At 42.8% G+C, this 72089-nt stretch overlaps 4 protein-coding genes across 6 annotated transcripts in view; 3 read left to right on the top strand and 1 right to left on the bottom strand.

Moving 5' to 3' along the window:
- Nucleotides 1-9866: 9866 nt before the first annotated feature.
- LOC120062151 (N-acetyllactosaminide beta-1,3-N-acetylglucosaminyltransferase 2-like) lies at nucleotides 9867-11360 on the top strand. The gene has a single exon (XM_039011957.1). The coding sequence runs from the start codon at nucleotides 9867-9869 to the stop codon at nucleotides 11358-11360; it is 1494 nt and encodes a 497-aa protein (XP_038867885.1).
- A 15942-nt stretch (nucleotides 11361-27302) lies between these two features.
- LOC120062446 (cathepsin F-like) lies at nucleotides 27303-42368 on the bottom strand. 3 transcript variants are annotated; one of them, XM_039012423.1, is made up of 13 exons: nucleotides 42033-42368; nucleotides 39375-39485; nucleotides 38493-38574; nucleotides 38260-38369; nucleotides 38068-38146; nucleotides 37844-37957; nucleotides 36926-37074; nucleotides 36544-36640; nucleotides 36234-36434; nucleotides 33777-33841; nucleotides 33555-33645; nucleotides 33392-33450; nucleotides 27303-27570 (listed from the first exon to the last, which is right to left on the bottom strand). In XM_039012423.1, exons 1-13 carry the CDS (start codon nucleotides 42264-42266, stop codon nucleotides 27496-27498), a joined length of 1467 nt encoding a protein of 488 aa, XP_038868351.1. In that variant the 5' UTR covers nucleotides 42267-42368; the 3' UTR covers nucleotides 27303-27495. The 3 variants fall into 3 exon arrangements, with proteins under 3 accessions (XP_038868351.1, XP_038868352.1, XP_038868350.1); XM_039012424.1 differs by having other exon boundaries at nucleotides 38068-38151; nucleotides 38307-38369; XM_039012422.1 differs by having other exon boundaries at nucleotides 38068-38149; nucleotides 42033-42367.
- A 7670-nt stretch (nucleotides 42369-50038) lies between these two features.
- Nucleotides 50039-54701, top strand: LOC120062150 (inositol-trisphosphate 3-kinase B-like). Its single transcript, XM_039011955.1, has 7 exons — nucleotides 50039-50158; nucleotides 50991-51075; nucleotides 51175-51388; nucleotides 51799-52003; nucleotides 53995-54093; nucleotides 54184-54255; nucleotides 54363-54701. The coding sequence occupies exons 1-7, from the start codon at nucleotides 50039-50041 to the stop codon at nucleotides 54699-54701; spliced, it is 1134 nt and encodes a 377-aa protein (XP_038867883.1).
- Nucleotides 54702-67523: 12822 nt separating this feature from the next.
- Nucleotides 67524-72089, top strand: part of LOC120062149 (autophagy-related protein 2 homolog A-like) — a 42050-nt gene continuing 37484 nt past the window's right edge. The window contains exons 1-7 of the mRNA XM_039011954.1: nucleotides 67524-68053; nucleotides 68471-68633; nucleotides 69002-69151; nucleotides 69411-69513; nucleotides 69821-69959; nucleotides 70227-70421; nucleotides 70568-70667. Coding sequence (XP_038867882.1) covers nucleotides 67883-68053; nucleotides 68471-68633; nucleotides 69002-69151; nucleotides 69411-69513; nucleotides 69821-69959; nucleotides 70227-70421; nucleotides 70568-70667 — 1021 coding nt within the window. The 5' untranslated portion in view covers nucleotides 67524-67882. The remainder of the gene's footprint in view (nucleotides 68054-68470; nucleotides 68634-69001; nucleotides 69152-69410; nucleotides 69514-69820; nucleotides 69960-70226; nucleotides 70422-70567; nucleotides 70668-72089) is intronic.

Raw genomic sequence — 72089 nt, 5'->3', positions numbered from 1 at the left:
TTATTTTTTTTTTTTTTTTTTTATGGGTCCTCACGGTAACACCTAATTGATCACATCAACTATTGCCCGACTATACGGACCTTTTCTTTTAATTATGAATTCCTCACGGTAACCCCTAGCTGATCAAATCAACTATGGCCCGACTATATGAATCCTTATAAAGCTTATTCCTCACTGTACATCTAGTCAATCAAATCGACTAATGCCAGATTATTTGAACAAGTCTTGACCTATTATTACTCAGATATCTTTACACAATGCCTTCAGTTACGGACAGTTTTCACATAAAATTTAACAGTAATCCAATACTCACCCTCAGAAACACTGATCTTAATTTGGGTAATGACTATAATATAATATGCAGATTTCGATTTAACAGGTTCTGCTTACCTTTTATTTGTCGAGCTCTTTGATCAGTATCCTGAGGCGAGTTGAACCACCGAAATGCTCCTGATTACAGGTCACCCCCTCTTCTGGAATCTTTCTCCAACTCGTCTCTTCTCCCATCAACTTTACTGGACCGAATTCAAAGGTTTTAACAAACCATCCTCTGCATACCAAGTTTTGTTGATAAAACGTTATTGGAGACAAGAGATCAAGTTGAGACATAGGACGAGGTGGATATGGTATAATAAGGCAATTTATTCAAGGGTAAAGATATCTGGCAAACCGTGCTGCACGGCCCCGTTCTGTCTGACTCGTATGGAATCGTCGGAAAAGAGAGCGCTAAACATATTGTACAGCTTATATATGCAGTGAATGATGTAGGTTGATCTGGTAGTCTGGCCTTCTGATTGGTCGCTCTGGGTCGTGGGTAGTCCTGTTCGGGCCTGGTATCGACGTTCCATTGGCTCTTAACATAGTTCTTTGTCTTGAGTCCCAACCTTGGAAAGAATGTGTATGTCTAATGTTGTTTCAGGGGCCTGTCCTGAGTGGGGGTGTGTGTGTGTCTGTGGTTGGTAACTAATGAGACCAGCATGTGTCTGGGGGAAAGAGGGGGTGTGTGCATGTTGTATAAAAGATAGCTTATGTTGAGAAGTTGTTATAACAAGTTTCCAGTATCTATTACAATTTCTTACAACTCCTTCGGTTCTTGATTCTCATTGTGAACCACATGATGGTTGTCCGCGGAGATCTGTCATCCCTTTGATTTCCCAGGCGGCGCACCACGTCGACGATGTCCAACTGCTTGTCTCGAATCCTGGGCACGGAACGTGCAAAATAGAGGGCTTGCAGTTGCGTCACAAATCACCTACCAACCACCGTGTTGGAAGACCAGTCAGTCTGGTAAAAGTCCTCCAATCGCCCACATGGCTGGTTGCGTATTGCTACCACTGGAAACGTCAGGAAGATTGCCCAATATTTAGTTTTTTTAAAGACCGAGAAAAGGTAACGTAAACTCACGTAAACTCGTACATCGCCTTGGTCCGTACAATTGCCCTTATTTTAGCGCCCCAAAAACGTAATACTTCCAGATCAACTGTCATGTCAATACCATACCAATTTCTCCCCTTTCCAACATTATCAATTACATGACCTAAACGCTGCCCATTTCTGCATAATTCAAGCAGGCAATGAGCCCCATCGGGTCTTTTTAAAAATGGCGGGTGGGGAAGCGAAACTAATGCGTGATAGTGAGAAGGAGAGATGTTGTGTGGGAAAATTGCTTTTTTTCACTCGATCTGTCCAACTTATCACCTTATCGCCTCTAAAATGTAAATAAAACACTATAAAGAGTTTATATAATGTGTCATTACCTATTTGAAGGTTTGTGTCGAATTTGAATCAGGTTTTTAGGGCGGTGCTAAAGTGATCTTAGAAGTAAACAGCGGCTTTGAGAATGTTGATCGCATGCAATGATGACGCAAAAAATGACTAGGTATCCCCCCCTTCCCCCGTCACTGTCCATTTCTTGTTTTTAAACGATGAGAGAAGTGCTACACCTGGTGGAGAGAGATTGTAAGACAGAAATAGTTGCTTTATGCATGCTGTACGTTACGACATGACACGTCACGATGTAACGGAGGGTCCGTTTTTTCAACTTTTCTCCAATACTATAGAGCCGTTACCATGTCGATCAACGCTTGAATTGAAACCTAGTTCACACCCCCGATTTTGAAGTCAACACAGTCGCTACAATGGGGTGAGTGGGGTGAGTTTACGTTAGGCAGTGGGATAACGTAAGTAATATATTTTGAAAATTATCAAAAACGATGTATTACATCCGGCCGTGATTGGGAGTCCCATAGGGCGGCGCACAATTGGCCAAGCGTCGTCCGGGGTAGGCCTTCATTGTAAATAAGAATGTGTTCTTAACTGACTTGCCTAGTTAAATAAAAGTTCAATTAAAAATGTATTATTAGCTAACTTGCTACCGAAACTTAGTCTGCAAGCTAACGTAATGTTCGCTAGTTAGCTAGCTAACTTTACATACTGTATAGTTAACTAAGTGAATTTTATATCACCTGCTTGCTAACTTCATATAAGCTAGTTAGTTATTTTGATGTATTTATCGTTGTACCGTTAACTCCAAATGCATTTGTAGCTAACGGAAGAGGGTGAAAGGATTAACGTTAGCTAGCACTGCCAGCTGTCAGAGAAGGGAGAGTAGGCTACTCTGGATAAGGCAGGTACATTTCTGGGAGAACATTATGAAAAGATTCTCCAGTTCCATTCCCTAGCGAGAAGATAGCAACATAATATTCAGTGCTGTCTAATTTGAGTATAATGCAGCCTGTTTCTTTGGGATGTTTTCTGTCGTGAAACCCTGTCTGCAGATGAACAGGTCCAAATTAATGTCCCAAGAGAATACGAGTGCATCCTTGTATACCATGGATTATGTATACCTAGCTATGTTCGCAAATGTTGTAAACAAAAATAGTGTTTAAAAGTATAAACCTATTACAACTGGAGCAGGCCAACCCTGCTGGTTGTGCACCACAGGCACCTTAATTGTGGGGGACGGGCTCTTGGTAATGGCTGGAGTGGGAATTGGTGGAACGTTATTAAATACGTGATGCCATTCCGTGTATTATGTTCCAGCCATTATTATGAACTGTGCTCCCATCAGCAGCCTCCACTGGTGTGCACGCTTCTGTTCCAACCAAGTACTAACACACCTGATTCAATGTATCAAACCTAATTAGTTTATAATTACGTGGGCTATTGCTGGGCTGGACAGAAGTCTGCTCAACCAGTAGATCAGGTCTCAGTGGGTGGGGTTGGCCACCTCCTGGTATTGACTTGTTGTTTTACTGAAATGTCTAACCTTTACATGAGTTAGATTACTTGTACACTTTGAAATGATATGAAAGTGTTGATTATTTGAAGTTAAGTGTTAAAACTTGTTTTAATTATTAATTTAACTATTATTCAGGATGAACTAGTGTTGAAGTTGATTAATCCCAGATCACAATCTTTAAATAAAGAGGGGAAGGGAATCTGTCTCTAATTAGTCTATTTCTGTGTTGTTTTATTTGATTGTCACTATTTTTTCGGGATAACAACCATGTGAACCCATTTTGCAGCTGATAATGACCTACAGCAGACGTAGGCCTATGGCAGTGGTTCCCAACTCCGGTCCTCCAGTACCCACAACATCACACATTTTTGTTGTAGCCCCGGACAAACATACCTGATTTAACTTATTTAGGGCCTGATGATTAGTTGACAAGTTGAATCAGGTGTGTTTGTCCGGGGCTACAATAAAACTGTACCTTTGGGGGTATATTCGAGGACCGGAGTTGGGAACCACTGGCCTACAGTATGATGGCATTAGCCTTATGGGCATTTGCAATGCACTCCTTGACACTGTGCTTCTGAAGCAGAGAATAGCTTAACTCACACATTGTTTACATGCTGTTCAGCTATATGTTCTCAATTTAAAAACGATACCATTAGACAATGCATATAAGGCTAATCATTATACTGAATTTTGTACCTGCCTTGTGCTGACATGAAATTATTAGCAAATCCAACTCTTGTAATCTAGGTGGAATCAGGAGATGATGGGGTCCTTATCTTAAAACACACAACTACTACCACCAAGTTCAATAACAGATACTTTTCTGCAATAAGGTCTGAGTGGCACTTGGAGGTGTCACTGTGATAATGAAGATGGTTTGCCTAAGACTACCACAACAATTACATTGTCTATGCTAAATGTGTTTAAATTGTAAAGAAAGAAAAGTTGGGCTATAAGAAATTATTTTTATTCAATGGGGCTAGGCAAAGCAGAGATGACACAATACTTTTCATTTCACCCATACAACAACATTATTAAAGTACAGTATGTTTACAGTATCATAAACAATAGTCTTTTACACGTTCCAAATGACATTGTATATATTGATATGGTTTAAGGGGGCACTTTTGTCATGACGACAAGGTGAAAGTGCTCTCCTCAAATGGCACAACAGAACTCTGATTGACCAAAGCACAGCATATAACAACCATCTTGTGTAACTGAGGGATGTCTACTTTCATATCTGGAAAAGGATGAAATAGTACAAGTAGAAACTGATGCTGCTGCAGCATTGCTCATCTTCACTGTCGACATGGGTGTGGTTGCCATGTTGCCATCTTGGACTTCAAAAGGTATGAACCCACATAAAGCCCAACATGGCAACCACATGTGGGGTCAACATGGATACTGAGGACAACTTTATGAGAACCTTCTGGTTATCCTAGATGGGGGTCCAAGTGGTAACCATTCTTTAACCCACCTGGGATAAAACCTGGAGCCCATGTGGGTTATCACACAGTTGCCCACTGGGGTCCCTTAATAAGCTCAACATGGCAACCACACTTGGGGTCAGCTTGGATACTGAGGACAAAACTTTGAATATCCCTTTTGGGTTTACCTAATGTGGCCCATGGAACAGCCCTCCATTAACCCTTATGGGCCCCACATGGAAATGTTGGCTGGGCTGGTTTTCAATTTAAAAAAGTTTTCATGAAACTTACTCATTAAATTGACAAGAAGGGTATTTGTTTAGCTGCATTTAGTCATGGCTACCTTGTTTTGAGCCTGGTAAGTGTGTTTCTCATTGTTAGGTTTTATGGGTATTATGACTCATACTGTGGTACTCTATTGTTCCCGCAAGTGCACCATCAGAACAACTCCTTGACTCAATAAAGCCAAACCCTTGAATTTCGCAATTGTGAAATACACAGTGTTGCTCACTGTACTTTACTGTATGTATACTTGAATTATCGTTTTTCAACGGGAAATGTGCAAAAATGAAGTGGGACTTAAAAGTAAATAAACAACATTAACAAATGTATGGTGCTGATTGATTGAAACTGAGTGGTCGATCAGGTAAGGTATCTCTGTTCTTGTTTCTGACAATAGAGGGGAGTGTCCTTCATGTATATACCTGCAACTGGTTTTGCTGTATACTGTAGGTAAATTCTTGCTCTACCGCTATGCTGTTTCACAAACGTTTGTAACGGTGGAGAACACTTCAGGGGATCATTTGGTCTCCGCATCGTCTGAGAAGACCACAGAAAATATCATACCTTTGTTTTATAGACTATTATGTGATTATATAATTAACGTTTTGGCAACCTAATTTTTACATCAGTTGGCACACACGATGGATACAAATCAAAGTCAACGCTTATATTAGCCTATAATAGTCATACGGAAAAGGTAAGATGTGGTCAAATTTACTAATTTTGAAGTACTCAGATATGCCTAATAGACTATCAATGAATTTTAGAATTTCGAATATCATATCATTTTTAGATATTTCATTATTGATAAGGAGTCTATAGCCCTACTTTATTTTCCACTGTATATCCCAATACACAGCACACTTTTTGTGCCACGTTTGTTACATACTCATAAATGGCAGTGCTTGACTTGGGATTAAATAAGTGCAGGGACTGTCTTTTTCCAAGTCGGTCCATTAGACTGTTCACCAAAATTCACATATTACATTATGCTATAGAAACCTCTGATTATTCACTTATGGGTACATACACATTTTCCATGACTTAACCAAATTTTCATGACTATTATTATAGCCTACACGAAAAAGTAACCATTATTGACACTGGAAGGCAGCTGTGTCTGATCCCATGTAGGCCTACCATCTCCTGCCATTGTGCCCTTTATCAAGGAACTTAAACTCCCAGAAAGTAGAACTGTACTGTTAGTCACATGTTATCAAGATGTGGTCAACCCTCCATCTGGAGAGATCCTGTTTGTGCAGTCTTAACTTTTGATCCAGCCCTGAAACACCCAAGTTTGCTTATCAAGGTCCTGTTGAGCAGCTGATGTTTAGGCTACAATGTGGTTAGACCAAGGCTTGAACAAAAGCCTGCACACCCAGTAGCTATCCTGGAGGATGGTTGCCACCCTTGATATACAATATTGCAATATTACAACCAAATACCTTTGTTTTCATTCAATGAATCAGGGATCAAATTGATAAGGTAGGCTACTTCAAAGCAAGGTATCTAACTAGACATGTTTAAACACTGAGTATACAAAACATTAAGAACATGCTCTTTCCATGACACAGACTGACAAGATGAAAGCTATGATCCCGTATTGATGTTACTTGTTAAATCCACTTCAATCAGTGTAGATGAAGGGGAGGAGACAGGTTAAAGAAGGATTTTTAAGCCTTAAGACAATTGAGACATGGATTGTGTAATGTGTGCCATTCACGGGGTGAATGGGCTAGACAAAAAAATTAAGTGCCTTTGAACAGGATATGGTAGTAGGTGCCAGGCGCCGCGGTTTGTGAAGAACTGCAACGCTGCTGGGTTTTCACGCTCAACAGTTTCCCGTGTGTATCAAAGAATGGTCAACCACCCAAATGACATCCAGCCAATTTGACACAACCGTGGGAAGCATTGGAGTCAACATGTTCCAAACACTTGTTCCTAATGTTTGGTATATTCAGTGTATATAAAGCAAAAATATTAATGTTTCAGGGGCTATCAATGTATTACAAGTAACTATGCACAGCAAATTATTTGTCAATTAGGATAGTATTCTAATATTTTAACGTTGTTACAACTACAGGGCTACTGTTTAATAGAGGTGAATCACAGCTTTCCAACGGTGCAGTGCCGGTGGAAAGGCGACGACGAGATTAATTCTTAGATATAGTTAGCTAGCGAGATAACTGCTACGTGTATTGTTTTAAATTGGTTATCTAGTTAGTCAGTTGTCTCTTAATATTTTATACCTGCTAAAATGTCACTCTCTCTCCTCACTCGCAGTGACACACACACGCAGCACAAACATACACTCACAGAAGTGTCATTCTGATAATGGCTGATATGTATATTTTTAAGTGATTGATCATATTTAAAAGTGGGCCTTAATGAATTACATTAACAAAAATTATGAAACTAACATTATTACTTTTCATGAGTTTACAAACCCTCATTTTACAATTTGGAACAGCGCATCATGTGCATTCAAACTGTCGGATTTTCAATCTGCGCAATCTCGAACAGTCTACTGTCACGCAGATTCACAGACTAGCGGCAAAAAAAACTTGAACAAAACGGAATCAGGAAATTAATGCCCACTCTCCATTTCTCTTCAATGCAGATCCCACCTTCATTCCGCTTTGATCAACTTTGTGAATTTGGGCCGGTGATAAACTACTTTGTTTTATAGAGGAGTCAGTACGCAATTTCCCCCAAAATGATTAGAGCCGCTGTTGGCACTAGTAATGCCTGCAGTTTTCGGTTTGGCTATTTGTTTCAATTGTATTAGTCGATAAATAAATCTCTTTGCCAAAATTCGGGAAATTAGAAGGGGGGGAGGATGTATTACATTAATTATTCATTTCGGCAAGAAAATAGCTTTGCCAAAATGCTCCCCCCTTCTAATTGTCTTACTTTTGTGGCTAGTCAAATACTTTCTGTGGCACACATCATAGTCAAATACTTTCTATAGAACAAACTTCACATCAGGATAGGCAACCGAAATGAATAATGAATGTATGTGTGTTATATTAAACAGAGGAGGGAGTCAAGCAATAAACATTTCAGAACAACTACTAGTCGAATAAGACATGGGAGAGATAAGGCATTTTGGCAAAGATATTTATTTATAGACTAATACACTTGAAACACATCGCCAAACCGAAAACTGCAGACATTAGTGTCTCCCCGCGATCAAACCGACATAAAAAAAATCAAATGAAATGCAGCCTAACGTGATCAGAAATATCAACTAGCAAGCAAGTCGCAGCAATGAAGAATTGAGTGCGTGCGCATTCACGCGAAGGGGGGGGAGAATTCTGGCAGAGGGCAGCTTTTCGGCACAACACCGGCACCGGCAAGATGCCGCACTGGGCGGCTAACCATGTCGCCCATACCTAAATCCGCTACTGATTTTGTATTAGTCTATAAATAAATCTTTGCCATAATTTGTCATCTCTCCCATGTCTTATTCGACTAGTCATTTTTCAAGTGTAAGGATAATAATTCAACCATAGTTGTTCTGAAATGTTTATTGCTTGCCAACATTTTACTCCCTCTATGTTTAATATAACACACATACAGTTGAAGTTGGAAGTTTACATACACCTTAGCCAAATACATTTAAACTCAGTTTTTCACAATTCCTGACATTTAATCCTAGTAAAAATTCCCTGTTTTAGGTCAGTTAGGATCACCACTATTTTAAGAATGTGAAATGTCAGAATAATAGTTGAGAATTATTTATTTCAGCTTTTATTTCTTTCATCACATTCCCAGTGGGTCAGAAGTTTACATACACTCAATTAGTATTTGGTAGCATTGCCTTTAAATTGTTTAACTTGGGTCAAATGCTTCGGTAGCCTTCCACAAGCTTCCCACAATAAATTGGGTGAATTTTGGCCCATTCCTCCTGACAAAGGCTGGTGTAACTGAGTCAGGTTTGTAGGCCTCCTTGCTCCCACAAGCTTTTCAGTTCTGCCCACAAATGTTCTATAGGATAAAGCCATGACATCATTTTCTGGAATTTTCCAAGCTGTTTAAAGGCACAGTCATCTTAGTGTATGTTAACTTCTGACCCACTGGAATTGTGATACAGTGAATTATAAGGGAAATAACCTGTCTGTAAACAATTGTTGTAAAAATTACTTGTGTCATTCACAAAGTAGACCTAACCGACTTGCCAAAACTATAGTTTGTTAAAAAGAAATTTGTGGAGTGGTTTAAAAACGAGTTTTAATGACTCCAACCTAAGTGTATGTAAACTTCTGACTTCAACTGTACACTAATTATTCATTTCGGTTGCCTATCCTGATGTGAAGTTTGTTCTATGGAAAGTATTTGACTATGATGTGTGTCACAGAAAGTATTTGACTCTAGTCACAAAATTAAGGAAATTAGAGGGGGGGTGAACTCTGGCAAGGGGGAGATTTTCGTCAGGGGGGGATTTTCGGCACAACACCTGTTCGGCGATCTGCCCAAGTCAAGCACTAATAAATAACTTCAAATAAGATGTAATCTTATCCGGTATTTCAAATTAAATATTTCCCGGTATTTTACATTAAAGCAATTGTCTGAGGATGGTGCTTGACCATCTGACATAAAAACAAATGGGAACAATCGATGAAAAAGCTTTAAATAAAGGTAAAAATCATGTCACATGATTGTCCAAAACACAGGGCCCTAGTCATTATTCTTAGTTAGTCATGTAGCTGTATTGATTTAAGTGACAAAAGATTGCAATAATAAAATCTCCCACCTCTCTCCTCCCCTCCTCTCTCACTCCCCTTATCATTCCTCCCTCTCTCTCCTTACATCTCTTCCCCATTTCTTCCCCACTCTTCTCCAAATGTATCTTGCCACCTCTCCACTGCCTACTCTCTCTCCCTTGCTCCTTCTTTTTCTGTAGTAAAATGGCGCGCTACCATTGGCGGTGGCGGCGTGTTCTCCTATGCCTGTGCTGTACTCCATGTGTCCTGGTGGGATCTCTCTGTGTGTACGTCACCCTGGCTGTGTGCTATGGTACCACCACCACCACCACAGGCCCAGGCGCTGCTGCCCCTATCTCACAAACTCTACCAGAGCGCTTCATTGCACTGGGGTTAACCAGTAATGGCACCGTGGCCCCCCACCCCACCAGCTCCTTCTGGGACCCCAAGCCCCACGGAGGAGCCCTCTGGAACCTGCTCCAGCAACACATTGACCGCCAATACAACCCCATCCTGATGCCCAGCAGAGAGTACAATTACCATCTTGATACCAATAATAACAATAATAAAAACTATTTGCAGTTTTCCTTCCCCACCTTGAGTGCAGGGTTCTCTGAGATTGGTAACTTGATGTCTCAAATTGAGGATTTCCCAGAGCTGCCCCTGCAGATGCAGATGTTTGTGCGCTCCATGCACTTCAGGGACTACCCTGTCCTCATTGAGCCGGCTAAACTGTGTGGGCGTGGGCTAAGGAAGGGACAGGGGCCTCTCCTAGTGCTGGCCATCAAGACCAAGGATCTGAACTTTGAGAACCGTCAAGCCATCCGGCAGACATGGGGCCGGGCAGGGTGGGTGGCAGGGGCGACAGGGAACGGCGGTGTGGTGCGGAGGGTCTTCCTCCTGGGGAAGAACCACGCAGAGCCCCGGGTGGACGTCAGCGAGCTGCTGCAGCTGGAGAGCCGCCAGTACAGGGACATCCTCCAGTGGGACTTCCACGACTCCTTCTTTAACCTCACCCTGAAGGACGTGCTGCTGTGGGACTGGCTCTCCACCCGCTGCTCCATGGCACGCTTCGTCTTTAAAGGGGACGACGACGTCCTGTTGCGGACCCCTGCTCTCTTAGACTACCTCCGGGAGCAGACGATCCTGTCAGGGGCGCCTGGGTCAGAGGTTATGAAGGGATTCATGGTAGGGGATGTGATAGGAGCAGCCAGCCCGAACAGAGTCAACTCTACCAAGTACTTTATTCCTGCTAGTTTCTATAATGGTCTGTACCCTCCGTACGGGGGTGGGGGAGGGGTGGTGTACTCAGGGGAGCTGGCCCTGAGGCTCAACCGTATTTCCCGGACAGTTCACCTGTACCCCATTGATGATGTCTACGTGGGCATGTGCCTCCACAGGCTCGGGGTCCACCCCATCCACCACCCCGCCTTCCTCACCTTCGACTTCCCCAAGAAAGAGGGGGAAGAGCTGTGTGCGTACCACACTATCTTACTGGTACACAAACGCAGCCCTGCTCAGGTGATGAAGCTTTGGTCGGAGATAATGAGGAACCAGACAGAGTGCAACAGCACCATCCTGAGAACTGAGAAGGAGAACAAGAATACACTTCTGATAGATCCATTTAGTGTGAAAGACAACAAGGGACAGGAACTTCTGACGGATCCATGGGGAAGTTCTGAAAATTCAGCTCTATAGTGAGGTAATCACTGACTCGTATGAAACTGACTTAAAGCTGCAATATGCAACTTTGTGGGCGACCCGACCAAATTCACATAGAAATGTTAGCTATACGAGCTCAGGTGCATTCTGTTTCCAATGATCATCCTTGAGATGTATCTACAACTTAATTGGAGTCCACCTGTGGTAAATTCAATTGATTAGACATGATATGGAAAGGCACACACCTGTCTATATAAGGTCCCACAGTTGACAGTGCATATCAGAGCAAAAACCAAGCCATGAGGTTGAAGGAATTGTCCGTAGAGCTCCAATAAAGGATTGTGTCGAGGCACAGATCTGGGGAAGGGTACCAAAAAATGTCTGCAGCATTGAAGGTCCCCAAGAACACAGTGGCCTCCATCATTCTTTAAATGGAAGAAGTTTGGAACCACCAAGACTCTTCCTAGAGCTGGCCCGGCGGGAGAAGAGTCTAGGTCAGGGAGGTGACCAAGAACCTCATGGTCACTCTGACAGAGCTCCAGAGTTCGTCTGTGGAGATGTGAGGTGCCCTGGCTGGGCCCGAGAGACTGAAAAACAGCTTCCGAGTAACCGGCTACCACCCGGTTACTCAACCCTGCACCTTTAGAGGCTGCTGCCTTATATACATAGACATGGAACCACTGGTCACTTTAATAATGGAACACTAGTCACTTTTTTTTCACCTTTATTTAACCAGGTAGGCAAGTTGAGAACAAGTTCTCATTTACAATTGCGACCTGGCCAAGATAAAGCAAAGCAGTTCGACACATACAACAACACAGAGTTACATATGGAGTAAAACAAACATACAGTCAATAATACAGTAGAAAAATAAGTCTATATACAATGTGAGCAAATGAGGTGAGATAAGTGTTTCCAGTTTCAGAGATTTTTGTAGTTCGTTCCAGTCATTGGCAGCAGAGAACTGGAAGGAGAGGCGGTGGAAGAATTGGTTTTGGGGGTGACCAAAGAGATATACCTGCTGGAGCGCGTGCTACAGGTGGGTGCTGCTATGGTGACCAGCGAGCTGAGATAAGGGGGGACTTTACCTAGCAGGGTCTTGTAGATGACCTGGAGCCAGTGGGTTTGGCGACGAGTATGAAGCGAGAGCCAGCCAACGAGCGCGTACAGGTCGCAGTGGTGGGTAGTATATGGGGCTTTGGTGACAAAACGGATGGCACTGTGATAGACTGCATCCAACTTATTGAGTAGGGTATTGGAGGCTATTTTGTAAATGACATCGCCGAAGTCGAGGATCGGTAGGATGGTCAGTTTTACAAGGGTATGTTTGGCAGCATGAGTGAAGGATGCTTTGTTGCGAAATAGGAAGCCAATTCTAGATTTAACTTTGGATTGGAGATGTTTGATGTGAGTCTGGAAGGAGAGTTTACAGTCTAACCAGACACCTAGGTATTTGTAGTTGTCCACATATTCTAAGTCAGAACCGTCCAGAGTAGTGATGTTGGACGGGCGGGCAGGTGCAGGCGGCGATCGGTTGAAGAGCATGCATTTAGTTTTACTTGTATTTAAGAGCAATTAGAGGCCACGGAAGGAGACACACGGAACTCTATCAGAGAAGTAGTTGGTGAACCAGGCAAGGCAATCATTTGAGAAACCAAGGCTATCGAGTCTGCCGATGAGGATGTGGTGATTGACAGAGTCGAAAGCCTTGGCCAGGTCAATGAATAGGGCTGCACAGTATAGTTTCTTATCGATGGCGGTTAAGATATCGTTTAGGACCTTGAGCGTGGCTGAGGTGCACCCATGACCAGCTCTGAAACCAGATTGCATAGCGGAGAAGGTATGGTGGGATTCGAAATGGTCGGTAATCTGTTTGTTGACTTGGCTTTCGAAGACCTTAGAAAGGCAGGGTAGGATCGATATAGGTTTGTAGCAGGGTAGGATCGATATAGGTTTGTAGCAGTTTGGGTCAAGAGTGTCCCCTCCTTTGAAGAGGGGGATGACCGCAGCTGCTTTCCAATCTTTGGGAATCTCAGATAACACGAAAGAGAGGTTGAACAGGCTAGTAATAGGGGTTGCAACAATTTTGGCAGATAATTTTAGAAAGAAAGGGTACAGATTGTCTAGCCCGGCTGATTTGTAGGGGTCCCGATTTTGAAGCTCTTTCAGAACATCAGCTGACTGGATTTGGGAGAAGGAGAAATGGGGAAGGCTTGGGCGAGTTGCTGTGGGGGGTGCAGTGCTGTTGACCGGGGTAGGGGTAGCCAGGTGGAAAGCATGGCCAGCCGTAGAAAAATGCTTATTGAAATTCTCAATTATAGTGGATTTATCGGTGGTGACAGTGTTTCCTATCCTCAGTGCAGTGGGCAGCTGGGAGGAGGTGTTCTTATTCTCCATGGACTTTACAGTGTCCCAGGACTTTTTTGAGTTTGTGTTGTAGGAAGCAAATTTCTGCTTGAAAAAGCTAGCCTTGGGCAGATGACGTCGGTAGTCCAGTCGTGAAGGCCCGGTGGGGCTCCGCATCGGCAGTAAAACGGGTCCGGATAGGTGATTGTAGCCCAGGAGTGGCTGATGGAACTCTTCAGCTGGCTAGCTCCGGAATAATTGATGTTTGCGCCGGGATCGACGTAAGCCAATAGTCACACGGATAGCAGCTAGCTAGCTGCGAGGTCCAGGTGTAAATGTCCAGAGCTTGCGGTTGAAATCCGGGGATATGGAGAGAAAATAGGTCCCGTATGCTCTGGTCTGAGTCACGTTGTACAAAACTGGCGATAGCTTTTCGAGCTAAAGGATAGCTGATGACCACAAACCGTGGTTAGCTGAATACTAACGTTAGCCAGTAAACTGGCTAGCTTCTGGTTAGCTTCTGGCTAGCTTCTGATTAGCTTCTGGCTAGCTTCTGGTTAGCTTCTGGAACTTTAATAATGTTTACATACCTCTTTACTCATTTCATATGTATATACTGTATTCTACTGTATTTTAGTCAATGCCATTCCGACATTGCTCATCCTAATATTTATATATTTCTTAATTCCATTCTTTTATTTTTAGATTGTGTGTATTGTTGTGAATTGTTAGATACTACTGCACTGTTGGAGCTAGGAACACAAGCATTTCGCTACACCCGCAATAACATCTGCGAAATATGTGACCAATATATATATATTTTTTCTATTGTGTTATTGACTGTACGTTTGTTTATTCCATGTGTAACTCTGTGTTGTTGTTTGTGTCGCACTGCTTTGCTTTATCTTGGCCAGGTCGCAGTTGTAAATGAGAACTTGTTCTCAACTAGCCTACCTGGTTAAATAAAGGTGAAATAATATATTTTTTTTAAAGATTTGACTTTTGGGGGAGAACCTTCCAGAAGGACAACCATCTCTGCAGCACTCCACCAATCAGACCTTTATGGTAGAGTGGCCAGACGGAAGCCACTCCTCAGTAAAAGGCACCATGACAGCCCGCTTGGAGTTTGCCAAAAGGACTCTCAGACCATGAGAAACAAGATTCCCTGGTCTGATGAAACCAAGATTGAACTCTGGCCTGAATGCAAAGCGTCACATCTGGAGGAAACCTGGCACCATCCCTACAGTGAAGCATGGTGCTGGCAGCATCATGCTGTGGGGATGTTTTTCAGCGGCAGGGACTGGGAGACTAGTCAGGGTCGAGGGTAAGATGAACGGAGTAAAGTACAGGGAGATCCTTGATGAAAACCTGCTCCAGAGCGCTCAGGACCTCAGACAGGGGCGAAGGTTCACCTTCCAACAGGACAATGACCTTGGCAAACAGCCAAGACAATGCTGGAGTGGCTTCGGGACAAGTCTCTGAATGTCCTTGAGTAGCCCAACCCAGTCCCCGGACTTGAACCCGATCGAACATCTCTGGAGAGACCTGAAAATAGCTGTGCAGCGATGCTCCCCATCCAACCTGACAGAGCTTGAGAGGATCTGCAGAGAAGAATGGGAGAAACCTGTACATGTGATATCATTTTTGTTTTTGCTTTGTCATTATGGGGTTATTGTGTGTAGATTGATGAGGGGGAAAATACTATTTAATCAATTTTAGAATAAGGCTGTAATATAACAAAATGTGGAAAAAGTCAAGGGGTCTGCATACTTTCCGAATACACTGTAGAGTTGTCATTCTCATTGAATGCATGTTGGAAATTCTGAGGAAATGTTTATAGTAATACTTTTTTTATTATGATTTATCAGGAGGTGCTGCAGCACTCTTAGCACCCCGCGGCTATGCTGCCACTTGAAAATGGGGAAGAGGCAAGGCCTTCATAGTGAGGTATTCACTGACTGGCTATCCTATTATGTAAAACTGACATGATGGTGATTGTCTATAGAGAAGGTGTGCTGCCACTTGACAATGGAGAGGAACATGAGAATGGGGAACAGTACCAATTTATTCATGTTAACCTATTATTACTGTAAACACAACGATGTGAGGAACCTGAGGAAATACTAGACTGGTTGTTTATAAACTGACTCAAATGATAGATGGTGATGGAGAAAGGTATCCTTTCAGCTGAGAACTGCCCTGTTATAAGGCACCACAGTGTGATAAACGTGGATCTACGTTTGACAGAAGTACTGGATGTTTGTTTTTACTGATGTTGAAGAAATGTTTGTTTGTGACAGCAGTATTTGATGAAGTATTAAACAGAATGACCTACTTTGTACACAGTCAACTGTGATGACTGTCACTGTGAAGGCCATATATTGCATACATTGCTCAACTGCCTCCTGTTGAACAGGTTTGGGTCCCATGCTGTGGGCAGGAATTCTCATGCTCAGTTTTTTTTGACAATTGTCAATAAAAAAATGTCTGCCAAAGCAAGAATTTATATGAATGCTGTAAGTATAGAAATGGTTTGCTCAATGAGAAATGAATATCCAACTAGTCAGTGATAACTATTTGGAGTTTGTGACAGCAAGTATGTGAGTTTATTACAGTATTATAGACACTATGTCCTGGGATTTCCTCTGATCGTCTATGTAGAAGAACCCCCTACCTTCTACCGACTTGTGTGGCTTGTGGACATCAGAGTGAGATTCTCAGCTTTTCATAGATACCTTTTAATAGTTTGTACCTCAAATCATTCGGGATGCGCCCTTTTCTGACAAACACCGCTCTAGGTCAGCCCCCATAATTTACACAGTTGGTATCTATGGATGCAAAAGAAATAAACGAATCCAACGATACCACCCAGAATGTAGCTCAAAAACACCATGTTTAAAAGGGGTTAGAAGTCCAGCGTTGCAATTGGACTCATTGGGTTAATTATATTGTAAGTATTTTTCTGATGAAAGACCACAATAAAGATATTATTACACAATCATTATGTACATATATTATGACACAACCTCAGTCAGGGTGTCATGGACCAGTTCAATATTCCCACCATTCACCTCTTTTTTAACATAGCTTAGCAAAGCATGCCCATGTTCATCTCTAGGACAGGTGGTATAAGTACTGTATGATATATCTAACCTACATTATGTCCATGGGATGCTAAGTCCAACCCCCAAATACGTGTTAAAACAGCAGGATGTTTGATTGGATTCATGGGGTGGGAGAGTACACTCCACAATATATTCCTCAGCAGCAGTGTATTCTGAGGGGGACATTGGTGTAAACATCTGTCCAGGGGATTGTCATAAACATCTCAACAATACAAGCTGCTCTACACTCTGTCCTCTTCTTCCTTCTTCTCATCCTCAGTGTCTTCCCCACTTTCACTGTAGTGGACATTACAGCGGATGGTGTTGACGAAGAGATCGCTCTCGTCATCCTCTGAGTCCCCCTTTCCAGGCAACATGTCCTGCACACACTGCTTTCAGCTTGTGCCTTCCTCAGTGTGTGTGTGTGTGTGTGTGTGTGTCAGAAGTCAAATCACATCCCTAGGGGGGGTTAGGATTATTTGAAACAATTGTTTTTATATTTGAACAACAGCAGGACAAACAATAGTTTATCAAGTGTGGTGGCCTTGCAGTTACCATGGTAATGGAAGTGCTGGCAAAATGGGGTTTACTGGTATGTTACTTCTATAGGTGAAGCTACACTATATGTCCAACAGTATGTGGACACCCCTTCAAATTAGTGGATTCAGCTATTTCAGCCACACCCGTTGCTGATAGGTGTATAAAATAGAGCACACAGCCATGCAATCTCCATAGACAAACATTGGCAGTAGAATGGCCTTACCGAAGAGCTCAGTGACTCTCAACGTGGCACCGTCATAGAATGCCACCTTTCCAACAAGTCAGTTGGTCAAATTTCTGTCCTGCTAGAGCTTCCCTGGTCAACTGTAAGTGCTGTTATTGTGAAGTGAAAATGTCTATGAGCAACAACAGCTCAGCCACGTAGAGGTAGGCCACACAAGCTCACAGAACGGGACTTCCGAGTGCTGAAGTGCGTAAAAATGGCCAAGCAGCCGCACACAAGCCTAAAATCATCATGCGTAATGCAAAGCGTCAGCTGGTGTGGTGTAAAGCTCGCCGTTCACGGCTGGTGTGGTGTAAAGTTCGCCGTCATTGGACTCTGGAGCAGTGGAAACACGTTCTCTGGAGTGATGAATCACATTTCACCATCTGGCAGTCCAACGGACTAATCTGGGTTTGGTGGATGCCAGGAGAACGCTACCTGCCCGAATGAATAGTGTCAACTGTAAAGTTTGGTGGAGGAGGAATAATGGTCTGGGGGTGTTTTTCATGGTTTGGGCTAGGCCCCTTAGTTCCAGTGAAGGGAAATCTTAATGCTACAGCATACAATGACATTCTAGATGATTCTGTGCTTCCAACTTTGTGGCAACATTTTGGGGAAGGACGTCATCTCTAGCTGACACCTTTGCTAACAGGTATGGTGTTCATTTTTTTTACTGACATTTTAGATATATTTTGGATCATTGGGGTGTCCCTACCTCTATCAAGTATAAATGTAAAATGGTTAAGTTTAGTCTTAGTTTAGGGTTCAGGGTAAGGACATCCCAAGGAATCCGGATAGCAGTGACTGTTCATAGAGTGAGAGACGGGTACGGTATTTGAGAGCTCAGCGGCGACACAGACATTCATTTGTTTGTTTTTTTACAAGCGGCAGAAGTGATTTTCGAGTGTCTGCCCCAGATAGTTTCCTTAGAGACGATGAAAAAAAATCCAAAGATGTCCTTGATCCAATTGAGGAGTACGTAGGCTATATTTAAGTTGTGATATTAGGAAATATTTAGGTTCATTTGAAAATAATACATTTTTGTTGATAACGAGTTGATAACATATTGTTGAAAGCACATAGGCAATATTATGTACTGTGTTGATAGAGGAGTAGGCTAGTGTACAATAATGTAATTTGATCTGCTAGTATTATTTATTTCATGGATGAATTAAATTGTAAATGAAAATATACACACATGGTGCTATAGGACATATACATATTCTACATTGTAATACACTACCCCTACATGCCATTGTACTATAGGATATATACATATTCTACATTGTAATACACTACCCCTACATGCCATTGTACTATAGGATATACAGTATACATATTCTACATTGTAATACACTACCCCTACATGCCATTGTGTGCTGGAGCTATGGGTTTATTTTTCCACTGTCACTAGGCCTACACATTCACACTCAAACTGAATTAAATGGAGAATGCAGAATTACTTTTCACTGAAGAAGGGAAACGAGGTACAACATACAACTTCGATTGAAGACCTAAAATCATGCCTGACAAGACCAATGAAATCATAACGGTATCCTAACATAGTGTGGATACAGGAGTAGCCTATTCTACAATAATGTAACTGTATGGGCTTGTATTATTTATCTAATTGATAAATGAAATTGGAAATGTGGATGGGTACTCTACTTCATTCAATGATTACGGTATTGTACAAGGTAGATACAGGAGTAGCCTATAGTCCACAATAATAATTGAATGGGCTTTAGAATAATTTATTTAATTGATGAATGAAATTGTAAATGGGGATGGGTAGGTAACTTCATTCAGGGAATATCTCTGGGAGTATGTTAATGAAAGGTTTTTCTTCTGTTGAACTATGGCAAGGTCAAACTAATTTCTAAATCTTTTTCTTTTAGTCAATAGTTGATGAGCCACAGCAACCAATCAGCATCACTGTAGGTGTTCTACCCACCACCCACACTGCTCTCCCTCCACAAGCAACCACATCCTCTTCTCCTGTTCCATTAATTTGCCTCTGTGCCCATCACATTCTATAGCACCTGATGTGGTGGAAGTTGTCGAACCAGATCTGAACAAGGACCACCTTCAGGCACGGACTGAGAAAAATTACTGTCCGTTGTTAATTTATTTTCTGGCCTTCCAAGAGATAAATAAGAAATGTATTTGTAATAATATTACATATAATTGCATGTATTTCTATTATCAATCAAGGAGAGACTGAACATAGACAGGGTGCAGGAGTTTCTCTCACAACTTATCTCTATCTTTTCCAGGGACCATCCCTTACCTCCCTTATCAACTCCACTGACATAACAAATTAGGCAGGTATCCTTTCTTTTCTGTCTGCCATTAACATTATTGCATGTCTAATCAAACATTTAAATGAAATCATTCAATAACTGTATTTTTACATACCTGATAATCTTTTAACCTGTGTGTTTGCTTGTTTATGTCTGTCTCCTACCCTGTTCCCTTTACTCTGCTCCTGTTCTCCAGGACCTAGCGGTTCTGTCTAACACCCGGACATGGATCCACCTGATGTCCTCCATTACCAACCACCCTCCAACTTTTCATTACATCAGCTACTGTTATTGTCATGTTGTCATTATCCGCTAAGAAAGAGCAAGAAAACTATCATACTGGGCACATAAGGTGAGAGGCACAGATGAGCTAAAAACACTAGCACTGCAAACATTCAGAACAAAGAGAACAAAAATGCCTGGACTTTGCAGTTTCCCTCTTCGAGTCCACCTTCTGTACTGACTACCTTGTGAAAACAAGTGACAGGCAGAACATCCCATCCACACAGCACCCACCTCCTCTTTATTTCACACACCATAATTCAGTATTTCAGCCTATGATTGCCATGTGAGTGTACAAAAATACCTGAAAGTAAATTGACACACATGTACCAAAAAAATATATCAACGTTTATGTATTTAAATCCAAAATATTGCCAGATTGGTTTTCACAGCTGTTTCATAAGTTGTTCATTACTGTGAATTGTAACGCATCCCTTGACGGTATTTGTTAGTTCAACATGATTAATTAATGTATCATAAGACATGAAAAAGATATATTCAACCACAAGGGTGTACTAATGAGCTATGATAAAAATTTAAATAAATCATAATAGAGGACTACTGAAATAATATTATTTCAGTGTAGATAAAGGAAGGCCTATTTAAAATGAAAACATGCCAGCCAGACAAGCCAGTGTATGAATCAAAGGTATTTGCGTACGAATGGAGTGGAAATTAGCTGATCTTGTGATATGTAAGGTAAGTAACATTTTTATTTAATTTATTTGTATTTTAATCCCAGCCCCTGCAGGAGGCCTTTTGCATTTTGGTAGGCCGAAGATGTAAATAACAATTTGTTCTTAACGGACTTGCCCAGTTAAATAAAGGTTAAATAAAATGTTTTAATAAATAACATTAATGTGTGGGGGGGAATTTAAAATTATATTTTTACCCTGATGCCTGTTTATTCATGAAAAGCAGAAGATGGTAAATAACATTAATCGCAATGGTTAGCCTATGGAAATGAATAGGAATACATTTAGCCTAATTTATAATAAATATGACGTGGGGGAAAGTCAGGCTTTTGTTTGTCAAATCCAGATTAAATATAAACTCAGCAAAAACAGAAACGTCCCTTTTTCAGGACCCTCTTTCAAAGATAATTTGTATAAATCCAAATAACTTCACAGATCTTCATTTTAAAGGGTTTAAACACTGTTTCCCATGCTTGTTTAATGAACCATAAACAATTAATGAACATGCACCTGTGGAACGGTCGTTAAGACACTAACAGCTTACAGACGGTAGGCAATTAAGGTCACAGTTATGAAAACTTAGGCCACTAAAGAGGCCTTTCTACTGACTGAAAAACATCAAAATAAAGATGCCCAGGGTCCCTGCTCATCTGTGTGAACGTGCCTTAGGCATGCTGCAAGGAGGCATGAGAACTGCAGATGTGGCCAGGGCAATAAATTGCAATGTCCGTACTGTAATACTCCTAAGACAGCGCTACAGTTAGACAGGACGGACAGCTGATCGTCTTCACAGTGGCAGACCATGTGTAACAACACCTGCACAGGATCGGTACATCCGAACATCACACCTGCGGGACAGGTACAGGATGGCAACAACAACTGCCCGAGTTACATCAGGAACACACAATCCCTCCATCAGTGCTCAGACTGTCTGCAATAGGCTGAGAGAGGCTGGACTGAGGGCTTGTAGGCCTGTTGTAAGGCAGGTCCTCACCAGACATCACCAGCAACAACGTCGCCTATGGGCACAAAACCACCGTCGCTGGACCAGACAGGACTGGCAAAAAGTGCTCAGTTTTGTCTCACCAGGAGTGATGGTCGGATTCGCGTTTATCGTCGAAGGAATGAGCGTTACAACGAGGCCGGTACTCTGGAGCGGGATCGATTGAGGTGGAGGGTCCGTCACGGTCTGGGGCGGTGTGTCACAGCGTCATTGGACTGAGCTTGTTGTCATTGCAGGCAATCTCAATGCTGTGCGTTACAGGGAAGACATCCTCCTCCCTCATGTGGTACCCTTCCTGCAGGCTCATCCTGACGTGACCCTCCAGCATGACAATGCCACCAGCCATACTGCTCGTTCTGTGCGTGATTTCCTGCAAGACAGGAATGTCAGTGTTCTGCCATGGCCAGCGAAGAGCCCGGATCTCAATCCCATTGAGCAAGTCTGGGACCTGTTGGATCGGAGGGTGAGGGCTAGGGCCATTCCCCCCAGAAATGTCCGGGAACTTGCAGGTGTCTTGGTAGAAGAATGGGGTAACATCTCACAGCAAGAACTGACAAATCTGGTGCAGTCCTTGAGGAAGAGATGCACTGCAGTACTTAATGCAGCTGGTGGCCACACCGGATACTGACTTACTTTTGTCACATGTCTGTGGAACTTGTTCAGTTTATGTCTCAGTTGTTGAATCTTGTTATGTTCATACACATATTTAAACTTACATGTTAAGTTTGGTGAAAATAAACGCAGTTGACAGTGAGGACGTTTCTTTTTTTGCTAAGTTTAGGTCTTCATGTGGATCAAATCTGTAGGCTATTGTGGGATAAATCAATGACAAACAGCTGAAATGTTCAGGCTTCATCATGATCAAAACAGGCTGGGGTGTTTTCGGTTCCATTCAGTCTAAGGATATGCGTAAGTACGCAACTGCACTGAAATGAATAGCCTGATTCAATGGGATTCTCCTGAATAATAAATGTTTTTTATCTGTTAAGCTGTTTGGTCTATGCATAGACCCATAGCGATTCTAACTTTTTGGTATTTTGCGCTAGGCATAGCTCTAAATTGCAGAGCATTTAATAAACCAACCACATTATCCTGTGATGTTGAGGCTGAGCAAGACCTTCGATAGGCTAGTAGACTATGCAGAAATAATTGTGGAGTTAATCATTGTTATAGCCTAGTTCGCTTTATATAATCTGGACCATTGTTTTTCCTATGGCTAAGCAAACAAGTGGTAGCATATGCTTTTTGCTTGTCGCTATAACAAGGGTTAGGCCTATATCCTCACATACCCCCTCAATCTAAACCCTGCTTTTAACCATAATACATATCCACAGAAATGTACAGTCGTGGCTAAAAGTTTTGAGAATGACACAAATATTAATTTTCACAAAGTCTGCTGCCTCAGTTTGTATGATGGCAATTTGCATATACTCCAGAATGTTATGAAGAGTGATCAGATGAATAGCAATTAATTGCAAAGTTCCTCTTTGCCATGCAAATGAACTGAATCCCACCCAAAAAAATTCCACTGCATTTCAGCCCTGCCACAAAAGGACCAGCTGACATCATGTCAGTGATTCTCTCGTTAACACAGGTGTGAGTGTTGACGAGGACAAGGCTGGAGATGTGGAGGGTGGTACTTGGAATCATTGTTCTTCCTCTGTCAACCTCTGGTTACCTGCAAGGAAACACATGCCGTCATCATTGCTTTGCACAAAAAGGGATTCACAGGCAAGGATATTGCTGCCAGTAAGATTACACCTAAATCAACCATTTATCGGATCATCAAGAACTTCAAGGAGAGCGGTTCAATTATTGTGAAGAAGGCTTCAGGGCGCCCAAGAAAGTCCAGCAAGTGCCAGGACCGTTTCCTAAAGTTGATTCAGCTGCGGGATCGGGGCACCACCAGTACAGAGCTTGCTCAGGAATGGCAGCAGGCAGGTGTGAGTCCATCTGCACGCACAGTGAGGCGAAGACTTTTGGAGGATGGCCTGGTGTCAAGAAGGGCAGCAAAGAAGCTACTTCTCTCCAGGAAAAACATCAGGGACAGACTGATATTCTGCAAAAGGTACAGGGATTGGACTGCTGAGGACTGGGGTAAAGTCATTTTCTCTGATGAATCCCCTTTCCGATTGTTTGGGGCATCCGGAAAAAAGCTTGTCCGGAGAAGACAAGGTGAGCGCTACCATCAGTCCTGTGTCATGCCAACAGTAAAGCATCCTGAGACCATTCATGTGTGGGGTTGCTTCTCAGCCAAGGGAGTGGGCTCACTCACAATTTTGCCTAAGAACACAGCCATGAATAAAGAATGGTACCAACACATCCTCCGAGAGCAACTTCTCCCAACCATCCAGGAGCAGTTTGGTGATGAACAATGCCTTTTCCAGCATGATGGAGCACCTTGCCATAAGGCAAAAGTGATAACTAAGTGGCTCGGGGAACAAAACATCGATATTTTGGGGCCATGGCCAAGAAACTCCCCAGACCTTAATCCCATTGAGAACGTGTGGTCAATCCTCAAGAGACGGGTGGACAAACAAAACCCCAAACATTCTGACAAACTCCAAGCATTGATTATACAAGAATGGGCTAACATCAGTCAGGATGTGGCCCAGAAGTTAATTGACAGCATGCCAGGGCGGATTGCAGAGGTCTTGAAAAAGAAGAGTCAACACTGCAAATATTGACTCTTTCCATCAACTTCATGTAATTGTCAATAAAAGCCTTTGAAACTTATGAAATGCTTGTAATTATACTTCAGTATTCCATAGTAACATCTGACAAAAATATCTAAAACACACTGAAGCAGCAAACTTTGTGGAAATTAATATTTGTGTCATTCTCAAAACTTTTGGCCACGACTGTATAGCCTAAGGATTGCATGGTGACAGTGATTGTGTCTGATAATCCGGTAAACTGGGGGGGGAAATAGGTAAAATCATGACATCAGTTTGTTTCGATATTTTAACCTGCGTGTCCTGATCGCGTCTGGTGTGGGTAGACAAAATCAACTTGTGCGCAATGGCGCGAGTGCGGTCTGGTCAGCATGTAACAGTTTGTAGTCACCATCACATGCTGACCACACCGCTCAAGTGTCTCGACCACTCTCCAGTCAGATGTAGTAATGCACCGTAAAGTTTGTTGCCTACCGCCATATTAAGTCCAAAGAAGAAAAAGAAGCCCGTAGGTCCGTAGGAAGGAGAGATGAGGAGAAACGAATTCGGTTTACGGTTTTATCTGTGGATTAATTGTCGGTGTAGAGGACCTTGTGCATTTCAAGTAAAATAACCCAGTGTTTATATTCCAGGACAAATTAGCTAACAGCAGCAAGCTAGCTAGCTAAATTGCCATAAATGTTTAATAATTTTCGACCTGCCCACAAATTAATATAATTGGTTCAGAGTATGTTTTGATATTTCAACCTGCGTGTCCTGATCGCTTCTGCTGTGGGTGAACAAAATCAACGTGCTCGCGTCCGGTTTGGTCAGCATGTTATAGTGCAATTAACGCAGGGTTAAGTGTTTCGTTGTGGCTTTGCCAGCATGCATCTAAAAACATTTTTTGAGTTTGCCCCACCAAGATTTACATGCTAAAATCACCACTGGGTATTATGACTCATGCTTTGGTACTCTGAGTTAACAGATAGCAAAAATATAATGAGCAGAACATTGTAGGTGGCATACATATCCAACAACAGGCTAACTAGTAATACAAAAAAATAAAAAAGGTCAGCCAGCGCAACGTGATGCCATAAAATGAACAAGTTTTGTTTTGGGCCAAGTGGCAAGCTGTCCACACTAGCTGGCTGGCTGGTTGGCTAAGTAAACAAGAAAAGCTCGTATCATACACAAACAGCTAGCTAATGGTCAGAATTATTCTAGCTCTTATGTTATGAAATTATAGAAGATTAGACCATATGATATAACAATGTATTTCTAGATATTCCTTGGTAAATTTAGCTAAATTAAGTTAGCACCCACATACACTTGAAATTAGCCACTTGCTACATACCTTGTAAATCTGAACTGCAAACAATATTTTATTTCTCAAATGTGTTTATAGCGGCTAAGAAATGAAAAAAACGTTTGCGCTTTCTTTCCTTTTCAGCAGCTCTCACCCCAGTTGCACTACGGGACTTGTAGCAAAGAGTTAAAGCTAGCAGATATATTTAAAACTAACCCTTCTGTCTGTAGTTGTATTATTTTCCTTGTCTGGGGAGCATTCAAGAACCGAATGTTGCTGTGAATAGATAATATGTGTTTCTCCAATGAGCCAGACAACATAGAGGATATTGACGTCAGAAATGACAGCTCACAAAAGATAAAGGCTAAAATATGTTTTATTCAACCTTAGTTTGTCTAGTTACACAGCAATACGTAACACAGTTAATAGGCGACACATCAGCCAATGTATGATCCTTTAAAAATCTCAGAAACCATGCAAACCCACTCATTCTAAATACTTGTACAGTGAAGTTGTAAATTGTAAACTAGGGAGAGATTGACATTACATGGTATTGCACTGAACAAGTTACAACAGAGGGGAAACTATCAAAAATGCACAAGCATTAATTCTAGAGCATCAGCAGAGTGGTCACATTCAGGGGAACATAACGGACACCAAAAAGCATTACTGAACTCTATCATTTAGACTCTGCTATTGTAAAGAGATAGATGCCAGAATTTACCTCTGCCTAAAACACAACAATTAAATAAAATATTCTAAAAGACTACTATACTGAACAAAAATAAAAGCAACATGTAGTGTTGGTCCCATCTTTCATGAGCTGAAATACAAGATCCCAGAAATGTTCCATACGCACAAAAAGCTTATTTCTCTAATTGAGTGCACACATTTGTTTACATCCCTGTTAGTGAGCATTTCTCTTTGCCATGATAATCCAGCCACCTGACAGGTGTGGAATATCAAGAAGCTGATTTAACAGAATGATCATTACACAGGTGCACCTTGTGCTGGGGACAATAAACGCCCACAAAAAAATGTGTTGTTTTGTCACACAACACAATGCCGCAGATGTCTAAAGTGTTGAGCAAGTGTGCAATTGGCATGCTGACTGCGACCCCATGGGTGGGCCTGGCTCCCAAGTCGGTGTGCCCATGCTCAGTCATGTGAAATCCATAGATTAGGGCCGAATGTATTTATTTCAATAGAATGACTTCCTTACATGAACTGTAACTCAGTAAAATCGTTAATTGTTGCATGTTTTGTTTATATTTTTGTTCAGTCTAGATAAAATGTAAAAACCTATAGTAAAATCACAACAAAAGATCAGTAGTACCTTGAAACTATAACTTAATCGGAACTGGTTTGTTTTGGTAAAGAAGAATGAGGTGAGGTATGAATGAATACTGCCTCCCCTATTTCAGTAAGGTGTCAACAGGTCTTCCAGTGCACTGTGCAGTGTTCTGACTACACAATTATGGGGGCAGGGTGAGTAGCATTGCAGTTTGGTCAGTTTGTAGGTGTGTGTGTACATGTTTGGGGGAGGGTTGGGTTGGGTTTGTTTTATGTGCCAGGAAAAGATTGGCATCAAATAATATATATATATGTGTGTGTGTGTGTGTGTGTGTGTGTGTGTGTGTGTGTGTGTGTGTGTGTGTGTGTGTGTGTGTGTGTGTGTGTGTGTGAGTGAGAGAGAGAGAGAGAGAGATCGCCTAGTTCACAATGGCAGACGAGCACATCTTGTTGATCCCACAGAGCCTGGATCCCCTGTACAGGTAGTAGTAACCCTGGAAGAAAGGAACAGGCAACAAGACATGAACACAAAAATACACGTCAAAACTTCTATTTGCACAATATGTTCCAAGAGTTCAGGCTTGACTTCACTCTTAGAAAAAAGGGTTCCAAAAGGGTTCTGCGGCTGAAATACAAGATCCCAGAAATGTTCCATACGCACAAAAAGCTTATTTCTCTAATTGAGTGCACACATTTGTTTACATCCCTGTTAGTGAGCATTTCTCTTTGCCATGATGATCCAGCCACCTGACAGGTGTGGCATATCAAGAAGCTGATTTTTTTACGGTCCCCTAACCAATTGTGCTATTGTCTGTTTTTTCACGTTATTTGTAACTTATTTTGTACATAATGTTTCTGCCACCGTCTCCTATTACCAAAAAGAGCTTCTAGATATAAGGACAGCGATTACTCACCCCGTACTAGACAAAGATTTTTTCTTTAACGAGTCGGACGCAAAGGATTTACTCCAGACAAGGCCCTAATCCCTGTCATTGGCATGAAAAGGAGACGGAGATATCAGGGAGATATCAGGGACAAGGGAGCCTTGTAAGGATCTGAAGGCGAGTGGGTAATCTGCCTCTACCATCAGTCCTATTAGCCAACGTAAAATCATTGGATAACAAAATAGATGAGCTACAAGCACGTATATCCTACCAACGGGACATAACATTTTTTAATATCTTATGTTTCACCAAGACATGAATAACATACAGCTGGCGGGTTTAATGCTTTTTGGGCAGGATAGAACAGCAGCCTCTGGTAAGACAAGGGGTGGCGGTCTATGTATATTCATAAACAACAGCTGGTGCACGAAATCTAAGGAAGTCTCAAGGTTCTGCTCCCTGAGGTAGAGTATGTCATGATAAGCTGCAGACTACACCATTTACCAAGAGAGTTTTCATCTATATTCTTTGTATCTGTCTATTTACCACCACAAACCGATCCTGGCACTAAGACCGCACTCAATGAGCTGTATAAGGCCATAAACAAACAGGAAAACACTCATCCAGAGGCGACGCACCTAGTGGCCGGGGACTTTAATGCACGGAAACTTAAATTTGTTTTACCTCATTTCTACCAGCATGTTAAATGTGCAACCAGAGGGGAAAAAGACTCTAGACCACCTTTACTCCCCCCCCCCCCCCCCCCCACACACACACACACACACACAGAGAGACACGTACAAAGCTCTCCCTCGCCCTCCATTTGGCAAATCAGACCATAATTCCATCCTCCCGATTCCTGCTTACAAGCAAAAACTAAAACAGGAAGCACCAATGACTCGGTAAATAAAAAGTAGTCAGATGAAGCAGATGCTAAACTACAGGACTGTTTTGCTAGCACAGACTGGAATAGGTTCCATGATTCTTCCGATGGCATTCAGGAGTACACCACATCAGTCACTGGCTTCATCATTAAGTGCATCTATGACGTCGTCCCCACAGTGACTGTACGTACATACTAGAGGTCGACCGATTAATCGGAATGGCCGATTAATTAGGGCCGATTTCAAGTTTTCATAACAATCGGAAATCGGTATTTTTTATATATTTTTTTACACCTTTATTTAATCTTTATTTAACTAGGAAAGTCAGTTAAGAACACATTCTTATTTTCAATGACGGCCTAGGAACGGTGGGTTCAGGGGCAGAACGACAGATTTTTACCTTGTCAGCTCGGGGGATTCAATCTTGCAACTTTACAGTTAACTAGTCCAACGCTCTAACCACCTGATTACATTTACTCCACGAGGAGCCTGCCTGTTACGCGAATGCAGTAGAAGCCAAGGTAAGTTGCTAGCTAGCATTAAACGTATCTTATAAAAAACAATCAATCAATCAATCATAATCACTAGTTAACTACACATGGTTGATGATATTACTAGTTTATCTAGCGTGTCCTGCGTTGCATATAATCGATGCGGTGCATATCGTTGCTCCAATGTGTACCTAACCATAAACATCAATGCCTTTCTTAAAATCAATACACAGAAGTATATATTTTTAAACCTGCATATTTAGCTAAAAGAAATCCAGGTTAGCAGGCGATATTAACCAGGTGAAATTGTGTCACTTCTCTTGCGTTCATTGCACGCAGAGTCAGTGTATATGCAACAGTTTGGGCCGCCTAATTTGCCAGAATTTTACGTAAATATGACATAACATTGAAGGTTGTGCAATGTAACAGGAATATTTAGACTTATGGATGCCACCCGTTAGATAAAACACGGAACGGTTCCGTATTTCACTGAAAGAATAAACGTCTTGTTTTCGAGATGATAGTTTCCAGATTAGACCATATTAATGACCTAAGGCTCATATTTCTGTGTGTTATTATGTTATAACTAAGTCTATGATTTGATAGAGCAGTCTGACTGAGCGGTGGTAGGCAGCAACAGGCTCGTACGCATTCATTCAAACAGCACTTTCCTGCATTTTGCCAGAAGCTCTTCGCTGTGCTTCAAGCATTGCGCTGTTTATGACTTCAAGCCTATCAACTCCCGAGATTAGGCTGGTGTAACCGATGTGAAATGGCTAGCTAGTTAGCGGGGTGCGCGCTAATAGCGTTTTAAACGTCACTCGCTCTGAGACTTGGAGTAGTTATTCCCCTTGCTCTGCATGGGTAACGCTGCTTCGAGGGTGGCTGTTGTCGTTGTGTTCCTGGTTCGAGCCCAGGTAGGAGCGAGGAGAGGGATGGAAGCTATACTGTTACACTGGCAATACTAAAGTGCCTATAAGAACATCCAATAGTCAAAGGTTAATGAAATACAAATGGTATAGAGAGAAATAGTCCTATAATTCCTATAATAACTACAACCTAAAACTTCTTACCTGGGAATATTGAAGACTCATGTTAAAAGGAACCACCAGCTTTCATATGTTCTCATGTTCTGAGCAAGGAACTTAAACGTTAGCTTTCTTACATGGCACATATTGCACTTTAACTTTCTTCTCCAACACTTTGTTTTTGCATTATTTAAACCAAATTGAACATGTTCCATTATTTATTTGAGGCTAAATTGATTTTATTGATATATTATATTAAGTTAAAATAAGTGTTCATTCAGTATTGTTGTAATTGTCATTATTACAAATAAATAAAAGAAATCGGACGAATAATCGGCATCAGCTTTTTTGGTCCTCCAATAATCGGTATCGGCGTTGAAAAATTATAATCGGTCGACCTCTAGTACATACCCCAGCCAGAAGCCAAGGATTACAGGAAACATCCGCACTGAGCTAAAGGGTAGAGCTGCTGCTTTCAAGGAGCGGGACTCTAACCTGGAAGCTTATAAGAAATTCAGCTATGCTCTCCGACAAACCATCAAACAGGCAAAGTGTCAATACAGGACTAAGATTGAGTCGTACTACACTAGCTCCAATGCTCGTCGGATGTGGCAGGGCTTGCAAACTACTACAGACTACAAAGAGAAGCACAACCGCGAGCTGCCCAGTGAAACAAGCCTACCATACAAGCCAAATTACTTCTATGCTCGCTTTGAGGCAAATAACACTGAAACATGCATTAGAGCATCAGCTGTTCCGGACAACTGTGTGATCACACTCTCCGTAGCCGATGTGAGTAAGACCTTTAAACGGGTCAACATTCACAAGGTCGCAGGGCCAGACGGATTACCAGGACGTGTACTCAGAGCATACGCTGACCAACTGGCAAGTGTCTTCACTGACATTTTCAACCTGTCCCTAACTGAGTCTGTAATACCAACATGTTTCAAGCAGACCACCATAGTCACTGTGCCCAAGAACACTAAGGTAACCTGCCTAAATGACTACCAACCCGTAGCACTCATGTCTGTAGCTTTGAAAGGCTGGTCATGGCTCACATCAACATCATTATCCCAGAAACCCTAGACCCACTGATCTGTTGGGGCATACCGCCTCAACAGATCAACAGATGATGCAATTTCTATTGCACTATTGCAGAGCGGGCGAGAGCAGGCTGCAGTGCATCTGGTGAAGGACATGCACACTCCACCATCCACTGAATGACCTGCTCCCTCCAAAAAGAGGTAACTGCACCACCAGGCTCCTGAGAAACAGCCATGAACTGTCCTGTATAACTGTCCTGTATGACTGTAATGTATGACTGTCCTGTATGACTGTCCTGTATGACTGTCCTGTATAACTGCCCTGTATAACTGCCCTGTATAACTGCCCGTATGAAGCGCCTGTGAAACACCACTCTAAAAAAAAAAAAAAAAAACACATTGCCCTTTCCCACCTTGACAAAAGGAACACCTATGTGAGAATGCTATTCATTGACTACAGCTCAGCGTTCAACACCATAGTGCCCTCAAAGCTCATCACTAAGCTAAGGACCCTGGGACTAAACACCCCCCTCTGCAACTGGATCCTGGACTTCCTGATGGGCCACCCCTAGGTGGTAAGGGTAGGTAACAACACATCCGCCACACTGATCCTCAACACGGGGGCCCCTCAGGGGTGCATGCTCAGTCCCCTCCTGTACTCCCTGTTCACTTAGGACTGCATGGCCAAGCACGACTCCAACACCATCATTAAGTTTGCCGAAGACACAACAATGGAAGGCCTGATCACCGACAATGATGAGACAGCCTATAGGGAGGAGGTCAGAGACCTGGCCGTGTGGTTCCAGGACAACAACCTCTCCCTCAACGTGATCAAGACAAAGGAGATGATTGTGGACTACAGGAAGAGGAGGACCGAGCACACCCCCATTCTCATTGACAGGGCTGTAGTGGAGCAGGTTGAGAGCTTCAAGTTCCTTGGTGTCCACATCAGCAAACTAACATGGTCCAAACACACCAAGAGTATCATGAAGAGGGCACAACAAAGCCTATTCCCCCTCAGGACACTGAAAAGATTTGGTATGGGTCCTGAGATCCTCAAAACGTTCTACAGCTGCACCATCGAGAGCATCCTGACTGGTTGCATCACTGCCTGGTATGGAAACTGCTCAGCCTCCGACCGCAAGGCACTACAGAGGGTAGTGCATACGGTCCAGTACATCACTTGGGCCAAGCTGCCATCCAGGACCTCTATACCAGGCGGTGTCAGAAGAAGGCCCTACAAATTGTCAAAAAGACTTCAGCCACCCTAGTCATAGACTGTTCTCTCTTCTACCGCATGGCAAGCGGTACCGGAGCGCCAAGTCTAGGTCCAAAACACTTCTTAACAGCTTCTACCCCCAAGCCATAAGACTCCTGCACAGCTTTTCAAATGGCTACCCAGACTATTTGTATTGCCCCCTCTTTTACACTGCTACTACTCTCTGTTTATTTTCTTTGCATAGTCACTTTAACTCTACCTACATGTACATATTACCTCAACTCACCGGTGCACCAGCACATTGACTCTGTACCGGTACCACCTGTATTGTTATTTTACTGCTGCTCTTTAATTATTTGTTACTTTTATTTTTTTCACTTATTTTTCATAACTGCAATGTTGGTTAAGGGCTTGTAAGTAAGCATTTCACTGTAAGGTCTACACCTGTTGGTTAAGGGCTTGTAAGTAAGCATTTCACTGTAAGGTCTAAGCCTGTTGTTTTCGGCGCATGTGACAAATAACATTTGATTTGAAATGGAATCCAAAATGGTTCTAATTGGACCCAAAAGGATTCTACCTGGAACCAAAAGGGATTTTACCTAGAACCAATGGGTTCTCCTACGGGGACAGCCGAAGAACCCTTTTTGGTTCTTGATAGCACCTTTTTTCTAAGAGTAGGTTTTAGCATTGTAAACAAATACACTCTGTTTGCAAATCCCCACATAACTCCTTGTCATAGAGGTTCAGTGTGACAGCTTCCTCTTACCTGTTCTCCATAGTCCTCTCCCCAGCTGTTCTTGATGGCCCAGAAAGGTTTGCCTTGACCTGTACACAGAAACAACCAGACACACATGACTCACACATTCTGACTCATCAGTGTTGTTATTACGCTAGGCTAATGTAAGGTAAATAAGTAGTGTCAGTCTCACGTTCTCCGTAGCCCACGAGCAGCACTGCATGGTCAATCATCCAGGGGTTGCAGAATATCTTCAGAGGGTGGGACACGCCCTTCCTGTAGAACTGAGGAGAAACAAGGAGAGAAAAGCAGGTGGGATTAGATAGATAGATACTAGTCACTTCATTGTTCAGTTGTGTTTTAGTGATGCTAATTTAAGTATCAATAAGGAGCATGCAGCAGTGACGCCTGTTACCTGCATTGCGAATGCGTTCAGAGCCACAGATACTGGTCCGTTCTCAGCCAGCCAAGCAGCGATTTCTAAACATAAAAAGGGAAGGAAACCAAGATTAACACATGAAGCCAACCCTCCTCCATCTGTACCGCATTGTTCAATCTTCATCCAAACCTTCAACCTATCATCTGTACCGCATTGTTCAATCGTCATCCAAACCTTCAACCTATCATCTGTACCACATTGTTCAATTGTCATCCAAACCTTCAACCTATCATCTGTACCACATTGTTCAATCGTCATCCAAACCTTCAACCTATCATCTGTACCGCATTGTTCAATCGTCATCCAAACCTTCAACCTATCATCTGTACCACATTGTTCAATCTTCATCCAAACCTTCAACCTATCATCTGTACCACATTGTTCAATCGTCATCCAAACCTTCAACCTATCATCTGTACCACATTGTTCAATCTTCATCCAAACCTTCAACCTATCATCTGTACCGCATTGTTCAATCGTCATCCAAACCTTCAACCTATCATCTGTACCACATTGTTCAATCTTCATCCAAACCTTCAACCTATCATCTGTACCACATTGTTCAATCTTCATCCAAACCTTCAACCTATCATCTGTACCGCATTGTTCAATCTTCATCCAAACCTTCAACCTATCATCTGTACCACATTGTTCAATCGTCATCCAAACCTTCAACCTATCATCTGTACCACATTGTTCAATCTTCATCCAAACCTTCAACCTATCATCTGTACCACATTGTTCAATCTTCATCCAAACCTTCAACCTATCATCTGTACCACATTGTTCAATCGTCATCCAAACCTTCAACCTATCATCTGTACCACATTGTTCAATCGTCATCCAAACCTTCAACCTATCATCTGTACAGCATTGTTCAATCGTCATCCAAACCTTCAACCTATCATCTGTACCACATTGTTCAATCGTCATCCAAACCTTCAACCTATCATCTGTACCGCATTGTTCAATCGTCATCCAAACCTTCAACCTATCATCTGTACCACATTGTTCAATCGTCATCCAAACCTTCAACCTATCATCTGTACCGCATTGTTCAATCGTCATCCAAACCTTCAACCTATCATCTGTACCACATTGTTCAATCGTCATCCAAACCTTCAACCTATCATCTGTACCGCATTGTTCAATCGTCATCCAAACCTTCAACCTATCATCTGTACCACATTGTTCAATCTTCATCCAAACCTTCAACCTATCATCTGTACCACATTGTTCAATCGTCATCCAAACCTTCAACCTATCATCTGTACCACATTGTTCAATCTTCATCCAAACCTTCAACCTATCATCTGTACCGCATTGTTCAATCGTCATCCAAACCTTCAACCTATCATCTGTACCACATTGTTCAATCTTCATCCAAACCTTCAACCTATCATCTGTACCACATTGTTCAATCTTCATCCAAACCTTCAACCTATCATCTGTACCGCATTGTTCAATCTTCATCCAAACCTTCAACCTATCATCTGTACCACATTGTTCAATCGTCATCCAAACCTTCAACCTATCATCTGTACCACATTGTTCAATCTTCATCCAAACCTTCAACCTATCATCTGTACCAGCATTGTTCAATCTTCATCCAAACCTTCAACCTATCATCTGTACCACATTGTTCAATCGTCATCCAAACCTTCAACCTATCATCTGTACCACATTGTTCAATCTTCATCCAAACCTTCAACCTATCATCTGTACCACATTGTTCAATCTTCATCCAAACCTTCAACCTATCATCTGTACCACATTGTTCAATCGTCATCCAAACCTTCAACCTATCATCTGTACCACATTGTTCAATCGTCATCCAAACCTTCAACCTATCATCTGTACCACATTGTTCAATCGTCATCCAAACCTTCAACCTATCATCTGTACCGCATTGTTCAATCGTCATCCAAACCTTCAACCTATCATCTGTACCACATTGTTCAATCGTCATCCAAACCTTCAACCTATCATCTGTACCGCATTGTTCAATCGTCATCCAAACCTTCAACCTATCATCTGTACCACATTGTTCAATCGTCATCCAAACCTTCAACCTATCATCTGTACCACATTGTTCAATCGTCATCCAAACCTTCAACCTATCATCTGTACCACATTGTTCAATCGTCATCCAAACCTTCAACCTATCATCTGTACCACATTGTTCAATCGTCATCCAAACCTTCAACCTATCATCTGTACCTCATTGTTCAATCGTCATCCAAACCTTCAACCTATCATCTGTACCTCATTGTTCAATCGTCATCCAAACCTTCAACCTATCATCTGTACCACATTGTTCAATCTTCATCCAAACCTTCAACCTATCATCTGTGTCTTTCTCTCTGTGTACCCTACCCGCTCGGCTCTCTCTCGCGCTACTTTTTTTCAAAGTGTTGTTCTCCTCCCACTCACCGTTCTCATCCTTGGACAGCTCCACAGAGCTGTTGATGTAGGCGGTGACTTTGTCGGTGGTGAAGTCACAGCTCTGCTTCTTGCCGGTGTAGCTGTAGTCAGTCTCTGTCTCCAGACCACCCAGCTTCTCGATAGCTTCATACGCATTTGATGGAAGCCCGCCCCCACAGGCCTGGTCCACTGTATCACAGTCCACCAGCTCTGTGAGTGACAGGACATTGAACCAATCAATTCAAGGCTCTTATGGAGAAAAGGGAAACAGTACTGTTGGACAGGTAAGTGTATGATACCTACAAATGCTTGTGCTTACCTTGCTCAGAGAGAGACACTAGTTTGCCAGTTTTCGCGAACCACTGGCCCTCAATGTTGCCTGTCACCGAGAATGCCCAGCAAGAACCACACATGCCCTGCAATACAAACACAAACCACACAATCAGTCATACACACACAGGCCTTTCCTACCTCCACATTTTCCATGAATTGTGTCATATCTACAGTATGAATGAAAGTATGACTTTTGCGTACCTATAAATGTTTAGTGAAGCATCAAAGCAGAGTCATGAATACTTTATGAATGCTACATAAAGCCTTCAGTTATTTGCCCGATCAGAAATACAAATCATACATAAACATTTACAGTCATAACTGTAGTCATCTCCAGTCTGTAAGACCATCTCTAAACCCGGTCCTACCTGGTTCTTGACGGGGCTGACAGCTCCATGCTCTCTCCAGTCCCAGCTGGGCGGGGCGGGGCCGTGGGGCATGGCTGCAGGCTTCATGGACCGCTGGAGGTTCTGCTGGCTCAGCAGGGGGTTCAGGTACAGAGTCCTAAACTCCTCCTCTGGAGGGAGAGAAAAAGAGAGTAGAGGGAGGAGAGGAAGAAGAAATAAGGATTATTCACAGTGTACAGCTGAGGAGTTGTACTGTAGCTTTGTGGAACTAGCTTAGAGCTCTGCTACCCGACCCAAGCCCGACGGGCCCCGACATTATACATTGGGTTAGGGCTGGGTAGGGTCTGTTTTTTCATCAATAACTAGGGTACGGTCAGGACTCGGGTATCATTAAATTGATCACTAACATTTTGAAGCTGAGCCATTTGCTCATGCTCTGCTGCAGTAGTCATATCCGACTTAGATCATAACATGGTGTCAGAGGTGCTTCAACCTCGTCAAATACAAGTCAGGAGACACTCAGAGTGCATGCAGAGCAAGCTGCACGCAGGGAGTGAGTGACAGACAGAGAGGAGCACCTAATGGATTTACTAACGGAGGAGGTTATTTCTGATTTGGGGTTTTGAGCCGGGGCTTAAATTTGGCAGAAGTAAATCGGGCCATTGGTAGGGTGGGGCCTGAACGTCACAGGCATGGGTAGGACTCGGGATTAAAATCCATTCCTATGCAGGGCTCTAAATCAACTATGTAGAAGTGAAATTACTCAACAGATTAGCTCTCTTTGCAAGGGAACATGTTTTAAACTGTCACAGAATCCCACACAGGAAGTTATGTTGCTCCAGAGGGCAGACAGTGAGCTCTCCAGCACACTCAGTGGTTGTTCTGGAATTGCTTCAGGCTTGTTAATCTGCATTCTCACACATGCGCGCGCACACACACCTGTGAGGTCGCTGAACTTGGTGACCCCGTACTCGGCTGTGCCCTGGTCCAGAGACTGGAGCTTCTCAGCAGTCTTCAAGTTCTCATGGAAGACACGCAGCCGCCGGTCAGCCTCTGTAGCAGCAAAGGTCAGACAAAAATGTTATGTTTAGATGTTTTACCGTCTCATCTGTGGAGTTGGATGGATGGTATTGTGTAGAATTATGGATTGACATATCTCTCACCCTCTTGGCTGCTGTAAGTCCTATTGTATCTGACCATAAACTCTTTGAACTGACCCAGAAGCTCCACAGAATCCACTGACTCCTGTCACAAAAGACAAGTTGATTATTCACAAGTAAATGAAATATATATGCATACAGAATAAAAGTGAAACTCAAAAACACACATACCACAAACGCTATGTTTTCTATTACCTCAACTGGTTTGGTGGAGAGGGGTAGAAATTCAACTTTGTTGGTCTCAACTGGTTTGGTGGAGAGGGGCAGAAATTCAACTTTGTTGGTCTCAACTGGTTTGGGATCAACTGGAAACCAATTATCATGAAAAACAATTAGGATGTAGCTATGAGTATTTATACAAACACTCCTGAAACAAATAAATGCACAAAGGTAACTTTAGATCCCACAGTTGAACCTATGACACTAACCTGCTGGCTGGCACTTCTGTTTGAGAAGGGTGGACTTGCTCTCCCAGGGAATGTCCCAGACCTCAAACACACATACCTCTGTCTGACAGAGAACACATCAGCGGAGAGAACATGGTTAGTGAGATAACCTGTGTTTATTTTATTGGGCTACTGTGTTCATGACTTCTTTATAGACAGTATATTAAAACGTAATGTATTGTTATCTGCGCTTTAGGGAAATGCCCGTTTAAAATGATTCACGTCAAATGAAATGAGATGTTTAATAACATGGGAATGGTACAGCACATAGGCCACATACAAAGGATATGTAGTGTAATGTTAACAATAATAACTCATTTCCTCTGTCAACAACAGTCCATTTCTGAACCTATACAGGAGTGAAGCACAGGGGTGAACACCACGAACACTTCGTTCCCTTGACCTTGGAGACATTTCTGATTAAGTTTCTGCTGAGTCATGAAAACAAATACAGCAGGCGGAACAAAGAGGGAACGGTAGCTGTCTGCTTGTGCACATAGCTGCAGTAACACTGTGTTAAATCCAAGTCATGAGAAGTTATTTATCTTGTCCCGGTCACATGACTAGTGGAAGGGAGAGCTGAACAGACGTTTATAATAATAACCTACAGTAGACCCTGATACACACACACACAATGGCCTTGATACTGGGCACTCTTCAGTGTTGACAGTTTATTTTTAATGAGTGGTTTAGGTATTGCCAATGTTCACTATTGCAAAACATTGGGGTTTTATTTGATTTGATGAGGGGGCCTCTGATATTAGTTTAGCTGTACTTTCCCTGGAACCCTCTTTCTCTCCAACAACCCACACCGTTATCATCCTAAAACAGAAAAACAAACAGACACACACATACTGGCCTCACCTTTAGGTTGTGTTCTTCTGGGTAGAAGTCACAGACCCTCAGTCTGGCAGCCTTTTTACACTGGGTGTTACTTAGTTCCACCATGAGGCTGTATCGGATACCCTTCACCAGCTACAAGACAGGAAATACACAGTGAAGGTGGCCTCTTTGAAAAAAGAAACAAAATCAACTCTGCGGTTGTTGTTTTGCCATCTAGCATACAATTTAGCTCTGACGTCACTTTCAAGATCTAATCCAGTAATTATGGCATTTATAGGCCTAGATAAAATAGGCTGATTATGCTGGTAATTACAGGTCTCTTAGTTAGCTTGTCTGGCTGAGAGAATAGGTTTGTTGAGAGACCAGTGTTGGGGAAGTTACTCTGAAAATATAGTTTATCACGCTACCAATTACTTCACACTGAAAGACGTTAAGATAAACTAAAAAGGTACCCTTAAGAAACATAGTTTACTGAACTAAAATGACCCTGGAAAAGTAGGTCATTACATCCAAACTACTTCGTGATAAATTATCATATGTAAATCTGAAATGTCAGACAACAAATTGCAAGAACAGATCACATGTTAACAGAATGTGTAACAGCCTATTAAACACAAACTGTTTCAAGTGATCATTTGGCAGGTCTGATGCTGAAAAAGCAAGACAATTCTTGCCTACTTCACCCATATTTGATTTTTGCAAAAAGAGTAGTGTGTAGTTCAAGTAGTTAGCTACATGGCAAAAAAGTAGTTAACTACTCGAAAGCACTACCTTGACTACCACCAAACTACTGCAAACTGTAGTTCGATTAGTTGAGCCCCACGTTTATAAAATAAATAAATAAAATAAAAATGCTTTTTGGGGGGGGGGGCTTGCCTGTTTTGCATGTTATTTTGGCATTAATACATGTCACATCATTTTGCAAACAATGTAAAAAAAAATATATATATATATATATATATATCATTGAGTTAATAAAGCCGCATACAAACATGTAATCTTTTTTGTTTTCTTGAGTAAGGGAGCTCCAAAATGCAGGCATTTCAGCCTAGCTCCGTGCTTTCTGTGGCGGTGGCGCAAGCCAGCAGAAAATACAGAACGTTGCGCCGTGATTGGCTCAGTGTTCGGTCACTCATGGGGACACTACGTCACCGCCAAGTCTAAGGGTAGAGGTCGGAAATTCAAGCCCCTTGGGTGCTGCCATACATTAGAAGTGCCCATCCAAGAAGGCTCAAGGACATTGGCCACAGATAAAGTGAAATCAAATCACGTTATAGCTACAGTAGCTTTGATTGGACTGATCATGTCAACATCATACTTTCAAAATCTTAGCTAGCAGTCATCATCATTAATCAAGTCGACAATCTACTGGCAAATCCTTTTTAATCCTTGTCATATGAAGAGAAATAATGAAGAGAAATTATAGATAAAACGTATCGGTGCTCATCGGACATAAATATTACACAACAAATTTGAAATCAACAATGAGTGGTTTGGAAGGAATCACTGGCTAACTGCAAGCATTGCAAAGCAATCATTAGCCTGCTGTTCAGTGGAGTGGCTGTGTTGTCCCAAGTCTAAGATTAAGGGTGTCTTTTCTTAGTTTAAAATTATAAACATTCAACATTGGCCATGCTGTCAATGAACCATGCCATGCTCAAAACAACTTAACTCGGAACTGCAAAATCTGACTGTAGTGAGTTCAAGACAACTGGGAACTTGGGAAAAACAAGTACGACTGGGAAAATATGTTTTGAACTTTCATCCAACTCTGATTCAACCCCCCCCACGTCCGTCCTAGCTCGCTCATTAATGACTTTATTGAAATTACGGATTGCCTCTTATCTGCTTGTTGTTCCCTTATGCCATAGTTTGTACATCTCAATTATCTGTAGAAAGCACATTTGTTTAAGCAAGTCAACCATGTTTTTTTAAAGTCAGTAAATGAGGCTGAATTAATTGTTTCGCTGCCAGACAAGACTGAGCTGATAGCCAGTTAGTGGGCACCGTTTGTCACCGTTATAGTACAATGAATGTATTGTTTAGTGTTGTGGCTTTGCTGGCATGCATCCCACATGTATTTATTTTTGCCACGCCAAGATTTACATGCTAAAATCGCCAGTGGACAGGAGTCATAGGACACTGGCATTATTCCTGTGGACATAAAATGTAATGTGGATATAGAGAGGCCTTACAGGCTATAGTCATTAGCCGTGGTGATTTTAGCATGTAAATCTTGGTGGGGGGGTGGAATGCATGCCAACAAAGACACAAAAAATGTGGGGCTCTGCCCCACCTGCCCTGAATGATGGGTCGCCACTGGTCATTAGGCAGTATGAATAGGCTTAGCTAATCATGTGGAAAACTTCACTGAAAGCATTGTTAAATATTAAGAGTGCTTGGTTGGGCTGCAGTAGAGTTAAAGGCCTATACAATTTAGGCTGAGTTACACAGATGGCATGCAGTTCAGATGCAATAACACAGGTTGGTGCGCTCTGACGTAGGCGGCGGTATTATCTAACGAACTGAATTCTGTGATGGCCTATTCGCCACATATTATGGCCTACAATCACAATGGACATGAACTTAATTTTAGGTCAATAACATGTCATTATTTACATAGCACAAGTTATGAGATTACAATAAACAAATATTCATTTTCACAAGACTGTAGTCTACCTGTTTACTGGCAGAGAGGATCTTGCTAACTCTGCGAACGTGCATCGCATTGGACCCCTTGTTATAGCGCTCTTCTGCAAACTTCAGTGCTTTCTTTAGACCTGGGTCGTTTTCCGACAAACGGGCGGCAGACCCGGGTGCCCCCATCAAAGGGCCATCCAAATCGGCCAGAACCAAGCCCAAAACCGCTAGGATTAGGCAAAGAAGAACAGGGTGGCGAAATCCGACGTCCATGTTGATCCGTCTGTTTGTAGAGCAGTAAAACTCCAACGGAGGGTGGACGGTGAGATTATAAAATGGGATTTCTGTTTTCCTAGTTACCTGTCAATGCCACAACAAATCAGAAGACCGCCCCAAATAGAAATGGTTACACAATGGTTACAATGGCCGTGTTCGAGAGGATCAAACCCGCAATGTATCATGGGTAAATTCTGACTGACTGACCGATCTACAACAGTTAGTAGTTATTGACGGGTGATTTGTAGATCAGTCAGTCGGCAGTAGCCTGCAATCGTTTTGATGCTCTCAAACACGGCCATTGCTGCCTGAAACAACGACGGAACAATGGTGTGCGGAGCTACAGGGACTGAAAATATGCATACCACCCTCTGCATTCTACTGCTACCTTGCTTCTGAAGCTAAATAGGGTTGGTTCTGGTCAGTCCCTGGATGGGAGACCAGATGCTGCTGGAAGTAGTGTTGGAGAGCCAGTTGGAAGCACCCTTTCCTCGGGTCTAAAAAAAATTCCCAATGCCCCAGGGCAGTGTAGAGTGCAGTCTTTCGGGTGGGACGTTAAACGGATGTCCTGACTCTCTGAGGTCACTAAAAATCCCATGGCACTTATTGTAAGAGTAGGCATGTTAACCCTGGTGTCCTGGCTAAATTCCCATTCTGGCCATCATACCATCATGGCCACCTAATCATCCCCAGTTTACAATTGGCTCATTCATCCCCTCCTCTCCCCTGTAACTATTCCCCAGGTCGTTGCTGTAAATGAGAATGTGTTCTCAGTCAATTTACCTGGTAAACTCAGGGTTAAATAAATAATAATAACATATTAATAAATATAATATTTGAATTAATATCCATTCCAGAGACAAGAAATTGTGTAATATATGAAGAGACTGGCTCAGACTTCGTGCCAAATTTTGAAATATTTCAACATCCAAAATATTACTCAACACCTCTGAAGTCTGTGATGAACTATTCCTCATGCAGATAAAGGAGAAATAACTTGTGCTGGTATGGGTGATACTGATATCAGTTTAGTGTTCTGTTTTGCCAGTTAACTGCCTGTATTATTGTTTACTTATTGTTTAATTATGGGTTATTTTGCAAATACAGGCCTTAGATTTTGAAGATAAAATATTACTTTAGATATTTTTTATTTCACATCCATTTAAGTAAAGACGTTTTTATATATATATATATATATATATATATATATATATATATATATATATATATATATATATATATATATATATATTTAAAGCATTTAATATCTGGATTTCACTGTTTTGCACTGTTTTTGTCCTGTCTCACACACATAGTTTGGACATTCTGCTTTGTATTACACTTACAAAAGTCTTGATAATTAGAAAATATGTAATGCACCTGTTTAAAAAAAGAGTCAAATAAATGGAAACTACATACATATTAGATGTGCATAAGCCATTTGTAACTTTTTTTTATACACAAAATACAGTCCTCTCTTGTATTGTGTCATTACCACCACAACAAGCACATTACATGATATTGTTTGTGCACTTGGTTACCATGGATATGAATAGTGACAGTGGAGCACATGGATGTCATGGAGAAGGATTCAAATGTTGATGCTAGGAAATTATAGAAAAATATAGGTAAATATGACTTATGATAATATTTTTATTGTACGTCATTACCCCTTCTTAGGTTATCATTTCATCAAATGATGTTAGATTTTTCAAATTATGTTTTAACAATGTGCATTTAGTATACATTGTATGCTAGCTGTTCAACTGGAGTTCGCATGCTAGGATCCCTGCTATTTATGACCAAACACTGTAAAAAGGTCATTCCCACCACATAATGAACTGTGATGGTAAGGACAGAATGTGGTGGTAATGACACAATTTATTAGTTAATCAATTTTTACTTACCTTAATACCTGAAAAGACACAACTTACATACTATATGATCATGGTTAAGTTGAAACTGAACACTTTTTTGCTGAATAAGACCATTACATGTTGTATAATGTTAGGATGACTGAGTGATTTTGATGTCTATTTGTGTGACTTACTATGGTTGTTCCTGACTTTAATTATTTATTTTTATTTTCTATAAGATGACCCCTAAATAAACCAAGGAAAGGACAAGGACATATATAAACAAAATCAAACAAGACCCTATAAAATACCAGGAGTATCTTAAGAAACAAATACCTTAAGAGAAAAGAAAGTGGTGAGCTGAAACCCATCTCACAACTTTCCCAAAGGAATAAAAAGGATGCAATGGAAAATAAACCAAAGAAACAGAAGATCAACTATCCAGAAAATAGTGGTTATGGAGTGATACCTGTCAAGGAACACACCACCACACTCACCTGGTGTCTTCCAGCTACAGAATGATATGTGATTGTTTTGGCCCACATACCGTGATAATTCAACAGACAGAGGCAGACAAAGCACAACCTTACACTTCAACCTGCACAGCACCACAGCCATCTCCTAGCACAATAGAGCCCGTTGCAGACATACATGAGGGACTGATTGGAAAGTGGTGTGTTGTGAAATATGAGGAAGACCCTTACCCTGGTATTATACAAGATGCAGAAAGCTGTGCTCTAGTCAAGACGATGAGTAGTATGGGAGCCAATCGATTATTTTGGCCAATGAGAAAGGACATTGTATGGTACCAACCAGAAAAAGTGCTTGGGCTTGTCCCTGAGCCTCATCCAATGACAAAACGGCATATGATGCTTGATGGCGCAGTCTGGGAGGAAATTTGCTCTCTCGTTAAGCAATATAGAGCATTATTAAGGGCAAAACCTAATCTTGAGTGAGCACACACCTGTCTCATGAGTCTGAATCAATAGGCTACAGCCAGTGAACAATCATTTGTTTCATGTCAAGCAGTGTTTCCAACCTTTCTGCCTAATGCTTTGAATCCCAAAATTGTTCTTAAAGATGCTTTAAGTTCTTGAGGCATGTATCATTGTTTTTTGAGGTTTTGAATGGTATGTTCTAGATCTTAAATCAAATTAAACATGTACAATTGCCACCATTAAAATGTTTAATGGTATTTTTCATCAGTTGTTTTATATGAAATGGCATTTCCACCATGCACACTGGCTACCCGGACTATCTGCATTGTGTCCCTCCACCCGCCATCCCCTCTTTTACGCTACTGCTATTCTCTGTTTATCACATATGCATAGTCACTTTAACCATACCTACATGTACATACTACCTCAATTAGCCCGACTAACCGGTGCCTGTATATAGCCTCGCTACTGAATATAGCCTCGCTGTCACGCCCTGACCATAGTAAGCTGTTTATTCTCTGTGTTGGTTGGGGCGTGATAGTGACTTGGGTGGGTCATCTAGGTGAATTCGTATGTCTATGGTGGCCTGATATGGTTCCCAATCAGAGGCAGCTGTTTATCATTGTCTCTGATTGGGGATAATATTTAGGTAGGCATTTCCCCGTGGTTATTCGTGGGATCTTGTCTACATTTAGTTGCCTGAGTGCACAACAGTAGCTTCACGTTTCGTTTTTGTGCTTGTTTGTTTTTGTTTTGCTGAGTTTCGGTTTATTAAAAATATGTGGGACTCTACTCAAATCACTCACGCTGCGCCTTGGTCTATTCATTACAACGAACGTGACACTCGCTACTGTTATTTTTCACTGTCTTTTTATTGTTGTATTTATTTCTTTACTTATCTATTGTTCACCTAATACCTATTTTTTACTTAAAAATCGCACTGTTGGTTAAGGCCTGTAAGTAAGCACACCTGTTGTATTCAGCACACGTGACAAATAAACTTTGATTTGATTTGAATGCCAAGAGTGAGCAAAGCTGTCATCAAGGCAAAGGACGGCTACTTTGAAGAATATCAAATATTTTTTGATTTGTTTAACACTTTTTTGTTTTTTACATGATTCCATATGTGTTATTTCATAGTGTTGATGTCTTCACTATTATTCTACAATGTAGAAAATAGTAAAAATAAAGAAAAACCCTTGAATGAGTAGGTGTGTACAAACTTTTGACTGGTACTGTATATTCTGTGTGTTCGTGTGTGTGTTTGTTTGGGCGCATGTGTATGAGGTGAGAGATTCGTCTTCATCAAAGGCTAGCTGGGATGGACGAGAGCGAGGACACCGAACACCTGCAAGATGGCCAGGATAACACTACAAAAGTACTTAACAAAAATACTTGAAAGTACTACTTAAGTCGTTTTTTGGGGGTATCTGTACTTTACTTTACTATTTATATATTTTTTTAACTTTTACTTTTACTTCACTACATTGCTAAAGAAAATGATGGACTTTTTACTCCATACATTTTCCCTGACACCCAAAAGTACTGGTTGCATTTTGAATGCTTAGCAGGACAGGGAAATGGTCTAATTCACACACTTATCAAGAGAACATCCCTGGTCATCTCTACTGCCTCTGATCTCGCGGACTAACTAAATGCAAGCTTTGTTTGTAAATTATGTCTGAGTGTTGGAGCGTAACCCTGGCTATCCGTAAATTTAAAAAACTAGAAGATGGTGCCGTCTGGTTTGCTTAATATAAGGAATTAGAAATTATTTATACTTTTACTTTTGATACTTAAGTATATTTAAAACCAAATAGTTTTACTCAAGTAGGATTTTACTGGGTGACTTTTTCTTTTACTTGAGTCATTTTCTATTAAGGTATCTTGACTTTTACTCAAGTTTGACAATTGGGTACTTTTTCCACCACTGACTACAGGTAAGTACGCACTTGTACACACACCTGTGTGAGACGTATCATGTGTTGTGTGTTTCTTATATCATGATGTTGTGTTTGGGTGTGCTTTTCAGTCAGAAATCGAGTAGTGCATCTGAAATTCTTCATCAGATGCACTACTGGAGCCACATCAGATTACAGCAACACATCTGAGCCAGGAGAAAGCGTCCATTCTCATAGCATGAGGGGGGAGATGGACATCAGAAGGTTTCAGAGTGAGATAGGCGAAGAATAAATATTTGCTGAGGAAGGGGTGGGGAATATTTGGTTGGAAGGGTAATCTGAGACAGCAAAGCAGCCAAATAGTATCCCCAGCACACTGACTGGAACTTCAACCTGAGTGATATCCTGATGGAGAGCTCCAGTGGAGTAATGATAGGTGGCGCCAAAGTATTATCTTTAGGGGGGGCCCTCATGTATTTTGTTACTGTAAAACAATAGGAAGATTTGTTACATTTAAAAACCTGCTTATATGTTTAAATATGTGTGAATGTATTACTTTTTGTGTCTTCTTTTATTTCATTTATTTCAAGTTGTTTGATAATTCTTGCAAAAACCAGACAATGTTGAAATATTTCACCATAGGCCTCCACCTAAGATGACCATTTTACTGTAGCCTACAGTATTGCACAAATGGAGTAAGGGTTAAATCAGATTATCTCAGTATTATGAAACATCCAGGGTGGATGACAACACAAACAAAGTGCCTTCCTCATTTTCATATATTTGCAGGGCCGGTTCCAGGCATAGGAGACATAAGAGGTTGTTTAGGGCCCCGGCCGCTAATGACATGACCTTTTTTTTATAAAATTGCTACTTTTTCTCTCCGCCCAATTGCGAAATGTGTAGAATTGCTGAAAACCTGCTTTAAAATGTAAATGTTGTCTCTATGCCCCATGGCAAAATGTATAGAATTGCAAGAAATTAACTTTAAAACACCATCAAGAGGCGGGCCAATAAATGTTGGCCTTTATATTTGCATGTTACAGACAAACATTTCTATGTCTCCCATGATCTCCTCATCGTTTCATTTAATAAATATTACAAATGTTTTTATTGGTGTTTGTATAGCATTTATGCATTTACATCCTACCTTTCACATTCTGTCATTATGTCACTCAAAAACATGCTCACAGCACAATCTGTCCAAACATTGCTGTGTATACCTTTTGATTTTATGTAATTAATTAAGCCACCTAAGATGTTTTAAAATGTCCTATAGTAGCATAGGCCTGTTAGTAAACCCCCTATGTATTTGGATACTAGACAGAGCACCCCATTCAGATGACCCAGATGCATTTCCTAAGTAACACACAAACAAGAGAGACTCCTGTCAACCTGCCATGCTGCCAGTCACGCTCACTCACTCACCACAGTGTTTTGAAAACTTTGTTGCGTCACAGCATGCAAAATACTAAAACGTCAGGGATAACGCAGGGAGACAGAGCTAGAGCCTATTCTACTACAGTCCTCCGACTGGTGTCATTTCTACAGACTAAATGAACCCCTGGGGTCCATAAAGGGTTCCACAGATTTATCAAGGGGATGCTGTTGAATGCACAAGGTAGGCTACTGCTAGCAACTTTTAATATATGTATTTCAGCATCCTTATTGCAACACCTAAATAGACATTGCCATTGCATTGTCAGTCCTGTACGTGTTTTAAAAAACGAATTGTTGTAGCTATAGCTTATTCATGTATCTGTTGTTAGTGAAACAATTATATTCTTAACCATTCAAATTCCTTCATTTGCCTGTGTGTTTTGTGCTGTATATGATTTTATAAAGATGTTTTCACATATGGAACATATCATCTATACTCAGGAGACTTATCGAACACTCACAAAGTGGACTAGGCCGACTAACATTGGAGTGGACTTATCAGGATAACTACATCCCCTGGAATATCACCCTTTCACCTGGGAATGATGGACAACACAACACCCCCAGCACTGGAGGAAATGAAGGATGTAGAGAAAGAAAAGGAGACGGTAGAAGGAGAGTTGGGGAACGGAGAACATGATAATGACAATGAGGATGGATTTGTTGGACTCTTGAATGATGTTGACCAACATCTGCCCACTGCTGACAGGACACCCAGTGTGTTTAGTGGGGTGAAACCCCAAAGCAAACTTCTCTCTAGCCCGGACTCACCATCTAACAGTCTGGAACTACAAGACCACGATGGAGGACCAGAAGAAAGACCCAGGCAAATGGGTGACACAGAACCAGGCTCTGAACTGCATTTGACTCAAGGCCTTTTGTTTGATATTCAAATATGTGACAGTGGTGTGCGGGAGAGGGGAGAAGAACATGTAGAGGAGGAGGGGTCTGAGAGTGAGAGAGTAAAGGATTCAAGGATGAACAGAAGGAGCGCAAAGGAGAGATGGAGACTGAGTAAGAGGGAGAGGTCGGGAGAGAGCATGCCAACAGCAAAGACAGAGGGATGGGAAAAGATGGAGAAAAGAGAGAGATGGAGCAGGTCAGGGAGGATGAGAAAGATGGAAGAGGAAGAGGGGATGCAAGATGGAGGTGTGCTGAATGAGGGGAGCGAGGAGAGGAAGAGTACAGAGCAGACACGTGATAAAGAGACCGAGCTTGAGAGGATAGGGGACAGAATGACAGACAGAGAGGACACAGGGGATAGAGAGACAGACAGAGGGGACATAGGGGATAGAGACATAAGCAGAGAGGACACAGGGGATAGAGAGATAGACAGAGAGGACACAGGGGATAGAGACATAAGCAGAGAGGACACAGGGGATAGAGAGATAGACAGAGAGGACACAGGGGATAGAGAGATAGACAGAGAGGACACAGGGGATAGAGAGATAGACAGAGAGGACACAGGGGATAGAGAGATGGAAGGAGAAAGATCAGGGGATAGAAAGACGGAAGGGGGAAGTGTCAGGGATAGAGAGAAGGATGGAGAGAAGGAAGGTGCCAGCAGCCTTAGCTCTGAGGGGAGCTGTAGTGAAACCCACTGGTCTCCTTCACCCCATCCCATCCTCTCCAAGATGCTCATGCATTCCTCCGTCTCTTCCTCCGCTTCCTCCTTCAACTGCTCCTCAGCGGAGAGCGATGAGGTCTTCAGCGAAGGAGAGGACACTGCCAGCAAGAGGAGCACCATGAGGAGGGTGAGATTGAGAACTGAACATGAAAAGAGAAAGAGTGTAGGCCTATTAGATACACCATACTTTTGGAGATCATATTTTAAATAGACAATATCTCACTGGTTTCATCCACTGTAGGCCTACACTGTAAATATTAGGGATGGGAATTGCCAGGGTCCTCACAATACAATATTATGACCATATTTAAGTGCCGATATGATATGTTTTGCGATTCTATATGTATTGCAATTCAATTCTCTGATTTTATTCCGATTCCATGGTCCTGACATATTGTCTGCTGCAGAGAGACACGAGAGAGCATAAGAAAACCAGTTTTGATCAGTCATGGAAATAAAAGTGCTGAAAACAAATTGGCTCCCCATTGAAAAATAATATGGAGAACAAGCTAGGATAAGTACTGTCATTTTGGTGCAGGTACAGCCAACTAGCGCAAAAATAATATTGCAATATTGTCAAATCGATACAATACATCGTTAAAAATATATGTAACTGTATCGATTATTTCCGTTGATGCCTTTATTCTCCATGAAAGAATGTGTGTAATTTCCATCCCATTCTCAACCCCTCTGTCTAACTGCAGTCTGCGATTTGCATGAGTTTGAAAGCGAGCCTTGAGCCCGGCACATTTGAATAGGATTTGCATGGGTCCTACTGATAGAGATAGGGGAGACCGGAGAGGGGGGTGATGGGTGTTCCACCAGTGTTGTCCCACTCCCCTTAGTGTGGACCTACAGTATTTTGACTCAAGTTATGCCCATTATGAAGCTAAAGAGAGAGATCACAAAAAGCAGGCTATTTTATGTGAATAAGACAATGGAAATTCTCTTTACTCCAGTGTCGCTCCTGGAGGACCTTCCTGACCATGATGCAGTGGTCAGTGCGTCGGCAGAGTTCATGGGTCCAGCTAGCAGGACATCAAGGCATGTGTCCATTCAACAACACAAACACATCGCTATCGCACTTTATATGTACTGTATAACTCACTCTATCACATCTCTCCCCTGCCTCTGTGTTGCTAGGTAACTTCCAGCTGAGTGAGGGGGGCGAGGTGCTGAAGCGTTTCAGTGAGGTGGAGGCTGTGTGTCTGCAGGCCCTCATGGCTGACCCCCTGCGTCCGTTTGTACCGCAGTACCATGGCTCGGTCAACAGGGGGGGTAACAGTTACATCCGCCTGGAGGACTTACTGAGTGGCCTGAAGAACCCTGTCATCATGGACTGCAAGATGGGCGTGAGGTACTGTGTGTGTGTGTGTGTGTGTGTGTGTGTGTGTGTGTGTGTGTGTGTGTGTGTGTGTGTGTGTGTGTGTGTGTGTGTGTGTGTGTGTGTGTGTGTGTGTGTGTTGGTTGGTTCTTCTATCCTTGTTGGGACCTAAAATCCACAAAAGTCTCCACAAGGATAGTAAAACAAGGAAAATGATCCCTTATGGGGACATTTCCCACTTCCTCATGTGGACAAAGGCTGTTTTAGGCTATGCCTGATACCAGGCATTTCATTAATTCCGTTCCAGACATTACTATGAGCCTGTCCTCCCCATTTAAAGTGCCACCAGCCACCACTGGTGTGTGTGTGTGTGTGCGTGTGCGTGTGCACGCGTGTGTGTGTGTGTAATACAAACTACTGTTGACCATAATGGTTTCTCTCAGGACATATCAGGAGGAGGAATTAACCAAATCACACACCAAGCCCACCCTGCGGACTGATATGTACCAGAAGATGGTAAAAGTTGATCCGACGGCTCTCACTGTGGAGGAACACGAGCAGCGAGGCGTGACGAAGTGGCGCTACCTGCAGTGGAGGGATAACACCAGCTCCACCTCCACACTAGGCTTCAGGATTGAGGGCATCATGGTGAGAGACACGGCTTCAACGCCCAAACCTCTTCTGTCCTCTGATTGGCTAAATGATTTTAAAAAATCTTATTTTGTGCCAGTCTTTATTTATTGACGTCATCATTGATGTTTTAAAAGTCCTGACTGTTCTTGACCCCTGTGTCTCTCAGGCTACTAACTTCTCTGGATTATATATACTGGGGTTATATACAATTCATTCGGAAAGCATCCACTTTGTTGCGTTACAACCTTATTCTAAAATTGATTTCATTGTTTTTTTCCCTCATCAATCTAAACACAATTCCCCATAATGACAAAGCAAAAACAGGTTTTTAGAAATGTTTGCAAATGTATTAAAAATGTTAAAAAATGAAATATCACAACTACATAAGTATTCAGACCCTTTGCTATGAGACTGGAAATTGAGCTTAGGTGCATCCTGTTTCCATTGATCATCCTTGAGATGTTTCTACAACTTGATTGGAGTCCACCTGTGGTAAATTCAATTGATTGGACATGATTTGGAAAGCACACACCTGTCTATATAAGGTCCCACAGTTGACAGTGCATGTCTGAGCATAAACCAAGCTATGAGGTCGAAGGAATTGTCCGTAGAGCTCAGAGAAAGGATTGTGTCGAGGCACAAATCTGGGGAAGGGTACCTAAACATTTCTTCAGCATTGAAGGTCCCCAAAAACACAACTGGCTCCATCATTCTTAAATGGAAGACGTTTGGAACCACCAAGACTCTTCCTAGAGCTGGCCGCACGGCCAAACTGAGCAATCGGTGGAGAAGGGCCTTGGTCAGGGAGGTGACCAAGAAAGTGATGGTCACTCTGACAGAGCTCCAGAGTTCATCTGGAGAAATGGGAGAACCTTCCAGAAGGACAACCATCTCTGCAGCACTCCACCAATCAGGCCTTTATGGTAGATTGGCCAGACGGAAGCCACTCCTCAGTAAAAGGCAGCCCGCTTGGAGTTTGCCAAAAGGCACCTAAAGACTCACAGACCATGAGAAACAAAATTGTCTGGTCTGATTGAACCCTTTGGCCTGAATGCCAAGCGTCACATCTGGAGGAAATCTGGCACCATCCCAACGGTGAAGCATGGTGCTGGCAGCATCATGGTGTGGGGATATTTTTCATCGGCAGGGACTGGGATACTAATCAGGATCGAGAAAAAGATGAACCGTGCAAAGTACAGAGAGATCCTTGATGAAAACCTGCTCCAGAGCGCTCAGGACCTCAGACTGGGGCGAAGGTTCACCTTCCAACAGGACAATGACCCTAAGCACACAGCCAAGACAACGCAGGAGTGGCTTCGGGACAAGTCTCTGAATGTCCTTGAGTGGCACAGCCAGAGCACAGACTTGAACCTGATCGAACATCTCTGGAGAGACCTGAAAATAGCTGTGCAGCAACGCTCCCCATCCAACCTGACAGAGCTTGAGAAGTTCTGCAGAGAAGAATGGGAGAAACTCCCCAAATACAGGTGTGCCAAGCTTGCAGCATCATACCCAAGAAGACTCAAGGCTGTAATCGCTGCCAAAGGTGATTCAACAAAGTACTGAGTAAAGGGTCTGAATACTTATGTAAATGTGACGTTTGCAAAAAAAATCTAAAAACTTGTTTTTGCTTTGTCATTAGGGAGTATTGTATGTAGATTGATGACGGGAAAAAACAATTTAATCCATTTCAGAATAAGGCTGTAACATAATAAAATTAGGAAAAAGTCAAGGGGTCTGAATACTTTCCGAATGCACTGTGTACTGGGGTTATGTATACTGGGCTTCTATATGCTGGGCTTCTGTATGCTGGGCTTCTGTATGTTGAGATTATGTATGCTGAGCTTCCGTATGCTGGGTTTATGTATGCTGGAGTTATGTATGCTGGGTTTATGTATGCTGGGGTTATGTATGCTGGGGTTATGTACGTCAGCTATCGCCAATTAACACTTGATCTGATTGAATCTAGGCCTTAGTCTGCGTCTGTCCCTGTGTGTCCATGTTAGATGGAGAACGGCAGCGTACAGCGGGACTTTAAGATGCTCACCCCAGCCAAGGTCACTGAGGCCCTCCTCTCTTTCACCAAGAGTCATCTACACATCCTGGTCAGTCATTCACCATCAACAGCTCTAATAATGTAGCTGAATATATCTCCTTTTCACCCTGCACTCTGCCTTCCTGTTTCTCACCCTTAGAAGGCCTACCATTCCAGACTCCAGGCTCTGGATGAAGCCCTGAAGGAATCCCCATTTTTCAAAGCCCATGAGGTCAGTTGATATGTGCTACTTAAACATGTCAACCCTCCCTCTACTTCATAATAACATATTTAGCCTCAGAACTAGTCATGCAGTAATGTTTTGGGTTCACCTGGCAGGTGATTGGCAGCTCGCTCCTCTTCGTCCACGACTGGACCAGTAAGGCCAGCATCTGGATGATAGACTTTGGGAAGACCACCCCGTCGCCCAGCACTGTGCAGCTGAGCCACGACGTCCCGTGGGCCGAGGGGAATCGGGAGGATGGGTACCTGATCGGGCTGGCCGCCCTCACCTCCCTCGTGGGTCAGGCCATCAGCCAGGCAGCCTGCAGACAGGAGGAGAAGCATGGAGAGGAGACGGACAGTGTCACACACACCCTGCAGGAACAGGAACACACACAGACTAAAAGTCAGGGTGGTCAGGGCGAGGCAGCACAGAATGAAGGTACTTCTGATTGAAGAAGAGAGGCCACATCAGGACAATACTCACAGGAATGTGTTCTCTAATTTACATGGATGATGTTTGTGGATGATTGCAATAGACACTATTAATGGATAGAATTCTCTTAACTGTTTAGACATAAGACAATATTTTTCTATTTTTCACAATAAAAACAACCTACTGTACAAATGCCTCGTCTATAGACATCATATTGACAGTTATCAATATATTCTAACTCAAATTTGCACCATAGACCATGGTCTGGTTTGTCTCATTTGCTTGTGCCATTAAGGAAATTAAATTTGAATAGCCACAGTAGATACTCCAGGCTTTGTGGTGGTGGTTATCTCCTGAACCATCACTGCAGTACAGGTGAGGGAGGTTAACACCCAACATCAGACGCAGCCAACAAAAACAGGGTCTTTCATTTCTTTCATCACACATTTTTTCAGCATTACATCTGTGGCACACGTTGGCAAAGTTCATGAGGTCAAGGTTGACAGGAATTGTCTTTGCTGCTCAATGGATGTCCCTGAGCCCTATCAGAGATACTGTACATTTGGGGAGATGGGAAACTCCAATGGAATCGTATTAACGCCCATTGTGTATGTTGCCCTGCGTCGTCAATGGGCCGCGCGGTGCATTCTGGGCAATTCGGGACAAGGAGAGCTCTCCTTCAAGGAGTGAATGGGAGTCAGTTGGGCGCTAACTCCAAAAAATCCAATCAAATCAATTGTTACTTGTCCCATGCACCAAATACAACTGGTGTAGACTTTTCCTTAAATGCTTGCTTACGAGCCATTCCCAACGATGCAGTGTTTAAAAATAAATATAAAATAGTAACACGAGGAATAAAATAAAATACACAAGAATGGAGCTATAAACAGTGAGTACCAGTACCAGATCAATGTGCAGCTATATACAGGGAGTACCAGTACCAGATCAATGTGGAGCTATATACAGGGAGTACCAGTACCAGATCAATGTGCAGCTATATACAGGGAGTACCAGTACCAGATCAATGTGCAGCTATATACAGGGAGTACCAGTACCAGATCAATGTGCAGCTATATACAGGGAGTACCAGTACCAGATCAATGTGGAGCTATATACAGGGAGTACCAGTACCAGATCAATGTGGAGCTATATACAGGGAGTACCAGTACCAGATCAATGTGCAGCTATATACAGGGAGTACCAGTACCAGATCAATGTGGAGCTATATACAGGGAGTACCAGTACCAGATCAATGTGGAGCTATATACAGGGAGTACCAGTACCAGATCAATGTGCAGCTATATACAGGGAGTACCAGTACCAGATCAATGTGTAGCTATATACAGGGAGTACCAGTACCAGATCAATGTGGAGCTATATACAGGGAGTACCAGTACCAGATCAATGTGGAGCTATATACAGGGAGGGGAGAGCCCCATTCACATTGACAGGGTTGTAGTGGAGCGGTTTGAGAGCTTCAAGTTCCTTGGCGTCCACATCACTAAGGACATAACATGGTCCACACACACCCGCACAGTTGTAAAGAGGGCTGAAAAGATTTAGCATGGGCCCTCAGATTCTCTAAAAGTTCTACATCAAGAGCATCTTGACTGGCTCCATCACCGCTTGGTATGGAAAATGCACCGCCCTTGACTGCAAAGAGCTACAGAGGGTGATGCGGACAGCCCAGTACATCACTTGGGCCAAGCTCCCTGCCATCCGACACAAAACAAATACATACATATTACAAACACACACTTTTACACTCATCATTTGCTGGTGCTGCTCTGTTCTTAACTTACTCTTATTGTTATCTATCCTGATGCCTAGTCACTTTACCCTGCCTTCATGTACATATCTACCTCAAATACCTTATTATTATCTATCCTGATGCCTAGTCACTTTACCCTGCCTTCATGTACATATCTACCTCAAATACCTTATTATTATCTATCCTGATGCCTAGTCACTTTACCCTGTCTTCATGTACATATCTACCTCAAATACCTTATTATTATCTATCCTGATGCCTAGTCACTTTACCCTGCCTCCATGTACATACTGTATCTACCTCAAATACCTTATTATTATCTATCCTGATGCCTAGTCACTTTATCCTGCCTCCATGTACATAACAATAAGGTATTTGATGTAGATATCTATCCTGATGCCTAGTCACTTTACCCCGCCTTCACTTTTGAGCCAGGAGAGATTGACATCCATAATATTAATATTTGCTCTCTGTGTACATCCAAGGGCCAGCAGTGCTGCGCTGTTCTGAGCCAATTGCAATTTTCCTAAGTCCCTCTTTGTGGCACCTGACCACATGACTGAACAGTAGCCCAGGTGTGACAAAACTAGAGCCTGTAGGGCTTGTAGGCCTTGTTGATAGTGCTGTTAAGAAGGTAGAGCAGCGCATTATTATGGACAGACTTCTCCCCATCTTAGCTACTGTTGTATCAATATGTTTTGACCATGACAGTTTACAATCCAGGGTTACTCCAAGCAGTTTAGTCACCTCAACTTGCTCAATTTCCACTTTATTTATTACAAGATTTAGTTGAAGTTTAGGGTTTAGTGAATGATTTGTCCCAAATACAATGCTTTAGTTTTTTTTTAGATATTTAGGAACAACTTATTCCTTGCCACCCATTCAAAAACTAATTGCAGCTCTTTGTTAAGTGTTGCAGTCATTTCAGTCGCTGTAGTAGCTGACGTGTATAGTGTTGAGTCATCCGCATACATAAACATACTGGCGTTACTGAAAGCCAGTGGTATGTTGTTAGTAAAGATTGAAAAAAGTAAGGGGCCTAGACAGTTGCTCTGGGGAATTCCTGATTCTACCTGGATTATGTTGGAGTTTGCTGAACACATCAGCAAGATAAGCAAGGAGGGCTCCCCAATCTGTTTCCTCAAACACGGGGGTGTGAGTGCTCAGACAGAAAATCACTTACTTTGGCACGCAGCTCAAAAAGCCTCTTTAGCGTTTTCCCTCTTGATAGCCAATGGACGTCGGCGTGAAGCAGTAGCTGCTGGTGCTCAGTCCCACTGTCATCACAGAGCCTTTCAAACAGTCAGTGATTCAGGGCCCCGGACGAGATAAAGTTAATCACTTTCACTGCGTCATTCAAAACATAATGTAACCTAGGACTCATTCTCTTGCTGGCCAATTCCTCTCTGTGAATGACACCGTGGGTTTGACCTTTTTGTGGGTAATTAATCATTTCACTCTCCCGTGCATTGATGCAGCACGATCGGTGCACACATGAACACAGGATTTCCAATCCTGATTGAACTCTGAGAAAGAGCAGTCAATAACGTGAAAAACATCTTCACCTGTAGTTCTCCCCGTTAGCTTCTTGCAGAACAGAATGTGCTCATTCATTTGCGAAATGTCTCTGTATCGCACAAACGCAATCAACTGGGCTTCCCCACTGACATCAGTTGATTCGTCCAACTGCAGAGAAAATGGACAGGAATTATTTCATTTGTTTCACCTATTGATCAACAATATCAACACCCATGACGTCGATCCTATGGCACACCGTGTTATTGGACAATGGTACAGTCTGCAGTGCATCAGGTGCTGTCTTATCATTCATAGTTTCTATAAGGATAACAGCAGCAGGCACTCAAGCGCCCGGAGCAAAGCATCACGTGCACTTTGCAGAAGCAAAGGATCAAACATTGAGCCAACGGGCGGGCGCGCAGACGCCAGGTAGACAGAGCAATGCGCACAGACCAAAACTAAAGTAAAAAAGTAGGCCTATAAATATAAAATAACTACATATTTTACACGAGTGACCTCAGTAAATGTTTTCCTGACTATTAAAATTGAATTAAATTGAATATATTGTTTGCGGTAATATTTTTCAAAATATTTTGTTTCTTCACATTTTAGAACATTTTCTCATGAACCCCCTGGAGACTGCTTTTTTATCTCCTCTCCCGCCACACACCCACTCCCCTTGTGCCTCTCTGCCTTTGTGTGCACCTTTGCTGTGACTTCTGTTGCAGAGACAGCTTCCCCACTCTCATTTATGGCACAACTGAGTGGGAAAAGTCACTAAATGCTACCAAAGCAATAGCAATAATCGGTGTCAAAGCTCCACAAAGGCACTGAAAAGTAGATGCATTTGTCGCTTGCCTCTTTTACAAAATAAAGTCGCTGGAGGGGTCTGAACTCGATCCAAAGTCACCCAATTGGAAACACTGGTGACCGTTGGTCAGACTGAGGCATGGTCATGTTTTAAATGTTGATAATGTGTAAAATTGCGCCGGAGTCAGAACCTATAATGGCGTTCTATGTCAGAACCGTCCAGAGTAGTGATGCTAGTCGGGCGGGCGGGTGCGGGCAGCGATCGGTTGAAGAGCATGCATTTAGTTTTACTAGCATTTAAGAGCAGTCGGAGGCCACGGAAAGAGTGTTGTATGGCATTGAAGCTCGTTTGAAGGTTTGTTAACACAGTGTCCAAAGAAGTGCCAGATGTATACAGAATGGTGTCTTCTGCGTAGAGGTGGATCAAAGAATCACCAGCAGCAAGAGCGACATCATTGATATATACAGAGAAAAGAGTCTGCCAGAGAATTGAACCCTGTGGCACCCCCATAGAGACTGCCAGAGGTCCGGACAACAGGCCCTACGATTTGACACACTGAACTCTACCTGAGAAGTAGTTAGTGAACCAGGCGAGGCAGTCATTAGGAAACCAAGGCTGTTGAGTCTGCCAATAAGAATACGGTGATTGACAGAGTCGAAAGCCTTGACCAGGTCGATGAAGACGGCTGCACAGTACTGTCTTTTGTCGATGGCGATTATAATATCGTTTAGGACCTTGAGCGTGGCTGAGGTGCACCTGTGACCAGCACAGAAACCGGATTGCATAGCGGAGAAGGTACGGTGGGATTCTAAATGGTCGGTGATCTGTTTGTTAACTTGGCTTTCGAAGACTTTAGAAAGGCAGGGTAGGATGGATGTAGGTCTGTAACAGTTTGGGTCTAGAGGATCTCCCCCTTTGAAGAGGGGGATGACCGCGGCCGCTTTCCAATCTTTAGAAACCTCAGACGAGCAGTTTTGCTAGCCAACAGGCAACAGCACTTCTACAATAACAGTTTTAGTAAAGAGAGCACAGTATGAAGATGGGCTAAAACTGCTTCTCCAATAGAAATCCCTGATCACACTTGTGGGCGATATCATGGCAATGTTGGCTAGCTAATGCTCAAAACAACTGGGAACTTGGAAATCTCAGACTTCAGTGCCTTCAAGATAACTGGGAACTCGGATAAAAAAGTAGCCCCTCCGACTGGGGAAAATAGTTTTAAAAGGTCATCAAACTCGAGAACTCTGGCCTCTTTTTAGAGCTCGTACTTTCCGACCTGATGATCACTGACATCATGATTGAACGTATTTTTCAGAGTTCCCAGGGGTCTAGAACACACCATAAGCTCAAGTGTAGAAATACGTCATTGTGTCTAACGGTAGTGTAGCGCCAAGCTGCACATGTGCAGGCCGTCAAATCAAAGGCACTCCTTCAATATAAAGTTGTTTTTGACGAAAATGAAAATGTGTCAGTTTGTCACATTCGCAAGGTTGGAGTAATAACATGTTCAACTATATAAGACATTGGCTCAAATCTAGGGTTTGCCTTTAGATTCAGAGAAAATTAACAACTAAGGAAGAATTCTTCCCTTCTCTCATTGACTTCTCACACCTTGGCCTGGTTCCCGAAAGTCTTGCGTTGTTCAGTGGTGAAAAGTACTTAAGTAAAAAATACTTAAAAGTAGTATTTAAGTCATTTTTTGGTGGTGTCTGTACTTTATTATTTATATTTTTGACAACTTTTACTTTTACTCCACTACATTCCTTAAGAAAAGTATGTACTTATTACTCCATACATTTTCCCTGACATCCAAAGGTAGTTGTTAAATTTACAATGCTTAGTAGGACAAGAAATTTGTCAAATTTGTCCAAATTTGTCCAATTCACACACTCAGACGCATCCCTGGTCATCCCTAATGCCTTTGATCTGGCAGACTCACTAAGTACAAATGTTTTGTTTGTAAAATATGTCTAAGTGTTGGCTACTCATACATTTATTTTTGTATTAATAAAATCATTCCATAATATAAGGAATGTGAAATGATTTATACTTTAACTTTTGATACTTAAGAATTTTTAAAATCAAATATTTGTAGACTTTTACTCAAGTAGTATTTTACTGGGTGACTTTCACTTTTGCTTGAGTAAATTTCTATTAAGTTATCTTTATTTTTACTCAAGTATGAAAATTGGGTACTTTTTCCACCACTGGTTTCTAAACCCAGACTACAAAAGGAAAACCAGCCACGTTGCGGACACCAACGTCTTGCTTCCAAACAAGCTAAACACCTTCTTTGCCCGCTTTGATGATAACACAGTGCCACCGACGCGGCCTGCTACCGAGGACATTTAAGCGTGTTAACCCTCGCAAGGCTGCCGTGCTAAATGGTATCCCTAGCCGCATCCTCAGAGCATGCGCAGACCAGCTGGCTGGTGCGTTTATGGACATATTCAATCTCTCCCCATCCCAGTCTGCTGTCCCCACATGCTTCAAGATGGCCACCACTGTTTCTGTACCCAAGAAAGCAAAGGTAACTGAACTAAATGACTATCGCCCCGTAGCACTCACTTCTGTCATCATGAAGTGCTTTGAGAGACTAGTCAAGGATCATATCACCTCTACCCTTACCTGTCACCCTAGACCCACTTCAATTTGCTTACCGCCCCAATAGATCCACAGACGATGCAATCGCCATCACACTGCACACTGCCCTATCCCACCTAGACAAGAGGAATACATATGCAAGAATGCTGTTCATTGACTATAGCTCAGCATTCAATCACATTTATTTAAAAAGCCCTTTTTACATCAGCTGATGTCACAAAGTGCTGTACAGAAACCCAGCCTAAAACCCCAAACAGCAAGCAATGCAGGTGTAGAAGCACGGTGGCTAGGAAAAACTCCCTACAAAGGTCAAAACATAGGAAGAAACCTAGAGAGGAACCAGGCTATGAGGGGTGGCCAGTCCTCTTCTGGCTGTGCCGGGTGGAGATTATAACAGAACATGGCCAAGATGTTCAAATGTTCATAGATGACCAGCAGGGTCAAATAATAATAATCACAGTGGTTGTAGAGGGTGCAACAGGTCAGCATCTCAGGAGTAAATGTCCGTTGGCTTTTCATAGCCGATCATTCAGAGTATCTCTACCACTCCTGCTGTCTCTAGAGAGTTGAAAACAGCAGGTCTGGGACAGGTAGCACGTCCGGTGAACAGGTCAGGATTCCATAGCCGCAGGCAGAACAGTTGAAACTGGAGCAGCAGCACGACCAGGTGGACTGGGGACAGCAAGGAGTCATCAGGCCAGGTAGTCCTGAGGCATGGTCCTCGGGCTCAGGTCCTCCGAGAGAGAGAAAGAAAGAAAGAATTAGAGAGAGCATACTTAAATTCACACAGGACACCGGATAAGGCAGGATAAATACTCCAGATATAACAGACTGACGCTAGCCCCCCGACACATAAACTATTGCAGCATAAATACTGGAGGCTGAGACAGGAGGGGTTGGCAGACACTGTGGCCCCGTCCGACGATACCCCCGGACAGGGCTAAACAGGCAGTATATAACCCCACCCACTTTGCCAAAGCATAGCCCCCACACCACTAGAGGGATATCTTCAACCACCAACTTACCATCCTGAGACAAGGCAGAGTATAGCCCACGAAGATCTCCCCCACGGCACAAACCCAAGGGGGGGCGTAAACCCGGACAGGAAGATCACGTCAGTGACTCAACCCACTCAAGTGATGCACCCCTCCTAGGGATGGCATGGAAGAGCACCAGTAAGCCAGTGACTCAACCCCTGTAATAGGGTTTGAGGCAGAGAATCCCAGTGGAGAGAGGGGAACCGGCCAGGCAGAGACAGCAAGGGCGATTCGTTGCTCCAGTGCCTTTCCGTTCACCTTCACACTCCTGGGTCAGACTACACTCAATCATATGACCTACTGAAGAGATGAGTCTTCAATAAAGACTTAAAAGTCGAGACCGAGTCTGTGTCTCTCACATGGATAGGCAGACCATTCCATAAAAATGGAGCTCTATAGGAGAAAGCCAAGCCTCCAGCTGTTTGCTGAGAAATTCTAGGGACAGTAAGGAGGCCTGCGTCTTGTGACCGTAGCGTACGTGTAGGTATGTACGGCAGGACCAAATCGGAAAGATAGGTAGGAGCAAGCCCATGTAATGCTTTGTAAGTTAGCAGTAAAACCTTGAAATCAGCTCTTGCCTTAGCAGGAAGGCAGTGTGGAGAGGCAAGAACTGGAGTAATATGATACTTTTTTTTGGTTCTAGTCAAGATTCTAGCAGCCGTGTTAAGATTAATTCAACACCATAGTACCCTCCAAGCTCATGATTAAGCTTGAGGCCCTGGGACTGAACACCGCCCTGTGCAACTGGGTCCTGGACTTCCTGACGGGCCGCCCCCAGGTGGTGAAGGTAGGAAACAACACCTCAACTTCACTGATCCTCAACACTGGGTTCCCACAAGGGTGCGTGCTCAGTCCCCTCCTGTACTTCCTGTTCACCAATGACTGCGTGGCCAAGCACGCCTCCAACTCAATCATCAAGTTTGCAGATGACTCAACAGTAGTAGGCCTGATTACCAACAATGACGAGACAGCCTACAGGGAGGAGGTGAGGGCCCTGGGAGTGTGGTGCCAGGAAAATAACCTCTCACTCAATGTCAACAAAATAAAGGAGATGATCGTGGACTTCAGGAAACAGCAGAGGGAGCACCCTCCCCATCCACATTGACGGGACCACAGTGGAGAAGGTGGAAAGCTTCAAGTTCCTCGGCGTACACATCACTGACAAACTGAAATGGTCCACTCACACAGACAGTGTGGTGAAGAAGGTGCAACAGCGCCTCTTCAAACTCAGGACGCTGAAGAAATTTGGCTTATCCCCTAAAACCCTCACAAACATGTACAGATGGACAATCGAGAGCATCCTGTTGGGCTGTATCACCGCCTGGTACGGCAACTGCACAGCCCGCAACTGCAAGGCTTTCCAGAGGATGGTGAGGTCTGCCCAACACGTCACCGGGGGCAAACTACCTGTCCTCCAGGACACCTACAGCAACCGATGTCACAGGAAGGCCAAAAAGATCATCAAGGACAACAACCACCCGAGCCACTGCCTGTTCAACCCACTATCATCCAGAAGGCGAGCTCAGTACAGGTGCATCGAAGCTGGGACCGAGAGACTGAAAAACAGCTTCTATCTCAAAGCCATCAGATTGTTAAATAGCCATCACTAGCACATAGGCTGCTGCCTATATAGATAGACTTGAAATCACTGGCCACTTTAATAAATGGAACACTAGTCACTTTAATAATGTCTACATACCTTGCATTACCCATTTCATATGTATATACTATTCTACTGTATCTTAATCTATACCGCTCTGACATTGCTCGTCCAAATATTTTTATATTCTTAATTCCATTCCTTAGATCTGTGTGTATTGGGTATATGTTGTGTAATTGTTAGATAGTACTTGTTAGATATTACTGCACTGTCGGAGTTAGAAGAACAAGCATTTCGCTACATGCGCAATAACAACTGCTAAACACATGTATGTGACCAATAAAATTTGATTTCCTCAGTGAAAACAATGTACTGAGCAAATGTCAAATTAGCTTTTTAACAAATTACCATACGACAGTATTCACCCTGCGTGACCCTAAGTGATAAACAAATCAAACATTATTTGTCACATGCACCGAATACGACAAGTGTAGACCTTACCATGAAATGCTTACTTAAAAGCCCTTAACAAACAGTGCAGTTCAAGAAGAGTTAAGAAAATATTTATCAAATAAACTAAAGTAAAAAATAAATAAAAAGTTACACAATAAAATAACAATAACGAGGCTATATACAGGGGGTACCGGTACCGAGTCAATGTGCGGGGGTACAGGTTAGTTGAGGTAATTTGTACATGTAAAAAGGGGTGAAGTGACTATGCAGAGATAATAAACAGTGAGTAGGAGCAGTGTACAAAACAAATGGAGGGTGGGGGGGGGGGGGGGGGGGGCAATGTAAATAGTCCGGTGTCCATTTGATTAATTGTTCAGCAGTTTTATGGCTTCGGGGTAGCTGTTAGGGAAGCTGTTAGGGAGCCTTTTGGTTCTAGACTTGGCTCTCCGGCAGCGCTTGCTGTGTGGTAGCAGAGAAAATAGTCTATGACTTAGGTGAGTGAATTTTATGGGCTTTCCTCTGACAACGCCTTTTATATAGGTCCTGGATGGCATGAAGCTTGGCCCCAGTGATGTACTGGGCCATACTCACTACCCTCTGTAGCGCATTACGGTCAGATGCCGAACAGTTGCCATCGAAGGTGGTGATGCAACTGGTCAGGATGCTCTCGATGGTGCAGCTGTAGAACTTTTTGAGGATTTGGGGACCCATGCCAAATCTTTTCAGTCTCCTGAGGAGGAAAAGGTTTTGTCGTGCCCTCTTCACGACTGTCTTGGTGTGTTTGGACCATGATAGTTCGTTGGTGATGTGGACACTAAGGAACTTGAAACTCTTGAACCACTCCACTACAGGCCCGTCAATGTTAATGGGGGCATGTTCGTCCCACCTTTTCCTGTAGTCCACGATCAGCTCCTTTGTCTTGCTCACATTCAGGGAGAGGTTGTTGTCCTGGCACCACAGCGCCAGTTCTCTGACCTCCTCCCTATAGGCTGTCTCATCGTTGTCAGTGATCAGGCCTACCACTGTTTTGTTGTCAGCAAACTTAATGATGGTGTTGGAGACATGTTTAGCTACGCAGTCGTGGGTGAACAGGGAGTCCAGGAGGGGACTAAGTACACAAACAATCCAAAACAACGGCAAAGTCTTCTCATGCTTTGTTGATTTCAAAAAAGCTTTTGACTCAATTTGGCATGAGGGTCTGCTATAAAAATTTATGGAAAGTGGTGTTGGGGGAAAAACATATGACATTATAAAATCCATGTACACAAACATGGGCAAATAACACACATTTCTTTCCACAGGGACGTGGGGTGAGACAGGGATACAGCTTAAGCCCCACGCTCTTCATCATAAACTACAAATTGGCGAGAGCACTAGAACAGCCTGCAGCACCCGGACTCACCCTACTAGAGTCTGAAGTAAAATGTCTACTGTTTTCTGATGATCTGGTGCTTCTGTCCAAAACCAAGGAGAGCCTACAGCAGCACCTTGATCTTCTGCACAGATTCTGTCAAACCTAGGCCTTGACAGTAAATCTCAGTAAGACAAAAATAATGGTGTTGCAAAAAAGGTCCAGTTGCCAGGACCACAATACAAATTCCAGCTAGACACTGTTGCCCTAGAGCACACAAAAAGCTATACATACCTCGGCCTAAACATCAGTGCCACAGGAAACTTCCACAAAGCTGTGAACGATCTAAGAGACAAGGCAAGAAGGGCCTTCTATGCCATCAAATGGAACATAAAATTCAACATACCAATTGGGATCTGGCTAAAAATACTTGAACCGGTTATAGAACCCATTTCCCTTTATGGTTGTGAGGTCTGGGGTCCGCTCACCAAACAATAATTCACAAAATGGGACAAACACCAAATTGAGACTCCGTGTACAACGCAAAACACCAAATAATGCAGAATTAGGCCGATACCCGCTAATTATCAAAAACCAGAAAAGAGTCGTTAAATTCTACAACCACCTAAAAGGAAGCGATTCCCAAACCTTCCATAACAAAGCTATCACCTACAGAGAGATTAATCTGGAGAAAAGTCCTCTAAGCAAGCTGGTCCTGGTGCTCTGTTCACAAACACAAACAGACCCTACAGAGCCCCAGGACAGCAACACAATTAGACCCAACCAAATCATAAGTAAACAAATAGATAATTACTTGAGACATTGGAAAGAATTAACAAAAAAGCTGAGCAAACTAGAATGCTATTTGGCCCTAAACACTGAGTGCACAGTGGCAGAATATCTGACCACTGTGACTGACACAAAATTAAGGAAAGCTTTGACTATGTACAGACTCTGAACATCGCCTTGCTATTGAGAAAGGCTGCCATAGGCAGACCTGGCTCTCAAGTAACTCAGGCTTTGTGCACACTGCCCACAACATGAGGTGAAAACTGAGGTGCACTTCATAACCTCCTGCCAAATGTATGACCATATTAAAGACATATTTCCTTCTGATTATACAGACCCAACAAATCCAGTTTTGACAAACTCCCATATCTATTGGGGGAAATACCCGTGTGCAATCACAGCAGACCTGTTGCCACAAGAAAAGGGCAACAAGTGAAGAACAAACAGCTTTGTAAATACAACCCATATTTATGTTTTTTTATTTTTCCTTTTGTACTCAAACTATTTGCACATCGTTACAACACTGTATATAGGCATAATATGACATCTTTATTCTTTTGGAACTTTTGTGAGTGTGACACTGTTAAATTTTTATTGATTATTTCACTTTTGTTTATTATCTATTTCACTTGCTTTGCCAATGTAAACATTTTTCCCATGACACTAAAGCCCCTTATATTGATTTAATTGATAATCGGGGATTTCCGAGTTCCCAATTGTTTTGAAGACTAATGTGGTTAGCTGATTCGTAAAATAACTATCCATGCGTTGTAACTAAGATATGGCATGTAAGAGCAACGCCTGGGAAGAGGACCTCATAGTTTGGTTTTGACCTTCCAAAGATGGCGTATTTATAATTCTAACTTTCGGCTTTTGCAACTGACGCAATGACGTCCCCCACCGTACAATCAATTCGCGTATGAAAACAATAAACAACCCTGAGAAACGGTGAAACGCGAGATATGCAAGAGAACCTGTCGCCAAGTTTAGACAGAAATACCGTTAAAGGAGGAACTGAAACAACAAGTATAACGTCTTGTAAAACGACGTTGGACTCATCGGTCCTGACACAAAGGATTTCCGAGAGACGGGTTACCCCCTTCCTTAGCCCCCTACTAGGCTCTAACGTTAGCTAGCTAGCCAGTCCTGTAGCTCCTTCTTCGTTAGTACACTTTGTTTTATTTGTTATGCAGTTGCCGGAGGACTATTTTCGCATTCGTTTTCCTCCATCGCCTCATCGCTCCCTCACCCTGAACTCGCTGGCCCTATGTCTCGCTGGCTTTTCCCCTGGTCAGGCTCAATCAAGAAGCGGGCCTGTCGGTACCTCTTACAGCATTACCTCGGTCACTTCTTTCAAGAACGACTGAGTTTGGAACAGCTGAGTTTGGATCTGTACAATGGTAGTGGTGTCATCAAAGAAATCAACATCGATGTTTGGGTGAGTTAGTCAAAGTAGTAAGGCCGTTTAACTGTCAAGAAACAACTGGTCTCTTTTGTGTGTTCCCATGCACTCCGACCCTCAACTTTTTTGCAATTTCAGGACTTGAGTATAACAACAATATCAACGCTTCTCGTGAGTTCAAGGAACAGCAGTTCCGATAAATATTTTTGTCAGCATCTGATTGGAAAATAACTCGCCTCATCCAGTGTCCCTGCAGTTCAGTTGAAATATACTGTATATGACTTAGGTCTCGCAAACTCACTCACTTTCAATCTGCACATCAGACAAAACCATTGCCTGACGCCATTTCCACCAGCTGTTTATTGTAGGACACGGTGTTTCTTTTTCCAACTTCATCTTCCACTCATCTCTATTCATTTCTCATCGCCCATTTCCTTCCTTCCCTCCCCCCAGGCGGTCAACGAGCTCTTGGAGTCTCTTGGGGCTCCACTTGAGATTGTGGATGGGTTTGTGAGCAGCATAGAGGTGACAATTCCCTGGTCAGCTCTTGTCACTGACCACTGCACCCTCGTCATCTCAGGCCTTCAGATAACATGCAGACCCAAGTACAGGACCAGTAAGTCTCAGCCTGACAGCCAGTCTTACCTTGTTATTGATAGAGCTCCTGTTCCTGTCACTGCCTCAGGTCTATCAGGTTCAGGAAGGAAGTTGTGGTAACCATTGTTTAGCTAGCTACCTTTTAGAATGTCATTGTCAACCAAGACAAATACAGTTGTCTAGTACTAGCTAACTCTTTGTTGTAAACCAATGTCAGAGCTCAAGAGAAGATGTTGCACTATCCCAGGCCCACATTTTTCAGAGCCAGCTACAAACCAATTAACAAATGACTGTTGCTCAGTCATACAGTACAGTATGTCCATGAGTCATCACTTAGCATTGATTACAGTCACTGAATTATGCCTTGTTTTTTTCGTTTACGTGTAGGTGGGGGTTTGGACCCCCAGGGCTGGTCCACATGCATGACCTCCAGCATGCAGCTGGCCCAGGAGTGCCTAAAGGACCCCCCTGAGGCGTCCGAAGAGCCGCCCGCTCCACTGGAGGGCTTGGAGATGTTTGCACAAACTATTGAGACTGGTGAGTCAATGTGTAGGTCTTGTTTGCACGTGTGCATGGCAGTGAAAAGCATTCACCTGTTTTCCTGTAGTTGGTTATAGTGCCTTTTTGAAGATAACATATTTGTTCAGTTGTTTTCAAACTGCTGAGTTGGTTGTGTACCATCAAGTCCAAGCTTGTGAAGTAAGGACTCATATCACATCACTGGTGTCCCTTGTTAGTGTCTTTGTGACCAATATGCTTTGTGATAATGCATGTCCCTGTTTGTGTTGTGTTGCAGTCCTGCGTCGGATAAAGGTCACCCTCCTGGACACCATCATCCGAATCGAGCACCAGCCCCTGGACATGGAGATGGGCATTGCCTTAGAGGTGCACATCAAACGGTATGTTGGTTCTCACCACACTGACACTCACACTTCCTGTAGTGGGCTGTTCACCTTTGACCGGTTTAGAAGTCAGGATGGAAAGGAGATAAGGAAACACTTGATTCAAACTTGCAATGCCAAACAGTCACTGGATTTGTCTGTAGATCCAAAGAGAACCTTTGAACCTCGGAGAAGCTTCACTATCTTTGGTAAAGCTTGTATGGTGAATGTGTGTGGTGGGTGTTTTGGCTGAGGTTGAAGGTTATATTGTGTTATTGTGCTGAGTGCTCATCTCTGCCCCCGGTGGCTGTGTGGTGCGCTGTAGGCTGGAGTACTGTGACGAGGCGGTACGGGACCCCAGCCAGACGGTGCCTGTGGACATCCACCAGCCCCCTGCCTTCCTGCACAAGATCCTCCAGCTCAGCTCTGTTCAACTGCTGTACGAGACCACCGGGGGGCCCCAGGTAGCATACAGTTTCACATTGACCATGGCACTTATCAACCCCCTCATGTACACTGTCACTCTCACATGCGTATACTCACATTGGGTCCAAATATAACACACAGCTCTTATAGAGACTAAATATTAACTTAGAAACTACTCACGTACACTCATACAGTATTTCCTCTCGCTCTCCCTCTAGTGTGAGAGGCAATATGAGACTTGGGGCTGACAGACTCTACCAACCAGTGGTGCTAAGGGTTAACCCTGGTAATCTTTCTCTCCTCAGGGTCCTTTAAGAGCTGACACCACTGGCTCAGCCTCAGCCAGCGAAGAGGAAGTTGAGGAGGAGGAGAATGACCCACCAGCCGCCCCTACCTCCCTCCCTCCGGCCACCCAGCGGCCCCTCCTCATCGGCAGCTGCTCTGGCTTCATGGAGACCACAGTCAAGATCAAACAGAACGACATGCTGCCTGGACCTAAGGTGTGTCTGTCTGTCTGTCAGTGTGTTTGTATGTGGTTTGGTTCACTTCCTTCCTGTGTGCTTAACCTAGTTTTTAAGAACACAGTTTTGCTTTTGTCTTGTTCTGTCTCTGTTATTACAGCCAATTGTCTCTCCTTATCTTTCAGTTGGAGCTGGATGGGAAGGTGGGCTGCCTCCACCTGCTGCTCTCTCCAGACCAGATCACTCACCTGACCGACCTTCTGTCTGCCCTCTGCATCGACACAGGTGAGTAAAGAAAGTGGTTTACCTGTACCTCCCCACCTGCATTCCACCTACACTGAGTACCGATATACAAAACATTATGAACTGCTCTTTTCATGACATAGACTGACCATGTAAATCCAGGTGAAAGCTATGATCCCTTATTGATGTCCCTTGTTAAATCCACTTCAATCAGTGTATATGAAGGGGAGGAGGCATGTTAAAGAAGGATTTTTAAGCCTTGATACAATTGAGACATGGAATGTGTATGTGTGCCATTCAGAGGGTGAAAGGGCAAGATAAAATATTTAAGTGCCTTTGAACAGGGTATGGTAGTAGGTGCCAGACGCAGCGGTTTGTGTCAAGAACTGCAACGCTGCTGGGTTTTTCATGCTCAACAGTTTCTGTGTGTATCAAAGAATGGTCCACCACCCAAATGACATCCAGCCAACTTGACACAACTGTGGATTCCCTGTGGAATGCTTACGACACCTTGTAGAGTCCATGCTCTGATGAATAGAGGCTGTTTTGAGGGGGGTGAAACGTAATATTAGGAAGGTGTTCTAAATGTTTTATACAGTTAGTGTATGTGTCTTAGTTCCACATCCTAATGTCATTGACAGTGGAACAAAACTCAGTGTCTTTTAACCATGCACATCTTCATCCACACTGTGTACTGCATAGCCTGTGATTCCTCCCTGTCTATCCTACCAGAGCCTGTATGATTCCTTCCTGTCTATCCTACCAGAGCCTGTATGATTCCTTCCTGTCTATCCTACCAGAGCCTGTATGATTCCTTCCTGTCTATCCTACCAGAGCCTGTATGATTCCTCCCTGTCTATCCTACCAGAGCCTGTATGATTCCTTCCTGTCTATCCTACCAGAGCCTGTATGATTCCTCCCTGTCTATCCTACCAGAGCCTGTATGATTCCTTCCTGTCTATCCTACCAGAGCCTGTGTGATTCCTCCCTGTCTATCCTACCAGAGCCTGTATGATTCCTCCCTGTCTATCCTACCAGAGCCTGTATGATTCCTTCCTGTCTATCCTACCAGAGCCTGTATGATTCCTTCCTGTCTATCCTACCAGAGCCTGTATGATTCCTCCCTGTTTATCCTACCAGAGCCTGTATGATTCCTCCCTGTCTATCCTACCAGAGCCTGTATGATTCCTTCCTGTCTATCCTACCAGAGCCTGTATGATTCCTCCCTGTCTATCCTACCAGAGCCTGTATGATTCCTTCCTGTCTATCCTACCAGAGCCTGTATGATTCCTTCCTGTCTATCCTACCAGAGCCTGTATGATTCCTCCCTGTCTATCCTACCAGACCCTGTATGATTCCTCCCTGTCTATCCTACCAGAGCCTGTATGATTCCTCCCTGTCTATCCTACCAGAGCCTGTATGATTCCTCCCTGTCTATCCTACCAGAGCCTGTATGATTCCTTC

This window comes from Salvelinus namaycush, chromosome 17 (genome assembly GCF_016432855.1).
Source record: "Salvelinus namaycush isolate Seneca chromosome 17, SaNama_1.0, whole genome shotgun sequence".
Classification (NCBI taxonomy): Eukaryota; Metazoa; Chordata; class Actinopteri; order Salmoniformes; family Salmonidae; genus Salvelinus; species Salvelinus namaycush.
The sequence above is the reverse complement of the archived record's forward strand: the minus strand, read 5'-3'. Positions and strand labels throughout refer to the sequence as shown.

Excerpts from the sequence above, each read along its gene's own strand:
- LOC120062151 (XM_039011957.1), top strand. The coding sequence starts at position 9,867 with ATGGCGCGCTACCATTGGCGGTGGCGGCGTGTTCTCCTATGCCTGTGC.
- LOC120062446 (XM_039012422.1), bottom strand. The coding sequence starts at position 42,266 with ATGGACGTCGGATTTCGCCACCCTGTTCTTCTTTGCCTAATCCTAGCG. Across the intron at positions 36,641-36,925 it reads TCAGCCCCGTCAAGAACCAG|GGCATGTGTGGTTCTTGCTG; the intron begins GTAGGACCGGGT and ends TTTGTATTGCAG. Across the intron at positions 33,842-36,233 it reads GCTGTCCAAGGATGAGAACG|AAATCGCTGCTTGGCTGGCT; the intron begins GTGAGTGGGAGG and ends TTTTATGTTTAG.
- LOC120062150 (XM_039011955.1), top strand. The coding sequence starts at position 50,039 with ATGCTCATGCATTCCTCCGTCTCTTCCTCCGCTTCCTCCTTCAACTGC. Across the intron at positions 51,076-51,174 it reads CCAGCTAGCAGGACATCAAG|GTAACTTCCAGCTGAGTGAG; the intron begins GCATGTGTCCAT and ends CTGTGTTGCTAG. Across the intron at positions 54,256-54,362 it reads CATTTTTCAAAGCCCATGAG|GTGATTGGCAGCTCGCTCCT; the intron begins GTCAGTTGATAT and ends TTCACCTGGCAG.